The sequence below is a fragment of the Rana temporaria genome, chromosome 4, assembly GCF_905171775.1.
Source record: "Rana temporaria chromosome 4, aRanTem1.1, whole genome shotgun sequence".
NCBI lineage: Eukaryota > Metazoa > Chordata > Amphibia > Anura > Ranidae > Rana > Rana temporaria.
In genome coordinates, this window is record NC_053492.1 from 19,557,726 (window position 1) to 19,629,814 (window position 72,089).

The window sequence follows — 72,089 nt, forward strand, 5'->3', positions numbered from 1 at the left end:
TTTGCATTGATACATGTCTCCTGGGACAGGACCCAGGTCCCCAAACACTTTTTAGGACAATAACTTGCATATTAGCCTTTAAAATTAGCACTATAGATTTCTCCCATAGACTTTAACAGGGTGTTCCGCGGCTTTTCGAATTTGCCGCAAACACCCCTAATTGTTCGTTGTTCGCCGAACAGGCAATGTTCGAGTCGAACATGAGTTCGACTCGAACGCGAAGCTCATCCCTAATGGTCACCATCCCAGCCTGAGGTTGCAGAGTTCGAACTACTCCGGGTTTAGGGGTCAGTGGTAGGTAAAGCAGAGTGCAGGGGTCAGTAGAAGGTAATGTGGAGTGTAGGGGTCAGTAGAAGGTAAGGCAAAGTGTAGGGGTCAGTAGTAGGTAAGGCAGAGTGTAGGGGTCTGTAGTAGGTAAAGCAGAGTGTAGGGGTCAGTAGTAGGTAAGGCAGAGTTTAGAGATCAGTAGTAGGTAATGCAGAGTGTAGGGGTCAGTAGTAGGTAAGGCAGAGTTTAGGGGTCAGTAGTGGGTAAAACAGAATGTAGGGGTCAGTAGTAGGTAATGTCGAGTGTAGGGGGTCAGTAGTAGGTAATGTGGAGTGTAGGGGTCAGTAGTAGGTAATGTGGAGTGTAGGGGTCAGTAGTAGGTAAAGCAGAGTGTATGGGTCAGTAGTAGGTAATGTGGAGTGTAGGGGTCAGTAGTAGGTAATGTGGAGTGTAGGGGTCAGTAGTAGGTAATGTGGAGTGTAGGGGTCAGTAGTAGGTAATGTGGAGTGTAGGGGTCAGTAGTAGGTAATGTGGAGTGTAGGGGTCAGTAGTAGGTAATGTGGAGTGTAGGGGTCAGTAGTAGGTAATGTGGAGTGTAGGGGTCAGTAGTAGGTAATGTGGAGTGTAGGGGTCAGTAGTAGGTATTGTGCAGTGTAGAGGTCAGTAGTAGGTAATGCGGAGTGTAGGGGTCAGTAGTAGGTAAGGCAGAGTGTAGAGGTCAGTGGTAGGTAAAGTGGAGTGTAGGGGTCAGTAGTAGGTAATGTGGAGTGTAGGGGTCAGTAGTGGGTAAAACAGAATGTAGGGGTCAGTAGTAGGTAATGTCGAGTGTAGGGGGTCAGTAGTAGGTAATGTGGAGTGTAGGGGTCAGTAGTAGGTAATGTGGAGTGTAGGGGTCAGTAGTAGGTAAAGCAGAGTGTATGGGTCAGTAGTAGGTAATGTGGAGTGTAGGGGTCAGTAGTAGGTAATGTGGAGTGTAGAGGTCAGTAGTAGGTAATGCGGAGTGTAGGGGTCAGTAGTAGGTAAGGCAGAGTGTAGAGGTCAGTGGTAGGTAAAGTGGAGTGTAGGGGTCAGTAGTAGGTAATGTGGAGTGTAGGGGTCAGTAGAAGGTAAGGCAGAGTGTAGGGGTCAGTAGTAGGCAAGGCAGAGTGTAGGGGTCAGTAGTAGGTAATGCGGAGTGTAGGGGTCAGTAGTAGGTAAGGCAGAGTGTAGGGTTCAGTAGTAGGTAATGTGGAGTGTAAAGGTCAGTAGTGGGTAAAGCAGAGTGTAGGGGTCAGTAGTAGGTAATGCAGAGTATAGGGGTCAGTAGTGGGTAATGTCGAGTGTAGAGGTCAGTAGTAGGTAATGTGGAGTGTAGAGGTCAGTAGAAGGTAAAGCAGAGTGTAGGGGTCAGTAGTAGGTAATGTGGAGTGTAGGGGTCAGTAGAAGGTAAAGCAGAGTGTAGGGGTCAGTAGTAGGTAATGTGGAGTGTAGAGGTCAGTAGTAGGTAATGTCGAGTGTAGGGGTCAGTAGTAGGTAATGTCGAGTGTAGAGGTCAGTAGTAGGTAATGTGGAGTGTAGGGGTCAGTAGTAGGTAATGTGGAGTGTAGGGGTCAGTAGAAGGTAAGGCAAAGTGTAGGGGTCAGTAGTAGGTAAGGCAGAGTGTAGGGGTCAGTAGTGGGTAAGGGAGAGTGTAGGAGTCAGTAGTATTTAAGGCAGAGTGTAGGGGTCAGTAGTAGGTAAGGCAAAGTGTAGAGGTCAGTTATAGGTAAGGGAGAGTGTAGGGGTCAGTAGTAGGTAAGGCAAAGTGTAGAGGTCAGTTATAGGTAAGGCAGAGTGTAGGGGTCAGTAGTAGGTAAGGCAGAGTTTAGGGGTCTGTAGAAGGTAAAGCAGAGTGTATGGGTCAGTAGTAGGTAATGTGGAGTGTAGGGGTCAGTAGTAGGTAATGTGGAGTGTAGAGGTCAGTAGTAGGTAATGTGCAGTGTAGTGGTCAGTAGTAGGTAAAGTGGAGTGTAGGGGTCAGTAGTAGGTAAAGCAGAGTGTATGGGTCAGTAGTAGGTAATGTGGAGCGTAGGGGTCAGTAGTAGGTAATGCGGAGTGTAGGGGTCAGTAGTAGGAAAAGCAGAGTGTATGGGTCAGTAGTAAGTAATGTGGAGTGTAGGGGTCAGTAGTAGGTAATGCGGAGTGTATGGGTCAGTAGTAGGTAATGTGGAGTGTAGTGGTCAGTAGTAGGTAATGTGGAGTGTAGGGGTCAGTAGTAGATAATGTGGAGTGTAGGGGTCAGTAGAAGGTAAGGCAAAGTGTAGGGGTCAGTAGTGGGTAAGGGAGAGTGTAGGAGTCAGTAGTATTTAAGGCAGAGTGTAGGGGTCAGTAGTAGGTAAGGCAAAGTGTAGAGGTCAGTTATTGGTAAGGCAGAGTGTAGGGGTCAGTAGTAGGTAAGGCAGAGTTTAGGGGTCTGTAGAAGGTAAAGCAGAGTGTATGGGTCAGTAGTAGGTAATGTGGAGTGTAGGGGTCAGTAGTAGGTAATGTGGAGTGTAGAGGTCAGTAGTAGGTAATGTGCAGTGTAGTGGTCAGTAGTAGGTAAAGTGGAGTGTAGGGGTCAGTAGTAGGTAAAGCAGAGTGTATGGGTCAGTAGTAGGTAATGTGCAGTGTAGTGGTCAGTAGTAGGTAAAGTGGAGTGTAGGGGTCAGTAGTAGGTAAGGCAGAGTGTAGGGGTCAGTAGTGGGTAAGGGAGAGTGTAGGAGTCAGTAGTATTTAAGGCAGAGTGTAGGGGTCAGTAGTAGGTAAGGCAAAGTGTAGAGGTCAGTTATAGGTAAGGGAGAGTGTAGGGGTCAGTAGTAGGTAAGGCAAAGTGTAGAGGTCAGTTATAGGTAAGGCAGAGTGTAGGGGTCAGTAGTAGGTAAGGCAGAGTTTAGGGGTCTGTAGAAGGTAAAGCAGAGTGTATGGGTCAGTAGTAGGTAATGTGGAGTGTAGGGGTCAGTAGTAGGTAATGTGGAGTGTAGAGGTCAGTAGTAGGTAATGTGCAGTGTAGTGGTCAGTAGTAGGTAAAGTGGAGTGTAGGGGTCAGTAGTAGGTAAAGCAGAGTGTATGGGTCAGTAGTAGGTAATGTGGAGCGTAGGGGTCAGTAGTAGGTAATGCGGAGTGTAGGGGTCAGTAGTAGGTAAAGCAGAGTGTATGGGTCAGTAGTAAGTAATGTGGAGTGTAGGGGTCAGTAGTAGGTAATGCGGAGTGTATGGGTCAGTAGTAGGTAATGTGGAGTGTAGTGGTCAGTAGTAGGTAATGTGGAGTGTAGGGGTCAGTAGTAGGTAATGTGGAGTGTAGGGGTCAGTAGAAGGTAAGGCAAAGTGTAGGGGTCAGTAGTAGGTAAGGCAGAGTGTAGGGGTCAGTAGTGGGTAAGGGAGAGTGTAGGAGTCAGTAGTATTTAAGGCAGAGTGTAGGGGTCAGTAGTAGGTAAGGCAAAGTGTAGAGGTCAGTTATAGGTAAGGGAGAGTGTAGGGGTCAGTAGTAGGTAAGGCAGAGTTTAGGGGTCTGTAGAAGGTAAAGCAGAGTGTATGGGTCAGTAGTAGGTAATGTGGAGTGTAGAGGTCAGTAGTAGGTAATGTGCAGTGTAGTGGTCAGTAGTAGGTAAAGTGGAGTGTAGGGGTCAGTAGTAGGTAAAGCAGAGTGTATGGGTCAGTAGTAGGTAATGTGCAGTGTAGTGGTCAGTAGTAGGTAAAGTGGAGTGTAGGGGTCAGTAGTAGGTAAGGCAGAGTGTAGGGGTCAGTAGTGGGTAAGGGAGAGTGTAGGAGTCAGTAGTATTTAAGGCAGAGTGTAGGGGTCAGTAGTAGGTAAGGCAAAGTGTAGAGGTCAGTTATAGGTAAGGCAGAGTGTAGGGGTCAGTAGTAGGTAAGGCAGAGTTTAGGGGTCTGTAGAAGGTAAAGCAGAGTGTATGGGTCAGTAGTAGGTAATGTGGAGTGTAGGGGTCAGTAGTAGGTAATGTGGAGTGTAGAGGTCAGTAGTAGGTAATGTGCAGTGTAGTGGTCAGTAGTAGGTAAAGTGGAGTGTAGGGGTCAGTAGTAGGTAAAGCAGAGTGTATGGGTCAGTAGTAGGTAATGTGGAGCGTAGGGGTCAGTAGTAGGTAATGCGGAGTGTAGGGGTCAGTAGTAGGTAAAGCAGAGTGTATGGGTCAGTAGTAAGTAATGTGGAGTGTAGGGGTCAGTAGTAGGTAATGCGGAGTGTAGGGGTCAGTAGTAAGTAATGTGGAGTGTAGGGGTCAGTAGTAGGTAATATGGAGTGTATGGGTCAGTAGTAGGTAATGTGGAGCGTAGGGGTCAGTAGTAGGTAATGCGGAGTGTAGGGGTCAGTAGTAGGTAAAGCAGAGTGTATGGGTCAGTAGTAAGTAATGTGGAGTGTAGGGGTCAGTAGTAGGTAATGCGGAGTGTATGGGTCAGTAGTAGGTAATGTGGAGTGTAGTGGTCAGTAGTAGGTAATGTGGAGTGTAGGGGTCAGTAGTAGGTAATGTGGAGTGTAGGGGTCAGTAGAAGGTAAGGCAAAGTGTAGGGGTCAGTAGTAGGTAAGGCAGAGTGTAGGGGTCAGTAGTGGGTAAGGGAGAGTGTAGGAGTCAGTAGTATTTAAGGCAGAGTGTAGGGGTCAGTAGTAGGTAAGGCAAAGTGTAGAGGTCAGTTATAGGTAAGGGAGAGTGTAGGGGTCAGTAGTAGGTAAGGCAAAGTGTAGAGGTCAGTTATAGGTAAGGCAGAGTGTAGGGGTCAGTAGTAGGTAAGGCAGAGTTTAAGGGTCTGTAGAAGGTAAAGCAGAGTGTATGGGTCAGTAGTAGGTAATGTGGAGTGTAGGGGTCAGTAGTAGGTAATGTGGAGTGTAGAGGTCAGTAGTAGGTAATGTGCAGTGTAGTGGTCAGTAGTAGGTAAAGTGGAGTGTAGGGGTCAGTAGTAGGTAAAGCAGAGTGTATGGGTCAGTAGTAGGTAATGTGGAGCGTAGGGGTCAGTAGTAGGTAATGCGGAGTGTAGGGGTCAGTAGTAGGTAAAGCAGAGTGTATGGGTCAGTAGTAAGTAATGTGGAGTGTAGGGGTCAGTAGTAGGTAATATGGAGTGTAGGGGTCAGTAGTAGGTAATGTGGAGTGTAGGGGTCAGTAGTAGGTAATGCAGAGTGTATGGGTCAGTAGTAGGTAAGGCAGAATGTAGGGGTCAGTAGTAGGTAATGTGGAGTGTATGGGTCAGTAGTAGGTAATGTGGAGTGTAGGGGTCAGTAGTAGGTAAAGCAGAGTGTATGGGTCAGTAGTAGGTAATGTGGAGTGTAGAGGTCAGTAATAGGTAATGTGGAGTGTAGGGGTCAGTAGTAGGTAATGTGGAGTGTAGGGGTCAGACGTAGGTAATGCGGAGTGTAGGGGTCAGTAGTAGGTAAAGCGGAGTGTAGGGGTCAGACGTAGGTAATGCGGAGTGTAGGGGTCAGAAGTAGGTAATGTGGAGTGTAGAGGTCAGTAATAGGTAATGTGGAGTGTAGGGGTCAGTAGTAGGTAATGTGGAGTGTAGGGGTCAGTAGTAGGTAATGCGGAGTGTAGGGGTCAGTAGTAGGTAATGCGGAGTGTAGGGGTCAGTAGTAGGTAATGCGGAGTGTAGGGGTCAGTAGTAGGTAATGTGGAGTGTAGGGGTTAGTAGTAGGTAATGCGGAGTGTAGGGTTCAGTAGTAGGTAATGTTTAGTGTAGGGGTCAGTAGTAGGTAATGCGGAGTGTAGGGGTCAGTAGTAGGTAATGCGGAGTGTAGGGGTCAGTAGTAGGTAATGCGGAGTGTAGGGTTCAGTAGTAGGTAATGTTTAGTGTAGGGGTTAGTAGTAGGTAATGCGGAGTGTAGGGGTCAGTAGTAGGTAATGTTTAGTGTAGGGGTCAGTAGTAGGTAATGCGGAGTGTAGGGGTCAGTAGTAGGTAATGTGGAGTGTAGGGGTCAGTAGTAGGTAATGTGGAGTGTAGGGGTCAGTAGTAGGTAATGTGGAGTGTAGGGGTCAGTAGTAGGTAATGCGGAGTGTAGGGGTCAGTAGTAGGTAATGTTTAGTGTAGGGGTCAGTAGTAGGTAATGCGGAGTGTAGGGGTCAGTAGTAGGTAATGCGGAGTGTAGGGGTCAGTAGTAGGTAATGTGGAGTGTAGGGGTCAGTAGTAGGTAATGTTTAGTGTAGGGGTCAGTAGTAGGTAATGTTTAGTGTAGGGGTCAGTAGTAGGTAATGTGGTGTAGGGGTCAGTAGTAGGTAATGTCGAGTGTAGGGGTCAGTAGTAGGTAATGTTTAGTGTAGGGGTCAGTAGTAGGTAATGTTTAGTGTAGGGGTCAGTAGTAGGTAGCCTCTCTGCACCCACTTCCTGCCTACATGCACTCCTGTGACGGCTATATGGTGTTTCCCGGGGTGGATTTCCTAATGGTGACAGCAGTGGACCATGCCTGTGTAATGGGTGACTACACTGGAGCACCATTGGGAGACAGGGACAGAGCGTTGTCACCCCGTAACAGGAAGTGCCCTGAACAAGGACCTCATGACAGGTGATTATTTTAATGAAAGCTGTAAAATGACTCTTGAAGTGACATGGACTTATTTATTTTATTGATTCTGCGCACACTGTGCCGTTACTATGAGTTTCCACACTGCACTGTGCTCCGTTGCTATGGGTTACTGCACCATGTTCTAGCCACACTCTGTGGCGGTAAACTAAAACCGGAAGTGTCTCTCCGTCACTCACAGCTGATTACAGCCCGGAGTGACATTCCACACCGCTCTTCATAAAGCGCGCTCCAGGCAGGTGGGCGTGGCTGCGGGAGAGGCGGAAAAACAATCGTCCCAGTCAACGAGATCGCGGGCGCCAAATCCGCTGTGCACGCGCGACTGCTAAAGGGAATGGCGCGCTGTGCGGCCTGCGGTTGCTATGGAGACGGCGGTGTGCGTGTGTGTGAGGCGGAAAACAGCCCCATAACCCGCGCTCTGGTCACGTGGGATAGGGATGAGGGTGAAAGGTGATGACTACGAGTGACGTAAAGAGCCGCCGAGCGGACCCCATGGCGTCATAATGTAGTGTAATGAAAGTTGGATGACAAAATCACTGTTGTTATTAATATTATGATAAGATAATAAAAAAAAGCTGCTAAAAATGAAACGAGGAGTGTTCTCAGGTGTATTGCTAGTTCACTGCCAGTGGCCCAGATTCAAGTAGAATTGCGCGATATTTGCGGGGGAGCAGGGCAACGATTTTGCCCTGCGCCCCCCGCAAATATTTTGCGCTGCCCTCGATTCACGGAGCATTAGCTCCGTGAATTGCGGGGGCGCGCCGGCAAATTTGCCCGGCGTAAGCGCGCGCAAGTTAAATGATCCCGCCAGGGGGCGGGAATCATTTAAATTAGGCGCGCTCCCGCGCCGAGCGTACAGCGCATGCTCCGTCGGGAAACTTTCCCGACGTGCATTGCGGCAAATGACGTCGCAAGGACGTCATTTGCTTCTAAGTGAACGTGAATGGCGTCCAGCGCCATTCACGTTTCACTTACGCAAACGCCGTGAAATTCAAATTTCACGGCGCGGGAAGGCCGGCTATACTTTAGCATTGGCTGCCCCTACTATTAGAAGGGGCAGCCTTGCGCTTAAAGTAGCCGTACGGAAACTCCGTACCTGGCTTGCGCGGGGCCCGCGCAAGTTTGTGAATCAGTTGGTAGTATGCAATTTGCATACTACACGCTGATACACAATGGGAGCGCCCCCTAGCGGCCCCCGCAAGAATGCAGCCTAAAATCGGCGAGGCATAAGAGCCTTATGCCGCGCAGATTTCAGCCTGCAGTCGGCGTTACGATGTTCCTGAATCAGGAGCACTCGTTACACCGGAGCAAGTAAGCACTTGCGCTGCGTAACCTATGGTTGCGCGGGCGCAAGTGCTTCTTGAATCTGGGCCAGTGTCATTTACACAGTAATCAGTGCATTTTTATAGCACTGATCTCTGTATAAATGACAATGGTCCCAAAATGGCGTCTAAAGTGTCCGCCATAATGTCGCAGTCACGATAAAAAACGCTAGTAAAAAAAATAATAATAAAAATGCCATAAAACTATCCCCTATTTGGTAGACGCTATAACTTTTGCGCAAACCAATCAATAAACGCTTATTGCGATATTTTTTTACCAAAAATATGTAGAAGAATACGTATCGGTCTAAACTGAGGAAACAATTGTTTTTTTTCATATTTTTGGTGGATATTTGTTAGTAAAAAAATATTGCTTTTTTTTCAAAATTGTCGCTCTATTTTTGTTTATAGCGCAAAAGATAAAAAACGCAGAGGTGATCAAATACCACCAAAAGAAAGCTCTATTTGTGGGGAAAAAAGGACGTCAATTTTGTTTGGGAACCATCTCGCACGGCCGCGCAATTGTCAGTTAAAGCGACGCAGTGCCGAATCGCACAAAAAGTGCTCTGGTCAGGAACAAAACAAAGTGGGATCTGGTCTCTGATTGGGCGAAGCACTGTCTAGATTTACTCACCGGGGTAATAATAGCAGATATTATTGGATAAGAACTTGGAATTGTAACAGCACATCGGTGCAGCACAGTGGTGCAGTGAGTAGCACTTTCGCCTAGCAGCAAAAGGTTCGCTGGTTCGAATCCCAACCACGACACCATCTGCCTGGAGTTTGCATGTTCTCCCTGTGTCTGCGTGGGTTTCCTCCGGGTACTCCGGTTTCCTCCCACACTCCAAAGACATGCTGGTAGGTAAATTGGATCTCATCCAAATTGGCCCAGTATATATGTATATATGTGTGTATGACTGTGTGTCCCTAGCGTGTCATGATCCTACGGGGTAAAAATGACCGCACCAACCAAGCAGATACTGGCTGGAAAAAGCGCCCAGAGGCGATTCAGTTCGCATGCGTTGCGCTATACAAGTCATTCATTCATTCATTCATTCATTCACATCGCCCCGACTCGCCAGGCCCGCGTTTCTGGTCTAACAACAGGATTAAATATACGCTGAATATTTCCACTGAGGAAAAAAAAGTCCCTTCCTAAGATTTGAAGTTGTATAATATGATATCATTTATTATAATTTATAATGTATTATATAATGGAATGTATACAGCAGGATCCAATGTCATGTTCCCACAATGGCAGCATTGCAGGGAATGGGAGTCGCCAAACAGATTCAGGAATCGCCACCTTTCTTCTTCTTGCAGCCTTCACATTTTTTTATTAATTTTTTTCATATTTAGATGTTGACTATTTTTTTCATGTTTTTTCCACAGGGGTTAACTTTCCACCACAGGTGATGGTGGCTGTTGTTGTTATCAAATTATATATTTTGCACTCTGTAAAAAATAAATAAAAATAAATATAAATATATATACCGTATTTGTCGGCGTATACCGCACACTGTTTTGCCCTGAAAATCAGGGCAAAATCGTGGGTGCGCGATATACGCCGATACCCGCTTCCCACGCTGAGTTTGAACCACTGCGCCGGCATATACCGAGCGCAGTACACTCGGGTATAGTCGGGCAGGCTCGGCTCCTCTCGCGGTCACGTCCTGTGCGTCCTGTACGTCCGTGGTTCAAACTCAGCGCGGGGATCGAGCGGGGAGGACACCACGATGGCCGCAGAAGGACGCCGGACCGGACAAGGCCGCCGATGGACGACGGGCAGGACGCGATAGACAACGGGCAAGACACGACGAGGGGCATCCAAACTGTAAGTATTTTTTTTTTCCAGGAATTTTTCTTCAAGTTCGGGGGTGCGCGCTATATGCCGGGGCGCGTTATAGCCTGATAAATACGGTATATATACACACACTATATTACCAAAAGTATTGGGACACCTGTCTTTACACGCACACAGGGGCGGACTGACAACTAATGGGGCCCCCAGGCAATAGATTATGGGGCCACACAGGCACACAGTATACATACACAGTATACACACACAGTATACATACACAGACACACAGTATACACACACAGTATACATACACGCAGTATACACACACAGACACACAGTATACATACACAGTATACACACACAGTATACATACACACAGTATACACACACAGACACACAGTATACACACACACAGTATACATACACAGTATACACACACAGTATACATACACAGTATACACACACAGTATACATACACAGACACACAGTATACACACACAGTATACATACACAGACACACAGTATACACACACAGTATACATACACGCAGTATACACACACAGACACACAGTATACATACACAGTATACACACACAGTATACATACACACAGTATACACACACAGACACACAGTATACACACACACAGTATACATACACAGTATACACACACAGTATACATACACAGTATACACACACAGTATACACACACAGTATACACACACAGTATACATACACAGTATACACACACAGTATACACACACAGTATACATACACAAAGTATACACACACAATATACATACACAGTATACACACACAGTATACACACACAGTATACATACACAAAGTATACACACACAATATACATACACAGTATACACACACAATATACATACACAGTATATACATACACAGTATACACACAAAGTATACATACATTGTATACACACACAGTATACATACACACAGAAGACACATACACACACTGAAAAGGTACTGGAGAGGCGGGGCAGCTATAATCTTGGGATTTTTTTTTAAGACACAGATTTTTACATACTGTCCCAGGTTTTACTGAGGCTGGCAACCCTGATGGCGCCCCTAGTGGCATGGGGCCCTTGGGCAATGCCCGAGTGCCTGAATGGTCAGTCCGCCCTTGCACGCACATGAAATTTAATGGCATCCCAGTCTTAGTCCGTAGGGTTCAATATTGAGTTGGCCCACCCTAAACACACACAGATCCATGTCCTGTCAGAGGTGAGGAGACCAAAGTGTACAGTCCAGAGGAACACATATCGGTATAAAATAAAATAAAAATAAAACCCACAGAGGGGATCAAATACCACCAAAAACAAGCTCTATTTGTGGGGAAAAAAAACATAAAGTTTTCATATGAGTACAGTGTTGCATGACCGCGCAATTGTCATTCAAAGTGCGACAGTGCTGAAAACTAAAAATTGGTCTGTGCAGGAAGGGGGTAAAAATGCCCGGTATTGAAGTGGTTAAACAGAGGAGGCTCTAGGCTTTGTGAGGCCTTAGGCAAAACTTAGACATGGGGCCCCACTCACGCCCATAATGGGAAAAATAATTCAAGCATGAAAAATGGCTGCAGAAAATGCACGGATCTAGCACACAGGTGATCAGTACCACTTCCAGGGCACCCTCCTCACCCATCAGACATATTCAGCCAATGCAATAAGGGGGGGGGGAGGGGAAGGTGATAAAGAGAGAGGGGTGATAGAGAGATCCGATCGTGCCGATATTAGTATTGATCACAGGCAAATTAGGTGGCCGTAGGGCCCCTGTGAATGCGAGGCCTTAGGCGACTAATTTGCCTAATTAGAGAGCCGCCTCTACGGTTAACCCCTTAACGCCCGCCACACGACTATATACGTCCGCAAAATGGCACGGACAGGCAGATGGGCGTATATATACGTCCCTGCCTTCTAGCGGGTGGGGGGTCCGATCGCCCCCCCCCCCCCTGCGTGCGGCGGGCGGATTCCCGCGGGGAGCGATCCGGGACGATGGCGCGGCTATTCGTTTATAGCCGCTCCGTCGCGATCGCTCCCCGGAGCTGAAGAACGGGGAGAGCCGTATGTAAACACGGCTTCCCCGTGCTTCACTGTGGCGGCGTATCGATCGAGTCATTCCTTTTATAGGGAGACACAATCGATGACGTCAGTCCTACAGCCACACCCCCCTACTGTTGTAAACACACACTAGGTGAACACTAACTCCTACAGCGCCCCCTGTGGTTAACTCCCAAACTGCAACTGTCATTTTTACAATAAAGAATGCAATTTAAAGCGGTCCTCCACCCTAAAGTGGAGTCCCGCTGATCGGAACCCTCCCCCCCTCCGGTGTCACATTTGACACCTTTCAGGGGGGAGGGGGGTGCAGACACCTGTCTAAAGACAGGTATTTGCACCCACTTCCGGCCACACGATACGGGCGAAAGACGGGCATTCCGTCACATCCCGTCTGTCGCCCGTTGTGTGCTGGGAACACTCGGCTCCCAGCACACAGCGTGTGAGCCAATCGGCGGGCGCAGCGCGACTCGCGCATGCGCCGTAGGGAACCGGGCAGTGAAGCCGCAGCGCTTCACTTCCTGGTTCCCTCAGCGTGGATGGCGGGGGGAGCAGCAGAGTGACGAGCGATCGCTCGTGCTCTGCTGCGATCGGCGCTGGACTCCAGGACAGGTAAGTGTCCTAATATTAAAAGTCAGCAGCTGCAGTATTTGTAGCTGCTGACTTTTAATATTTTGTTCCCATGGCACATCCGCTTTAAATGCATTTTTTGCTGTGAAAATGACAATGGTCCCAAAAATGTGTCAAAATTGTCCGAAGTGTCCGCCATAATGTCGCAGTCACGAAAAAAATCGCTGATCGCCGCCAATAGTAGTAAAAAAAAAAAAATTTAATAAAAATGCAATAAAACTATCCCCTATTTTGTAAACGCTATCAATTTTGCGCAAACCAATCGATAAACGCTTATTGCGATTTTTTTTTACCAAAAATAGGTAGAAGAATACGTATCGGCCTAAACTGAGGGAAAAAAAATTGTATATATATTTTTGGGGATATTTATTATAGCAAAAAGTAAAAAATATTGCATTTTTCTCAAAATTGTCGCTCTATTTTTGTTTATAGCGCAAAAAATAAAAACCGCAGAGGTGATCAAATACCACCAAAAGAAAGCTCTATTTGTGGGAAAAAAAGGACGCCAATTTTGTTTGGGAGCCACGTCGCACGACCGCGCAATTGTCTGTTAAAGCTACGCAGTGCCGAATCGCAAAACCTGGCCTGGGCATTTAGCTGCAAAATGGTCCGGGGCTTAAGTGGTTAAACTGGAACTATATTGATTTTTTTGACTCCATTATATATGCTCCCTTGTAGGTTCTCCAATCAGGGAGTTCCTGCTAGGGGTTTACATTTACTTCCCCATATTCTGCCCATCAAATCTCGTTTTCCACTTACTGAGAGGGATTGTTGCATATGCCATTGATTCTACATTGCTGATCCATTAAAGGTAACTTTTGTTTCTTCTCTACACTCATTGTATTGGTTCAGCTCTGCCCTGCTCATTCAATTGTTTTCTAAAACCTCTTAAAACTCGGTTGTTGTGGTGTTTTTCTTTTAACAGGCAAACAACCTTTATACAAAAAATGTATTTTGCCCTCTTCTGAAAGCCCTGAGAGGATCAGTACTAGGGAGGCGGGATGTTTCTGTGTATATACGAAACCCACATTTTATCTCAATCCTAAGAAACATGCTACATACTGGTAAGATTCACAATCTATGTACCCATACACTTTCATATTATGGGCCAGATTCACAGAAGAAATACGCTGGAGTATCTACTGATACGCCGGCGTACTTTCAAATTTGCTGCGTCGTATCTTTAGTTTGAATCCTCAAACCAAGATACGACGGCTTTTGGCTTCGATCCGACAGGCGTACGGCTTCGTACGCCTTCAGATCGTAGGTGTAATACTTCGGCGCCCGCTAGGTGGAGTTTGCGTCGTTTTCCGCGTCGGGTATGCAAATTATCTGTTTACTGTGATCCACGAAGGTACGCACGGTCGTCGCATTCTCTTACGTCGTCGCTAGTCGGCTTTTCCCGGCGTATAGTTACAGCTGCTATTTCTTGGCCTATCTTTAGACTGGCCATGTTAAAGTATGGCCGTCGTTCCCGCGGCGAATTTTCATTTTTAATTTTTTTTGCGTAAGTTGTCCGTGAATAGGAAATGACGTAACTCACGTCGATGTTCAAAAAATCACGTCGGTGCGACGTAATTTCGCGCAAAGCACAGCGGGAAATATCAAAACGGAGCATGCGCAGTCGGTTCGGCGCGGGAACGCGCTTAATTTAAATGATCCATGCCCCATTTGAATTAGGCGGGCTTGCGCCAGACGGATTTACACTACACCGCCGCAAGTTTACAGGCAAGTGCTTTGTGAATCAAGCACTTGCCCGTAAAACTTGCGGCGGTGTAACGTAAATGCAATACGTTACGCCGCCGGAATTCTACCTGAATCTGGCCCTATGTTTCTATGCCCCATGTTTGATAGTTTTCATATACTTTTTGATATATCTGCATAATTATTATTATTTATGCCGATCTGTATGTTTATATTTCCAAATGTCAATCAAATCTCCTGAGGAAGCTCTGCTGAGCGAAAACATGTTCAGAAAGTGGTATCATCTGTTTAGTATGTTCTAAAGGGAACAATTGACTTGTGATTTGAAATGTTGACTCGCAAGACGAGCAGAATTCAAGCTAAATAGGCCTGCAGTACCTCATTTGGCCTGAGGTACGGGGGCGCAGAAGCCGAGCAGAGCCGGAAATAGGCCTGCAGTACCTCATTTGGCCTGAGGTACGGGGGCGCAGGAGCTGAGAAAAGCCGAACATTGTCCTGCAGTACCTCATTTGGCCTGAGGTACGGGGGCGCAGGAAACAAGCTGAAGTGTCCTCGGGCCTTTTCGGCCGTTTTTGGCGCTCTCTGGCACCCCCCCCCCACCTCAGACCGCATTCGGTATTGCATCCCATTGAAGTCAATGCGGAATGAATTATTTTAGTTTCCATTGACTTCAATGGGAAAACTCACTTTGATATGCGAGTACTGGAACGGACTATGCTCGTAATCCGAGGTTCCACTGTAATTAATAAAATTGCAGGCAAAGAGAGCACAGGGGAGACTTGTCCTTACCGGTGAGAAAAACAGAGAGTTTGAGGATGACAGGGGGAGATGTGATCTCATCCCTCTCCTCTGTGTTTTTGACAGAGGATAGTGGCAGGAATCGCCGTTTAAGTCCTCAACCGACGCGGCAGCATCTGACGTCATTGCCGCGCCACAGACGTAAGAGAAGAGTGCCTGTGCGCATGCGCCAGAAAGACCCGAAGGCGCACGGATGACGTAGGGAACGTACAATCCATAGCAGCCATATTGAAAGGCGGCGGCTGGTGCTCAAATTTTTTGGGGGGGGCGCAAACGAAAAAAAACAAAAAAAAAAACAATTGCAGCCTCACTGTACCTATCAATTGTCACCACTGTGCCATGCCATCAAGTGCAGTCACTGTGCCATCAAAACGCAACCACTGTGCCATCAAAACGCAGCCACTGTGCCATGCCATCAAAACGCAGCCACCGTGCAATCAAAACGCAGCCACTGTGCCATGCCATCAAAACACAGCCACTGTGCCATACCATCAAACACAGCTACTGTGCCATCAATTGTCACCACTATGCCATCAAACACAGCCACTGTGCCCCCAATTGTCACCACTGTGCCCCCAATTGTTGCCACTGTGCCCCCAATTGTTGCCACTGTGCCCCCAATTGTCACCACTGTGCCCCCAATTGTTGCCACTGTGCCCCTAATTGTAGCCACTGTGCCCCCAATTGTTGCCACTGTGCCCCCACTTGTAGCCACTATGCCCCCACTTGTAGCCACTGTGCCCCCACTTGTAGCCACCGTGCCCAGTACCCCCCCTGGCACTTACCTTTATGACTTCTACGTCCCTCGATGTCCCTCGTCCCGCCCTCGATGACGCTTCAGCCAATCAGGTTACCTGATTGGCTGAGACGCCTGTCAGTCTTATCCTCGGACGTACGGCCGGTACGTCCCGAGGATGAGCTTCAGGAAGCCGACACACAGCCAGTCAGCTGCAGCTCGGCGCTCAACTTCCGGCCAGCTGAATAGTGGGCGGCAGCGGCGAAAATATACAGATTCATACAGTGTATGAATCTGTATATTTTACTGGCTGTGAGCGAGCCAGAGGGGGCGGCGCTCCTGCGTCCCTATGGACGCACCACCACTGTAATGAAAAGGTCTAATGCCCACAAAATTTATATAGTGGGAAACAGCCAGTTTAATTTCCAAATGACAACATGAGTATTCATTTCATTTTTTTTGTTACCCATAGTATAACAGACTAATTCGGAAATCCGAAAATTAGGAAAATTCGGAAAGTCTAAATTTCGGAAATCCGAAAATTTGGAAATTGAAAAATTCGGAAATACAAAAATTTGGAAATTCGAAATTTCGGAAATCCGAAAATTCGGAAATTAAAAAATTCGGGAATACGAAAATTTGGAAATTCGAAATTTCGGAAATCCGAAAATCCGAAAATTAAAAAATTCGGAAATACGAAAATTCGGAATTAACGAATTTCTCAAAATTCGTTAAAAAAACTAATTTGAAACTAAACAAATTGCACATGTCTACCAGAGTCTCACCACTCAGATCCCCCCTTTAAGGTCCTGTAGGTCATATTTCAGGAATAGGCAGCGTCAATACCCTCATATCATCTCACCTAAAGTAATATCTGGGTTTGCACAGACATTCGGTGCGCACCAGGGGCGGACTGACCATTTGGGCACTGCCCGAGGGCCCCATGCCACTAGGGGGCCCCATCAGGGTTGCCAGGCTCAGTAAAACCAGGGACAGTATGTCAAAATGTGTGTGTTTTTTTTTTACATCTGTCCCTGAAATGTCCCTTACCGACATCCTTTTTGTCTAAAAATCCCAAGATTATAGCTGCCCCACCTCTCCAGTACCTTTTCAGTGTGTGTATGTGTATTCTGTGGCCCAGATTCTCAAAAGAGATACGACGGCGCATCTCCAGATACGCCGTCGTATATCTGCCTAGCGCATCTATGCGACTGATTCTTAGAATCAGTTACGCATAGATATCCCTTAGATCCGACAGGCGTAAGTCTCTTACTCCGTCGGATCTTAACTGCAATTTTTTGCCCGCTAGGTGGCGCTTTCGTTGATTTCCCTGTCGAGTATGCAAATTAGCTAGATACGCGAATTCCCGAACGTACGCGCAGCCAACGCAGTAAAGTTACGACGTTTACGTTAGGCTTTTCCCGGCGTAAAGTTGCCCCTGGGTCTATGAGGCGCAGTCAATGTTAAGTATGGCCGTCGTTCCCGCGTCGAAAATTTAAAAAGTTACGTCGATTGCGTAGGTCGTCCGTGAATGGTGCTGGACGTAATTTACGTCTACGTCAGAACCAATGACGTCCTTGCGACGTCATTTAGAGCAATGCACGCTGGGATTTTTTAGGGATGGCGCATGCGCCGTTCGTTTGGTGCGGGGACACGCTTCATTTAAATTAGGGTTGTCCCGATACCGATACTAGTATCGGTATCGGGACCGATTCCGAGTATTTGCGGGAGTACTCGTACTCCCGCAAATACCCCCGATACCAATTTAGAATACTTCCCCCCCCCCCGCCGCCGCCGTCGCGTGACGCCGCATCCCGCCGCCATTCGCCGCATCCCCGCTGCCGCCGACTGTGTAATACGCCGGGAACATTACAGCTTTGAATAGCTGTAATGATTCGCACCGCGCATAGACACTCCCCCTCGCTCGGGTGAACTGTCCAATCCCGAGCGAGGGGGAGTGTCTATACGCAGCGCGGCGCCAATCATTACAGCTATTCAAAGTTGTAATGTTCCCGGTCGGCGGCGGCGGGGATGCAGGTAAGCGGGACATGGCTGCATGGGGGGAGACGCTGGATGGGGGGAGACGCTGGATGGGGGGAGACAATGGCTGGATGGGGGGTAACAATGGCTGCATGGGGGGTGACAAAGGCTGCATGGGGGGTGACAATGGCTGCATGGGGGGTGACAATGGCTGCATGGGGGGGAGACAATGGCTGCATGGGGGGTGACAATGGCTGGATGGGGGGAGACAATGGCTGCATGGGGGGTGACAATGGCTGGATGGGGGGGTGACAATGGCTGCATGGGGGGTAACAATGGCTGCATGGGGGGTGACAATGGCTGCATGGGGGGAGACTATGGCTGGATGGGGGGTGACAATGGCTGCATGGGGGGTGACAATGGCTGGATGGGGGGAGACAATGGCTGGATGGGGGGTGACAATGGCTGGATGGAGGGTGACAATGGCTGGATGGGGGGGAGACAATGGCTGGATGGGGGGTGACAATGGCTGGATGGGGGGTGACAATGGCTGGATGGGGGGAGACAATGGCTGGGGGAATACATTGCTGGATGGGGGGTGACAATGGCTGGATGGGGGGAGACAATGGCTGGATGGGGGGTGACAATGGCTGGATGGGGGGTGACAATGGCTGGATGGGGGGAGACAATGGCTGGATGGGGGGTGACAATGGCTGGATGGGGGGTGACAATGGCTGGATGGGGGGAGACAATGGCTGGGGGAATACATTGCTGGATGGGGGGTGACAATGGCTGGATGGGGGGAGACAATGGCTGGATGGGGGGTGACAATGGCTGGATGGGGGGTGACAATGGCTGGATGGGGGGAGACAATGGCTGGATGGGGGGTGACAATGGCTGGATGGGGGGTGACAATGGCTGGATGGGGGGAGACAATGGCTGGGGGAATACATTGCTGGATGGGGGGGTGACAATGGCTGGATGGGGGGATACATTGCTGCATGGGGGGAGACAATGGCTGGATGGGGGGATACATGGCTGCATGGGGGGATACATGGCTGCATGGGGGGAGACAATGGCTGCATGGGGGGTGACAATGGCTGCATGGGGGGTGACAATGGCTGGATGGGGGGAGACAATGGCTGGATGGGGGGAGACAATGCCTGGATGGGGGGAGACAATGGCTGGATGGGGGGAGACAATGGCTGGATGGGGGGATACATGGCTGCATCTGTGGGGGGACATCGCTGCATTCGGGGACACATTTTAAAAAAAGTATCGGTATTCGGTATCGGCGAGTACTTGAAAAAAAGTATCGGTACTCGTACTCAGTCCTAAAAAAGTGGTATCGGGACAACCCTAATTTAAATGATACACGCCCTCTACCCGCTGGATTTTAATTCCGCCGCCGCAACTTTACACGCAAGTGCTTTGTGAATAAAGCACTTGCCTGAAAAACTTGTGGCGGCGTAACGTAAATCAGATACGTTACGCCCGCCCAAATTTACGCCCATCTACGAGAATCTGGGCCTGTGTGTATGTATACTGTGCGGCCCCGTAATCTATTGCCTGGTGGCCCCATAATCTCCTATTGCCCGGGAGCCCCATAATCTCCTATTGCTCAGGGGCCCCATAATCTCCTATTGCCCAGGAGCCCCATAATCTCCTATTGCTCGAGGGCCCCATAATCTCCGATTGCCCTGGGGCCCCATGAGTTGTCAGTCCTCCCCGGTGCGCACACAGTTGTGCATCATGCAACCATGCGGCGTGCTATTAAGTAAATGCGTTGGTGCGCCTTTCAGAATGAATACGGCGAGTTATAATGTCACAGGTGGTAGTGCACACATTAACAATGTAAATGGGCCCTAAGAAAAGCTGCATAGGGGCCCCACATCAACTGAGACCTTAATCACAGATGAATTATTTGCAATACATTGAGTGAGTAAGTAACTTGTATATCGCTACAAATGCAAACTAAATCGCCTCAAGGCGCTTTTTGCATCCAGTGCCGTCCTGTGTCTTCAGAAGAGGTGGGTCTTAAGCTTCTTCCTGAAGGCCCGATGGTTTTCTTCCATGCGGAGGTCCGTGGGTAGAGCGTTCCATAGGCGCTTTTGGCATCCAGTGCTGTCCTGTGTCTTCAGAAGGGGTGGGTCTTTAGCTTCTTCCTGAAGGCCCGATGGTTTTCTTCCATGCGGATGTCTGTGGGTAGAGCGTTCCATAGCCGTGGTCTTGCACTGCAAATCTTCGTTCTCCTTTAGATTTGTAGCGGGTCTTGGGGATGTGGAGGAGGTTTTGGTTAGTTGACCGGAGGAGGCGACTAGGGGTGTAGTGTTTTATTTTCTCACACAAGTATTGAGGAGCGTTTCCTTGTGTGCATTTGTGAGTGAGGCAGAGGGTCTTGAATGTGACCCGATCCTTCACGGCCTGCCAATGGAGGGTCCTCAGGGACGGGGGGTGATTGATTCCCAGTGCTTTTTTTCCCCCGTTACCAGTCTGGCTGCTGTTTATTGGACGACTTGTAGATGCGAGATCTGGTATTTGGGAAGTCCGAAGTAGAGGGAGTTTGCGTAGTCGAGTCGGGAATTGATGATTGTTCCGACTACTACTGCTGTGTCTTCTTCCGGGATGAAGGGGCTGAGTCTACGCAGCATGCGGAGAAGGTGGTTAGATCCGCTGACTACTGATTCTATTTGTGCGTCCATCGTCATGTCTGAGTCAAAGACGACTCCGAGGCTTTTGACTTTAGTGCTTGGGGTGATGGTTTGTCCAAGGATGATGAGTCCATGTTGTCCTAGCGTTTTTCTTTTGGTTTGCGTGGAGAAAGAGAAGTTCTGTTTTGGATCCATTAAGTTTGAGGGAACTCTCAATGATCCAATCATCAATCAATGAAAGGGAATTTTTTAGTGCGCGGTATTGGTCTTTTTTGTTGGTGATGCGAAAGTAAAGTTGAGTGTCATCAGCTTAGGAGTGGTAGAGCAGGTCCTGTTTGCTGATTGTTTTGAGGAGCGGGCGGAGGTAGATGTTGAAGAGCACGGGCGACAGGGGTGATCCTTGAGGGACTCGGCATGTAGTGGTGCACACTTTCAAAGTGAAGGCTCTTAGTTTCACTGTCTGGGATCGATTCTCTAGGAAGGATGCAAACCAGGGTAGATCAGAGTCTGCGACTCCGGCTACTTCTTTGAGACGGGTGAGCAGAGTTTTGTCTACTGTGTCGAAAGCTGCGCTGAGGTCCAGCAGCACCAGGAGACACGATTCTCCGATTCAAGGGTGCCATCCCAGATTTTGAGAAGTGCAGTTTCTGTCCCGTGGCCTGAGCGGAAACCAGATTGTAATGGGTCCAAGAGTTTGTAGGTGCCCGTGGCCCCAGCGGAAACCAGATTGTAATAGGTCCAAGAGTTTGTAGGTGGCCTGGGCGGAAACCAGATTGTAATGGGTCCAAGAGTTTGTAGGTGCCCGTGGCCCGAGCGGAAACCAGATTGTAATGGGTCCAAGAGTTTGTAGGTGCCCGTGGCCCGAGCGGAAACCAGATTGTAATGGGTCCAAGAGTTTGTAGGTGCCTGTGGCCCGAGCGGAAACCAGATTGTAATGGGTTCAAGAGTTTGTAGGTGCCCGTGGCTCGAGCAGAAACCAGATTGTAATGGGTCAAAGAGTTTGTAGATGCCCGTGGCCCGAGCGGAACCAAATTGTAATGGGTCCAAGAGTTTGTAGGTTCCCGTGGCCCGAGCGGAAACCAGATTGTAGTGGGTCTAAGATTTTGTAGGTGCCTGTGGCTCGAGCGGAAACCAGATTGTAATGGGTCCAAGAGTTTGTAGGTGCCCGTGGCCCGAGCGGATACCAGATTGTAATGGGTCCAAGAGTTTGTAGGTGCCCGTGGCCCGAGCGGAACCAAATTGTAATGGGTCCAAGAGTTTGTAGGTTGCCGTGGCCCGAGCGGAAACCAGATTGTAGTGGGTCTAAGATTTTGTAGGTGCCTGTGGCTCGAGCGGAAACCAGATTGTAATGGGTCCAAGAGTTTGTAGGTGCCCGTGGCCCAAGCGGATACCAGATTGTAATGGGTCCAAGAGTTTGTAGGTGCCCGTGGCCCGAGCGGATACCAGATTGTAATGGGTCCAAGAATTTGTAGGTGTCGAAATGGAGTCGTAGCTTTTGTACTAGTGCTTTCTCCATGATCTTGGAGATGGTCTTAAGACTTGTTACCAGGCTGCGGTAGTTTGGGTCTTTGGGGTCGAGGTTGGGTTTCTTTAGGAGGGGTTTGATTATGCCTTGCTTGAGGGAGATTGGAACAATACCTTCTTTGAATGATTGATTTATGAGATGTGTTATGGTGGGTGCCAAGATGTCGGAACATTCTTTCAGAAGTTTTGTAGAAATTTAGCTAGATTCAGAGAGAATGGCTTAACTGTGAGCCGGCGTAGCGTATCGCATATACGCTACGCCGCCGTAAGTCAGAGAGGCAAGTACTGTATTCACAAAGCACTTGCCTCCTAAGTTACGGCGGCGTAGCGTAAATGGGCCGGCCTAAGCGCGCCTAATTCAAATGAGGAACAGGGGGGCGTGTTTTATGTAAATGATTCGTGACCTGACGTGATTGGCGTTTTTTACGAACGGCGCATGCGCCGTCCGTGGACATATCCCAGTGTGCATTGCTCCAAAGTACGCAGTTTCGACGTGAACGTAAATTACGTCCAGCCCTATTCGCGTACGACTTACGCAAACGACGTAAAAAGATAGGCTTGTTCCGACGTCCATACCTTGCATGGGCTGCGCCACCTAGGGAGCAGCTTTATCTTTACGCCGGCGTATCTCTTACGTAAACGGCGTAACTAATTGCGACAGGCGCACGTACGTTTCTGAATCGGCGTATCTAGTCATTTGCATATTCTACTCCAAACTCAACGGAAGCAGCACCTAGCGGCCAGCGTAAATATGCACCCTAAGATACGACGGCGTAGGAGACTTACGCCGCTTGTATCTTAGCCTAATTTAAGCGTATCTGGTTTCCAGAATACGCTTAAATTTACGACGGCGTAGATTCAGAGTTACGACGGCGTATCTACTGATACGCCGGCGTAACTGTCTCTGAATCCAGCTAATTATGTCATTCGGTGATGTGCTGTCTCGGAGACTTTTGATGATGATTTTGGTGGTGTTGATGGTGATTGGGACCAGAGATGACAGCAGAGGTAGAATCTGCTCAGATCTAGGTGAGGTCTGCTGCCCAATGCTGTCATTAGGGTGTAATATTCACGCTTACCAGTAGGGGAGCCTGGATTCCCACTGAACTGTGTCTATGGTGGAAGAAAATCCTCGGCTCTCTGTGTTGATGATTCCTCTTCAGCTGCAACATTGTTACATTTCTTTTCATGTTATATTTATAATTATTATTACAATGTTTCTGCTAAAAGAAGTGTTGTAACCTGTACAACATGTAACCTTACTATAATATGGATGCATCAGTTGTCAGGATGGCCGAGCGGTCTAAGGCGCTGCGTTCAGGTCGCAGTCTCCTCTGGAGGCGTGGGTTCGAATCCCACTTCTGACAGTATTTTTTTTTATGTAATATTCATATATATATGTTCCTGATTTTTTTTTTGTTTTTTGTGTGCTTATTATTAAATACATCTGAATATTACATGTGATATGTGTTTCTTCAAAATAGTGGAAACAAAAAAAATAAGATTAATACTGGAAATAAAAATAAATTAAATGATACTGGAAGTTGTTTATAAAATGAATAATAATGATGATAATAGTTTACACACATTTTTATTATTATTATTATTATTATTATTATTATTATTATTCATTTTTTCCAGTATATTTATTAACCCCCCCCCCCCCCCCCCCCCACTATATTGAAGAAACAAATATCACATGTAATATTCAGATGTATTTTAGTAATAAACGAAAATAGTAAATGAACAAACATGAACATTATCTTATATCATTTATTTTTTTAACAATAAATATATATTGTTTATAAAAACAAAACAAAAAAACACATATATATATATATATATATATATATATATATATATATATATATATATAATGTACATATATACATTTTTTTTTACATACATGCTTTATGAATATAATGGAAACAATTGAAGATGTATACTGAAAATATTATACATTAAATGTTATATATACCGTATTTATTGGGGTATAGCGCGCTCCCGCATATAGCGCGCACCCCTAAAGTTGCAGCGGATTCCTGTGGAAAAAAGTTTTTTTGTACTTACAGTTTTGGTGTCTTGTGTGGCGTCCATCGGCGGCCTCGTCGGGTACAGCGTGTGTGTGCGGCTTCGGGTGTCCTCTTCGTCGGGTCCGGCGTCCTTCTGCGGCGTCCTCGCGTCCTCCCCGCTCGTTTCCCGCGCCGAGTTTGAATACTGCGCCGACATATACAGAGCGCAGTACACTCGTGTATTGTCGGGCAGGCTCGGCAACTCTCGCGCTGACGTCCTGTACGTCCAGGACGTGAGCGCGGAAGGAGCCGAGACTGCCCGACTATACCCGAGTGTACTGCGCTCTGTATATGTCGGCGCAGTATTCAAACTCGGCACGGGAAAGCGGGTATCGGCGTATATCGCGCACCCACGATTTTTCCCTGATTTTCAGGGCAAAAAAGTGCGCGGTATACGCCGATAAATACGGTACTGGAAATAAAAAATAAATTTAATAATACTAGAAGTTATTAATAAAATTAATAATAATAATAATGATGATAATTATAGTTTTCATACACTATATATATATATATATATATATATATATATATATATATATATATATATATACACATTGCATTGAAAAAAAGAATAAATAAAGGTTAAAAATCCAATTAAATATCAAGTAGCCGCTTTTATTCAGAAACTCCCCCCTTTGAAAATTCCCTCCGCCCGCCCCCAGAGCATCCTGTGTCCCCCCCAATGATACCAGAGCATCCTGTGTCCCCCCCAATGATACCAGAGCATCCTGTGTCCCCCAATGACCCCAAAGCATCCTGTGTCCCCCAATGACCCCAGAGCACCCTGTGTCCCCCAATGACCCCAGAGCATCCTGTGTCCCCCAATGTTTCCAGAGCATCCTGTCCCCCCCCAATGACCCCAGAGAATCCTGTGTCCCCCAAATACCCCAGAGCATCCTGTGCCCCCCAATGACCCCAAAGCATCCTGTGTCCCCCAATGACCCCAGAGCATCCTGTGCCCCCCAATGACCCCAGAACATCCTGTGCCCCCCAATGACCCCAGAACATCCTGTGTCCCCCAATGTTTCCAGAGCATCCTGTGCCCCCCAATGACCCCAGAGCATCCTGCCTCATCCAGGGATCCAGAATCCCATTTCAATAGTGACTCCTGACTATTTACAGCACAGTGATGATGTTGGGTTTTGGGTTGGGTTTGCAAAGACATCTGGTGCACATAAAGTTGATTTATATCCTTTGGGCCAGATTCTTGTAGAATCCGCGGCGGCGTAGCGTAAGCCATTTACACTACGCCGCCGCAAATTACTGGAGCAAGTGCCGTATTCTCCAAGCACTTGCTCCGTAATTTGCGGCGGCGTAGTGTAAATGGCCCGGCGTAAAGCCGCGTAATTCAAAGGGGGCGGCTTCTATTTAAATTAAGCGCGCCTCCGCGCCGATCGAACTGCGCATGCGCCGGGCGGAAAAATAGCCCAGTGCGCATGCTTCAGCTCACGACGGAAAACGTCAATGACGCCGACGTGAGCGTCATTGACGTAAAGTCGTATTCGCGGACGACTTAGGAAAACGACGTAAACGACGGAAAAAGCCGACGCTGACCCGACGCCATACTTAACATGGCATACGACGGACCTTCGTAAACTTTCCCCTCATATAGCAGGGGCAAGTTTACGCTTACAGAAACGTCGTAAAATCACTGCGTCGTCCGCGCGTACGTTCGGGAATCTCACGTAAATAGCTCATTTGCATAGACGACGGGGAAAACGACGATGCGACACCTAGCGGCGGGAAAAAAATTAGCATTTAAGATCTGACAGCGTAAGAGCCTTACGCCTGTCAGATCTAATGGGTATCTATGCGTAACTGATTCTAAGAATCAGTCGCATAGATACGACGGCCCAGATTAGGACTTATGACGGCGCAAATGGCGTTGCGCCGTCGTAAGCCTTTTAAGAATCTGGCCCTTTGTGACTATTGCGGAATTTACTTAGATGAACGTTTTTGTGCCTGAAGATCATCTCAAAAGTGTTTTGTTATATCTGCCAGATAAGGTTAAAAAAACCTGTTGATCCTGCCAATAATCCAATTAGCTGGTAACTTATTGAACTAGTGCCATCAGCCTTGCTTTCCTGTAACCCCTCCACCCTATGGAGAAGATTGGGGGGGGGGGGTGTTGTGTATTCCTGTCCTACTCCATAGATTTAGTTGTGTTGTCCCCCTAGGACAGGAGGTGTGTTACTGGCAGGATCGCCAGGTGAAAATAAAGAAAAAAAAATAAGCCCTCAGAATTCTGTCTGCAGTCACAGAGGAGTAGAGAGCGATACTGTCTGTGTTTATTTTCGGGAGACGTATTGGTGACATAGTTGTGAAACACCCAAGAAAAGTATGTTGTTTTCCACCCACGGATGCGCGGCGGATGATGTGTGTGTGTGGCGGACGCTCTCTCTGTGCTGAGTACTGGCGGTGGTGGGCTTAGGATAAGCTGATTATATTCTGGGTGTATACGGTATATTAGCTCGGTGTATTTATAGTCACGGCTTTCTAAGCTTTCACAACCGTGCACAAGCGCTGAGTGTTTCCTGGTCCTATAACGTCAAGGTGCTCCCAACATTTCTATAGCTATAGTCAGTGGGCTGGATTCAGGTAGATTTGCGTTTTTTTTTACGGAGGCGCAGGGCAACGTTTTTGCCCTGCGCCCCCACAAATTTACTGCGCTGCCCTTGATTCACGGAGCAGTAGCTCCGTAAATTGCGTGGGCGCGCCGGCAAAATGCCCGGCGTAAGCGCGCGCAATTTAAATGATCCCGTAGGGGGCGGGAATCATTTAAATTACGCGCGTTCCCGCGCCGATCGTAGAGCGCATGCTCCGTCGGGAAACGTTCCCGACGTGCATTGCGGCAAATGACGTCGCAAGGACGTCATTTGCTTCAAAGTGAACGTGAATGGCGTCCAGCGCCATTCACGAATCACCTATGCAAACCACGTAAATTTGAAATTTCGCGACGCGGGAACGACGGGTATACGTAACATTGGCTGCCCCTGCTAATAGCAGGGGCAGCCTTACGCGAAAACCGGCGTACGGAAACGACGTAAACTGCGTACGCAGGGCTCGCGTAACGTTGTGAATCGGCGTTAGTATGCAATTTGCATACTATACACTGAGCACAACGGGAACGCCACCTAGCGGCCATCGCAAGAATGCAGCCTAAGATATGCGGGCATAAGAGCCTTATGCCGCGCATATCTTAGGCTGCAGTCGGCGTAACGAGGTTCCTGAATCAGGAGCATTCGTTACGCCGGGGCAAGTAAGCAATTGCGCTGTGTAACTATGGTTACACAGGCGCAATTGCTTCTTGAATCCAGCCCAGTATGTACTAAAGAACAGACCAGCACCACAGACAGGGGGGAAATAAAATGGGACAAGAACCCCCAAAACAGAGTTTCTCAACTGGGGTGCCGCGAACACAAGACGCAGTTTGCGCTGGATCAGCAATACGCATTGCCATGGTGCAGGCCGGCCACCAACAGCGTAACAACCAGCGTAACAACCAATATAGTTCTAGGCAGGGCCAGGGTGCCCCTGTCCTTCCAGCACCATTGCAATGCATGGCACTGATCCAGGGAACAAGACATGCAAGGCCACCCCCAGCATTCAGGAGAGGATGGGGGTCACCTCCATGTCCACCTCCCGCTCTTTGCCATCCGGTTGATGTATGGTAGTAATTGGATGGGAAAGGGGGCCCTTTTGTGTAGGGGGGGGGGACAGATGGGACATGTGGGACTTCTGATGTGAGGAGAGAATTCTATGATGGGGAGATGGGGGGACACTAACATGATGGGGGGACTCTGACATAATAGGGGGTAACTGATGTGATGAGGGGGCTTTGATATGAAGGGGAAATTCTGACATAATGGGGGGACACTGATGTAATGAGGGGTGCTTTGACATAATGGGGGACTCTAACATGATGGGGGGGCTCTTACATGTTCGGGGGACTTTGACATAATGGGGGGACTCTGACTTGATGGGGGGACTCTGAAATGATGGGAGGACTGATGTGATAGAGGGGGGGATCCAACATGATGGGGGGAACCTGACGTGATTGGAGGAACTATGACATGATGGGGGGACTGTGATGTGATGGGGGGTTCTGACAAGAACGATGTAAATCTCTCTTGTCATATATAGTTACATATAAGTTACATGTAGTTACAAATAAGAGCATATAAGTTATGTATTGTTAGTTACATATAAGTTACATATAGTTACAACAAAGTTACATACAGTTACATATACATGTTTTTGCCCTGCGTCCATCGACGGCCTTGTCCGGTGCCCGTCTGTGGCCTTGCGCGGGGTCCGTCCAGCCTTGTGGGTGTCCGTCTGCGGCTTCCTTGCGCGAGGTCCGTCCAGCCTTGTGGGTGTCCGTCTGCGAGTCCATCCGCACCTTGCCCGGGGTTGCAGCGGTGTTTGATTTTGGATTTGGTGCCGAGACGAGAGGAGCCGGATTTCCTGTGTGTTCGGCTTGTCTCGGCTTCTCTCGGGTCCTCTTGGCTCCTCTCGTGTGGCTGCGGGCGGAGCCGAGCGTGGCCGAGCCTAGCCGAGTGCGCAGTACACTCGGCTCGGGTCCTCTCGGCTCCTCTCGCGTGGCTGCGGGCGGAGCCAAGCGTGGCTGACCCTAGCCGAGTGCGCAGTACACTCGGCTCGGCTCTAGGCTGCGGCGCTCAGAGACAGCGGGATACGCCGATAAATACAGTATATATAGTTACATACAGTACATTATATTTAATTTAGTTATGTTTAGTTACATATAAGTTGCATACAAGTTACATATAAGTTATGTATATTTACAGTACTTACAGAATAAGTTATAATACAGTACTGTAGTTACTGTAGTTACATATCAGTTATAAATAGTTACATTTAAGTTACATATAGTATAAGTTACACACAGTCAGTTACATATAAGTTATACTTAGTTACATATAAGAGCATATAAGTTATGTATTCTCATATATAGTTACATATAAGTTATATATGAGTTACAAATAGTTACATATAAGTTATATATAATTACATAGGGCCATATTCTGAAAGAATCTCCGCCTGCTTCGCTTAAGGCACTTACACTCCGCTGTCCCAACTTACTGGAGCAGGTGTTGTATTCCCCAACCACTTGCTCCATAAGTTGGGACAGCGGAGTGTAAGTGTCCCGGCGTAGCCTGGCGGATCTCCAAGGGGGCGGCTTCTATTCAAATGAAGCGCGCCCCCGATGCAAAAGAACTGGGCATGCGCCGGGCTGCAAAAAGCCCAGTGCGCATGCTCCAGTTCTCGGCGGAAAACGTCAATGACGCCGACGTGTGCGTCATTGACGTAAAGTCGTATTCAAGAACGACTTACGTAAACGACGTATCCGACGAAAAAACACGACGGGGACCCGACGCCATCCGTAACATGGCCTACGCGAGACTTGCGGAAACTTACCCCTCATATAGCAGGGGTAAGTTTCCGCTTACGCAAACGACGTTAGCGACGGTTACGCGACGCAAACTCGTTCGGGAATCGGCGTAGAAGGATCATTTGCATATGCAAATGACTCCTTCATGTAAATGCCATCTAGCGGCGGCCGGCGGCATTACATTTAAGATCCGCCAGTGTAAGTGACTTACAGATGGCGGATCTTAAGTGTATCTATGCGAAAATGATTCTAAGAATCAGGAGCATAGATACACGGGCCAAAAAAGAGAGATACGATGGAGTATCCTGAGATACTCCATCGTAACTTCTCTCAGAATATGGCCCACAGAGTATATGTTAAATACAGTACCATATAAGTTACATACAGTTTCATATAGTAGCATATACATTATACTGACATAGTAGTTAAATATAAATGACATATTGTTACATATAAGTTATATATAGTTACATATAAGGGAACTCTAAGAAAAGAAAAGTATTGAGAACTGACCAATAAATAGCCACAAAATCTCTGCTGCGGGTGCTTTCCAGGATTCAGGGTACTGTTTTGTAAAAATATATACGTTCTTTATAGGTTTTGTTGCACCAAAATCACATCAAGAGCAAAGAAAAAATGACCTGGGGTGTTGGTAGAGTTCTAATGACACCCCCTAAGGTGAAAACACCACTCTAAACAGTTCTCATGTCCTTTACTTTGCATGTTCAGCCTCCATTAATCCCTTCTGTCCTTAAAGGGTTATAATCATATAATTTTTTCCCCTAAATCGCTTCTTTTACCTTAGTGCAGTCTTCCTTCACTTACCTCATCCTTCCATTTTCCTTTTAAATGTCCTTCATTCTTCTGAGAAATCCTCACTTCCTGTTCTTCTGTCTGTAACTCCACACAGTAATGCAAGGCTTTCTCCCCGGTGTGGAGAAAGCCTCTTGAGGGGGGAGGGGGTGAGCAGGAGTGTCAGGACACTCTCTACTTTGTAGATAGAGAAAGGAGCTGTGTGTTAGTGAGTGTCCTGACACTCCTGCTTGCCCCCTCCCCCCTCAAGAGGCTTTCTCCACACCAGGGAGAAAGCCTTGCATTACTGTGTGGAGTTACAGACAGAAGAACAGGAAGTGAGGATTTCTCAGAAGAAATAAGGACATTTAAAAGCAAAATTGAAGGATGAGGTAAGTGAAGGAGGACTGCACTAAGGTAAAGGAAGCTATTTAGGGAAACATTTTGTTACCTTTACAACCCCTTTAACCAGTTCCCGACCCCCGCATGTACATATACGTCCACAATATGGCACGTGCAGGCACATGGGCGTACACGTACGTCCTCGCCTATTAGCGGGTGGGGGGTCCGATCGGGACCCCCCCCGCTACATGCGGAGGTCGGGTCCGCTCGGGGAGCGATCCGGGACCACGGCGCGGCTATTTGTTTATAGCCGCTCCGTCGCGATCGCTCCCCGGAGCTGAAGAACGGGGAGAGCCGTATGTAAACACGGCTTCCCCGTGCTTCACTGTGTCGGCGCATCGATCGCGTCATTCCCTTTATAGGGAAGACACGATCGATGACGTCATTCCTACAGCCACACCCCCCTACAGTTGTAAACACATACTAGGTGCACCCTAACTCCTACAGCGCCACCTGTGGTTAACTCCCAAACTGCAACTGTCATTTTCACAATAAAGAATGCAATTTAAATGCATTTTTTGCTGTGAAAATGACAATGGTCCCAAAAATGTGTCAAAATTGTCCGAAGTGTCCGCAATAATGTCGCAGTCACGAAAAAAATTGCTGATCGCCGCCATTAGTAGTAAAAAAAAAAAATTTAATAAAAATGCAATAAAACTATCCCCTATTTTGTAAACACTATAAATTTTGCGCAAACCAATCGATAAACGCTTATTGCGATTTTTTTTACTAAAAATAGGTAGAAGAATACGTATCGGCCTAAACTGAGGAAAAAAACATTTTTATATATGTTTTTGGGGGGATATTTATTACAGCAAAAAGTAAAAAATATTGCATTTTTATCAAAATTGTGGCTCTATTTTTGTTTATAGCGCAAAAACTAAAAACCGCAGATGTGATCAAATACCACCAAAAGAAAGCTCTATTTGTGGGGGGAAAAAGGACGCCAATTTTGTTTGGGAGCCACGTCGCACGACCGCGCAATTGTCTGTTAAAGCGACGCAGTCCCGAACTGTAAAAACACCTTGGGTCTTTAGGCTGCATATTGGTCCGGGGCTTAACTGGTTAACTAATATTTTCCTGATTTTTTTTTTTTCATTTTTTTCTAGCCATTTATATTAAACTTTTTTTTTTTTTTCCATTTTAATTCATTTTGGTCAACTTTTTAATAGCACAAAATTTTTAAAAAAAAGACAAAAACAAAACAAAGCCTTTGTTTCCTTTTTAGATACATTTGTTGTTTGTTATTGAACCTAAATTATGATTTTGGAACAAAGCATTGCAGAGAGGATATGACAGATTAAGCTACACCAGCAATTTGGAGAAAAAAATAAATAAATAGCTTTATTAAGAAAATGCCTTAAAAAAAGGAAGGTCACCTCGCCCTCCCCATTTAAAACTGACAATTGTCATAAATAATCTTCGGGGGATACGATGTGCAGCACTAAAAAGAACCTGTTTAACATGTGCCACAGTTATCTCATGCTTTTTGTGGGATTTTGAATTGGTGACCTTTATTTTTATTTGTAATTAATTTGTCTATTTGAGAGTTGCACCCCAGCTTTTGATATTTACCTGGCACCAGGGGACGTTGCAATTAAAATGTATATATTTTTAAATGAGATCAATGATAGAATAAAACGTATACTTTTAAAAATAATTTTTCCATAATATAATTTTTCTTAATATTATTTTATACGTATTAATTTACAATGGCACAATTAAAAAAAAAAATGATCACAGTGGACAGAAGTACATTTTATTTGATAGTTTTGTTTCTTTTTTTTTACTATTTTTAATATTTTTTGCAAGAACCTTACACTCCCATCGGGGGCAGGGTTAAGTGATGAGACTTTATATGTACCATTGAGAAATCATGCAAGATTAAAATGAAACTTATTTTTACTACATGTACTCCAGGTTATGGTCTCCGTTTTATATGTGACTTTTATACTTTTTGTAAAAAGAATAAACATTGAGGGGCAGATCCACAAAAGGATTACGCCGGCGTATCTACTGATACGCCAGCGTAATTTTAAATTTCCCGCGTCGTATCTTTGTTTAGTATCCACAAAACAAGATACGACGGCATCTGGGATCGATCCGACAGGCTTACGTCTTAGTACGCCGTCGGATCTTCGATGCAATTTTTCGGCAGCCGCTAGGTGGCGTTTCCGTCGAATTCCGCGTCGAGTATGCAAATTAGCTAGTTACGGCAATCCACGAACGTACGTCCGGCCGGCGCATTTTTTTACGTCGTTTGCGTTCGGCTTTTTCCGGCGTATAGTTAAAGCTGCTGTTATGAGGCGTACTCAATGTTAAGTATGGCCGTCGTTCCCGCGTAGAATTTTGAAATTTTTACGTCGTTTGCGTAAGTCGTTCGCGTAGAATGACGTCACCGTCGGAAGCATTGGCTTGTTCCGGGTTAATTTCGAGCATGCGCACTGGGATACCCCCACGGACGGCGCATGCGCAGTTAGAAAAAAACGTTGTTTACGTCGGGTCACGACGTATTTACATACAACACGCCCCCATTACATCCATTTGAATTAGGCGCCCTTACGCCGGCAAAGATACACTACGCCGCCGTAACTTACGGCGCGGATTCTTTCAGGATTTGAAAAAAAAATTAAGTTACGGTGACGTAGTGTATCTTAGATACGCTACGCCCGGCGCATAAATGCGCCGCTGTACGAGGATCTGCCCCTGTGTAATTTTAATCTTCTGTGATTCCTTGGTGGCACAAAGTCCCAACCCCTGCCCCCGATGGGAGTGTAAGGGTGTGAGATTTCCTTGTATGGTCTCAATTTCTAGGGATGGCGACCACTGAGAAATATATGTATAATTAATTTGTTCACAGAGTATCTCCATGTAACTTTACTTTATTTTTTGCAAGAATCACCACCAAAACAAAGTCTATATAAAAAATAAATAAAGAAGTAACGACAAAACTATCATTGAATAAACAGGGCCATAGCTGAAATATAGAAATGTCTCTGCTCCATAGGGGGGGGGGGGGGGGTGTACAGGGGGGAGATCCGAAAGGGTTAATATAACCTGAGATGGGGCAATCAACTCATCACACAGCGAGACAGGAAGAGCATTAATACATGTTATGAGAGAGATAATAAATCTGGCCCAGGGCTTGAATGTAGCATAACAGCAATATATTTCACACCCCTGACCAGTTATTAGGTGTGCTGCGTGTCTGACAATAAATCTGTAGCAGGTTTTTATCAGCTGTCTAGGATCGCAGGTGTAGAGGATGTACACTAAAAACGGTTGCAAATCATTTGCTCTGTGAGAGGGACCATGATTAGCACTAGGATCTGTTGGCCCAACCCCAGCCAAAACCTTTTTGTATTATAGCCTTGGGTAGAGCAAGGTAGGGTTAGAACGTCTGTCAGAATTTATATGCCAAACTTCAAGCTTTTTTTTTTATTGTTTATTTTTTGTATGCTGCAATACTTACCTTTAATCCAGAGCGGTCTCCTGCACTACTCTCTTCCACCACTGGATGTCCTCTTCCAGTTTCTTCCAGTGAACACAGCGCCTCCCTGCAGGGATGTAGTCCCAAGGGAGGGGGCGAGCACGCTGACTAACCCCCAGCCAGAACGGCTCGGACGATGGGGGGCAATCTTACTGAGGAGAAACAGGAAGTGAGAAATTCAGACAAAGGGAAATCGAAGGAAAAGGTAAGTGAACCAACAATGCACTAGCTTAAAGGAACCTTTTTTAGAAAATAAAAAACAAACCTTTACAACCCCTTTAATGAGGACTTTGAAATAAGTTGAACTTTGATGTAAAGAGCACTATGATGGAGACCCTGATGTAAAAGGGTATCTAATAGGGCCATGCATGACCTAAGTGGGTACCCTAATGGGGACCTTGATGTATGGGAGAACTTTGATGTAAGGGGAGACTCTGTTGGGGACCCTGATGTTGGGGTAGACTTTGATATAAGGGTGACTCTGATGGAGATCCTGATGTAAGTGGGGACTCTAAAGGGGACTCTGATGTAAGTGGGGACTCTGATGGGGACTCTGGTGTATGGTTGGATTTTAATAGGGACCCTGATGTTAGGAAGGACTTTGATATAATGTGGAATCTGATGGAGAGCTTGATGTAAGTTGGGACTGTGAAGGGGCTTCGGATGTAAGGGTGGAGTCTAATGGAGATCCTGATGTTAGGGAGGATTTTGATATAAGGGGGAATCTGAAGGGGACCCTGATGTAAGGGTGGATTCTAATGAGGACCATGATGTTTGGATAGACTTTGATATAAGGGGGGATCTGATGGAGACTCTTATATAATTGGGGACTCTGATGTAAGGGTGGATTCTAATGGAGATCCTGATGTTAGGGAGGACTTTGCTATAATGGGGAATCTGATTTTTTTTTTTTAAAAGCCTATGGCGTGTGAACACACCCAAAAACTCCACCCGGTGCAGAAAAAATGTGCACACACATAAAGAGTGTTCAAAAAAACGTGCAGATGGGTGCAACGTCAAGTGGTCCTCCTGTGAAGAGGGACCCAAACCCTGATCCCCCGGGGCGTTAGGCTCCAGACGGGGACTGAGGTACTGTGGTCCGAGCAACCGAAGCCGTCACGGACCCAACTTCCTCGGAGGGACTGCCGAAACAGAACCCTCACAGTACTAGGTGGGGCTCCCCCGAAGGGAGACCCCATGAGAGCAAGTGAACTAAGCCAGAAGGCCATGTCCACCCACTCCCAAGACGTTCAGGGCTGGCCCGAGGACCAGCACCCTAATAATCACACAGTGAACAAAACGTGCACAAACAAAAAGAAGACAAAAACGTGACAAGCATAGGCTTAAATAAAAGAAAGTGGGGGAAGGGATAGTGAAGAGGAGAGTGAAAGAAGTGGTCATTGTGATCAACAATGACCAGGCCCTCCGGCCAGGAATAAAAAATTCCTCCGGTCCTAGCCAAAAGGCCCGGCCCAGGAGGCAGGTGCTAAAAAAAGCGTGTAGCTGGTGCAGTGACCGTGGTATCTTAAATCAATGTGTCCCTCACACACAGTGATCTTCAGATACCCCTGGACTGCCACTCCAGTGGCACATGGACCATAGGCTTTTCGTTCCATATCCGACCCCCCGACCGGCCAGTGCAGCCCTCCACTCCTGCCAGCTAGAGAGCCCTTCAAGGTTTTCTTGGGGAGGACTGCCACGCCAGTTAGCAGCCTCCACCAATACTAGCCCCTCCAGACCCCCCCGTCAACCCGGCGGATTTGCATGGTCTTTACCCCGTTCCACCACACAGGGCATTACCAGCTCCTCCTACCGGATCGCTGACAGAGATAGCACTTACACCAGCCAGCCAGAAGGCCAGACTAGAACTCAGCAAAAAGACCAAGACCAAGACCAGCACCCATCCTCACCAAGAGCACCCTTCCAGATGGCTCAGACTTAACCATGGGCCGGCCCCCAGTATCTGTCGGGCAGCACAGCGTAGTCCCTGCTGAAACCATCCTTCCAGGTGCAATGACGTCATTGGATTGCATCCACCCTCCCCATGTAGGAGGTGCTTCATCGCTCCGCTGACAACTGATGAGAACAGATACCACACCTAGTCCTAGCCAAAAGGCCGAGAAGTGACAGGGAAGACAACCACGATCAGCACGGCCAGAGTGTGCAATAGCCGAGCCTCGCCCTGGGAGAACCACCTTCATGATCATGGTGTCTCCCCGGCCAGGTAAGTAATGGGGAATCTGATGGGGACCCTGATGTAAGTGGGGACTCGGATGTAAGGGTGGATTCTAATGAGGACCCTGATGTTAGGGTAGACTTTGATATAAGAGGGGATCTGATGGAGACCCTTATATAATTGGGGTCTCAGATGTAAGGGTGGATTCTAATGGAGATCCTGAGGTTAGGGAGGACTTTGATATAAGGGGAAATCTGATAAGGACCCTGATGTAAGTGGGGACTCTGATGGGGACCGTGATGTAAGGGTGGATTCTAATGAAGACCCAGATATTAGGGTAGACTTTAATATAAGGGAGAATCTGATGGGGACCCTGATGTAAGTGGGGACTCTGATTTAGGGGGGTTTCTAATGAGGCTTATGATGTTAGGGTGTACTTTGATATAAGGGGGGATCAGGGGAGACCCTTATATAATTGGGGACTCGGATGTAAGGGTGGATTCTAATGGAGACCCTGATGTTAGGGAGGACTTTGATATAAGGGGGATCTGATGGGAACCTGATGTAAGTGGGGACTCGGATGTAAGGGTGGATTCTAATGAGGACCCCGATGTTAGGGTAGACTTTGATATAAGGGGGGATCTGATGTGTATTTTGATGGGGACCCTAATGGGCACTCTGATGTAAGGGGGGGGGGGACTGTGGTGTATGGGGGAAGCACTATGATGTCATAGGGGATTTTCTTGACTCACAACAAATATTTGAACAATATACAGTGTGGTCCCATACTGAAAAGTTTGGAGCCCCCTGTATTGGATGGACCTTGTTTTTTCCTGAGAGGAGCACTTTAGGTGCCTCCAGTTATGTGAAGATAATATTTCTTTGGCTTGTTGTCCTTTATTAATCCCTCTTCCTTCTCCAGTACTGAACTCCTGATAACCCTCATTCCTCCCAGTCATATTCTTGTTCAACAACTTCTTTGAAATGGCGATAGGTAAGACGGGCTATAAATTAAAGCAGCACCTCTCTGCGTCTGCTCTCCTCCTCTTTTGGCACCGGGGCGGGATCGGCTCCAACGTGTACTCAGTATTGGCACACGCGGTCCTTCCTCCTCGTCGTTCTGCTCCCTCTGGCCTGTAGTCACGAGTACAAACAGCCACAGACAATGCTACGCTTATAACCCTGCCACGAGCGCCGTGCCCAATCCACGCTGCCTCGCTCCACAAAAACCACAGGCCTAACGAACGTTTCACCACTTGCCGACCGCCGCACAAACTTATACGTCAACAGATTGGCACGGACAGGCAAATAGGCGTACAGGTACATCTCTTTAACCACTTGAGATCCGAGGACGTCCATGGACGTCCTCGGCTTTGTGCGGTGATATCACCGTCTTTAGCCGGCGATTCTGTGCAACATAAGAATGATCATAGCGACGGTTCCACCGCTTGATCGTTCTTATAGGCGGTGGGAGGGGACATCCCCCCCTCCCACCGCCATCCGGTGCTTCTCCGGGCTCTCCCGTGCCATCGGGGGCCCGGAGAGAGAATCGGCCGGCGTTCGTTGGGAAAGCATAGAGATGACTGGTGACCAGATGGTCACCAGTCATCTCTATGACCGTCGGAGGTCCGGGCGCGACGTTATGACGTCACGCCCGGTACACGGAAGTAAACAAAGCCGCAATCGCGGCTATCGGCATTAGATCGGTTATTCTTTTTCACCGATCTAATGCTTGTAAGCCTGGAGGAGAGATGTGGGGTCTTATTGACCCCGCATCTCTCCATAAAGAGGACCTGTCACAGGGATTCCTATTACAAGGGATGTTTACATTCCCTGTAATAGGAAATAAAAGTGATCAAAAAAAATGTAAAATAAAGTGTTAAAATTTAAAAATGAAGTAAAATAAAAATAAAATTAAAATATATATTTTTTAAAACGCCCCTGTCCCCGGTAGCTCGCGCTTAGAAGTGAACTTGCATGCAAGTCCCGCCCACATATGTAAACGCCCTTCAAACCCAACATGTGAGGTATCGTCGCCTGCGTTAGAGCATGTTCAACAATTCTAGCACTAGATCTCCTCTGTAACTCGAAAGTAGTAACCTGTAAAAAAAATTAAAGCGTTGCCTATGGAGATTTTTAAGTACTGAAGTTTGGCGCCATTCCATGAGTGCGTGCAATATTAAAGTGTGACATGTTAGGTATCTATTTACTCGGCGTAACATCATCTTTCACATTATACAAAAAAATTGGGCTAACTTTACTGATTTGTTATTTTTTAATCCATGAAACCGTTTTTTTCCCAAAAAAAGGCATTGTATTCCCTAGGGTGTCTGCTAAAAAAAAATATATAATGTTTGGGGGTTCTGATTAATTTTCTAGGGAAAAATTGTGTTTTTTACATGAAGGAGAAAAGTGCCAAAATAGGCCCGGATGTCAAGTGGTTCAATTTGCTGCCTGCTGCGAGCTCCGTGACCATGCCCGCGGACTCGATGTCCGCCAGTGTCCCGCGATCAGGTCACGGAGCTGAAGAACGGGGAGATGTCAGTGTAAACACATCTCTCCGTTCTGCCTAGTGACACGTCACTGATCGTTTGCTTCCTCTCATTGGGAGCAGTGATCAGTAACTTGTCACTCGTAGCCACTCCCCTTAACAGTTAGAATCACTCCCTAGGACATACTTAACCCCTTCAGCGCCCCCTACATAAAATAACTGAGTACTAAGATTTGTAGGTAAAGTTGATCCGGGGTAAATCCGATTGCCTCTCGGGGGATCAGGAAGGATTTTTTTCCCCTGCTGTAGCAAATTGGATCATGCTCCGCTGGGGTTTTTTGCCTTCCTCTGGATCAACTGTGGGTATGGTGTTGGGTGTATGGGATTGTACTGTGTTTTTTTATTTTTTGTGGTTGAACTGGATGGACTTGTGTCTTTTTTCAACCTGACTAACTATGTAACTATGTAAGTTAACCCTTTCACTGTCAGTCACATTTACACTGTAATCAGTGCATTTTTATAGCACTGATCGCTGTATAAATGTGAACGGTCCCAAAAATTTGTCAAAAGTGTCCGATGTGTCCGCCATAATGTCGCAGTCACGATAAAAATCGCAGATCGCCGCCATTACTAGTAAAAAAATAATAATTATTAATAAAAATGCCATAAAACTTTCCCCTATTTTGTAGACGCTATAACTTTTGCGCAAACCAATCAATAAACGCTTATTGCGATTTATTTTTTACCTAAAAAATGTAGAAAAATACGTACGTATATTTTTTAAAATATATATATAATTTTTTTGGGGGGATATTTTTTATCGCAAAAAGAAAAAAATATTGCCTTTTTTTCAAAATTGTCGCTCTATTTTTGTTTATAGCGCAAAAAAAAAACCCGCAGAGGTGATCAAATACCACCAAAAGAAAGATCTATTTTTGGTAAAAAAAGGACGTCAATTTTTCTTGGGTGTCACGTCGCACGACCGCGCAATTGTCAGTTAAAGCGACGCAGTGCCGAATCGCAAAAAGTGCTCTGGTCTTTGGCCAGCCAAATGGTCCGGGGCTGAAGTGCTTAAAGACGGCCCTGTGGAGGCTCAGCATTGGAAAGTTCTGGCTCTGACTCATCATGTTTGACCTTTGCAGAGAGACCTCTGTTTCCACACATAGAGCGAAGGTCCTTCTCTGCAGCATGCTGGCAGGGGACAGGCTTTTTATTTATTTTTTTTACTCTGGGGCTGCTTTCTAAAGAATGACCTGTAAGGCCCCATACACACGACCAAACATGTATGCTGAAACTGGTCCGCGGACCGGTTTCAGCAGACATGTTCGGTCGTGTGTAGGCGCGAGCGGGCCGAATTCCAGCAAACATTTGCCCGCCGGGCCTTTTCCCAGCAGACAAATATTCCTGGACGTGTTTTAAAACCGTCCGCTGGAATCCTGCCCGCTGGGACATGTATGGTCGTCAGTACAGACCTACCGTACATGTCCGAGCGCCCGCCGTCCCTCGCATGCGTCGAATGACTTCGACGCATGCGTGGAAGCATTTAAATGGCAGGCCCGCCCACGTCGCCGCGTCATCGCCGCGTCATCGTTGCGGCGACGGCGCGGACACGCCCCGCGTATTGTTTTACGCGTGGACTTCTGTACGATGGTTAGTACAGCCATCGTACAGAAGTCCCCAGGCAAACAAGTACGGTGAAAACGGTCCGACGGACCGGTTTCATCGTACATGTTTGCCCGTGTGTACCCGGCCTAAGACTTTTTTGAATGCACCTGGACTAACGTTGGCTGATTCAAACTGAAACGTTTGGCTGGGATCTAGGAAGGCACTGAACTGAAATCTGTCTAGTTCTTCTACAGTATCTACACCCAGTGGCGGTGCGTCCATAAAGGGCGCAGGAGCACCGCCCCCCCCCTCTCCTGTCACCGCTCTAATTACCATAAATAGATTCATGCATTGCATAAATCTATCTATGGTCGCTGCTGATACCCCCTATTCTGGTGTCTGGCGCCTTTTTGAGCGTGGGGCAGCCTGAATTACAGCGGCGGGGGTGGTTTTCGGAAGCACCTGATTAGCGCTATTGGCTCTAGTAGGCGTCAAAAAATGTGAATAGCGGGTGCAACGCTGTGCGTTCGCTTCTCACTCAGCTGTGTGTTAGCAATACCGCTTTGCTAACACTGACCCGACTCTCAGCCAATCAGGTGCACCGAGTCTGTGTTACCTGTCACCTGACTGGCTGAAAGGACAGGCTCTGTGATTGGACACCTATCAGGCGTCTAATCATAGGAGAGGAGGGAGAAGGAGCGGGCAGGAGAAGAGTCTTCTTCATCAAAGAAATGGAGGACACTGCTTGCCGACTGCCGCCGTCACCCGCTGCCCACCCGAGACAAGGTAAGGGCTGGGCAGACGGCGGGCGGGTGGGGGGCACAGTGGCCACATTTAGGGCACAGTGGCAGCACTTGGGGCACAGTGGAAGCACTTGGGGCACAGTGGAAGCAATTGGGGTACAGTGGCAGCACTTGGGGTACAGTGGCAGCACTTGGGGCACAGTGGCAGCACTTGGGGTACAGTGGCAGCACTTGGGGCACAGTGGCAACACTTGGGGCACAGTTGCAGCATTTGGGGCACAGTGGCAGCACTTGGGGTACAGTGGCAGCACTTGGGGCACAGTGGCAACACTTGGGGCACAGTGGCAGCATTTGGGGTACAGTGGCAGCATTTGGGGCACAGTGGCAGCGTTTGGGCAGAGTGGCTGCGTTTGATGGGCACAATGGCAACATTTGGGGCACAGTGGCAGCACCTGGGGCACGGTGGCAGCATTTGGGGCACAGTGGCAGCACCTGGGGCACAGTGGCAGCATTTGATGGGCACAGTTGCATCTTTTGATGGGCACAGTGGCTGCGTTTGATGGGCACAGTGGCAGCGTTTGATGGGCACAGTGGCAGATTTTGATGGGCACAGTGGCTGCGTTTGATGGGCACAGTGGCTGCGTTTGATGGGATTTTTTTTCAGAATTTTTCAGTTTGTTAGCGCCCCCCCCAAAAAATTAGAGCACCGGCCGCCATTGTGTTCACCTGATCATAAAGACCTAAAAATGAGGAAGAGGTCAATGCCTAGGGGACAGTGGAGCTTCAATAACATATGAACAGATCTAGGCCTGCGGGTGAATGATATTCTGGTCGTCAGCATTCGAGCGCAGCGAGGAAATAGTCTCACTAACCCTATTAGTTAATTATCTCTCCTACAGATGGCTCTCCCTGTAATCCGCTTTTGGTCATCATAATCCATTTCAAAGTGACCACTCAGAGGGAATCAGATTCCTCTTCCATGTGGACCAGCAAACATGCCCAGAACCAGGAAGGATCTTCACCAAGCCCCATTGCAGGAACCTTTTTCTTGATGTTTTTTATCTATGAACAAACCTTCTTCTGAGAATGGGTCCGGAGTATGGTGGTGGAGCAGTGACCCGTACCGAGGGGGATTACTTCTCAGGCACCAAATAATCTACTGAGGAGGTCATAAATAAGGTAAGACGCTCGAATAGAACTTAGAAGGATGGCAGCTGCTTCCATTTTCATTGTACGTTTAGGTTTGTATTTTGGCTCAAGGAGCGGTCAGCCCAAGGTGGGTACTTTGGGTTTTTGGTAGGTGTTGGAGAGATTCCAGAGGGGCTTCAGTGAGATTATCTTCAATTATTTGTTAATTCTATGAAGAATCAATGTGATTGTTACTTCTATGAAGAATCCATGAAACTATCAATGTGATTTATTACGGCTGTAATAAGTGGTCCAAACTCGGAATCATTAGTGGTGATGACCCTTTAGGCCCCGTACACACGACCGAGTTTCTCGGCAGAATTCAGCTAGAAACTCGATCGGAGCCGTATTTTGCCGAGAAACCCGGCCGTGTGTACACTTTCGGCCGAGGAAACCGACGAGAATCTCGTCGGGCCAAATAGAGAACATGTTCTCTATTTCCTCGTTAGTCAACGGGGAAACTTGGCTCGCCGAGATCCTCGGCGGCTTCACAAGGAACTCGACGAGCAAAACGATGTGTTTTGCTCGTCGAGTTTCTCGGCCGTGTGTACGGGGCCTTACAGATGAAAAACATTGAGAGATCTATGATGACTTTATGGTGTTTATAAACAATTTGTGTAGCCATTGAAATGTTTGTAGGCCATTTTCTCTTCTGAATGAAGGCTCAGAGCTGTAAATACCACATTGCAGCTACTAGATACAATGTAACAATCTTAGAAAACACTAGAGGGAATTAGCAGATGAATGTAACCATTGGTTCTCTACAATTGATACAAATTCAGGTACTTGTGCTTTCAGTTTTTTTCTTCTTGTCTCTGTCCTTTGAGCTGTACATATCCCCTTTGGTGGTGACACTTAAGCTTCTGCCCCCAACTCTATCTCACCTCTGGGCCCTACTGGATGGGAGCCCTTAAAGCGGTCGTAATGGTTATTTTTTTTTTTAAATAACAAACATGACATACTTACCTCCACTGTGCAGGTCGTTTTGCACAGAGTGGCCCCGATCCTCGTCTTCTGGGGTCCCTCGGCGGCTGTCTCAACTCCTCCTCACAAGAGCTAACCCCCATTTTGGGAAGCTTGCAGGCGCGCTCCCGTGTGATACAGTGGCGGCCATAGCCGCCAAGTGAATCACTCGGCCCCGCCCCCCGGTGCGCCACGTCATTGATTTGATTGACAGCAGCGGGAGCCAATGGCTGCGCTGCTATCAATCTCCAATAAAGAGCCACCCCAAGCTGGGAGAAACCATCACAGGGTCGCGCCCACGGAGTTTCGTGGCTCAGGTAAGTAAAACAGGGGGCCCGAGAGTGCAAGGATGCATTAAGGTGAAAAAACGGGAAGGTTTATAACCCCTTTAAGCTTTTGCCCCAACTCTCGCTCACCTCTGGGCCCTACTGGATGGGAGCCTTTAAGCTTTCTGCTTGACTCCCTCACTCTGCCCAGGTCAATATGGCTGCTTGACTCCCTCACTCTGCCCAGGTCAATATGGCTGCTTGACTCCCTCACTCTGCCCAGGTCAATATGGCTGCTTGACTCCCTCACTCTGCCCAGGTCAATACGGCTGCTGACTCTTAAGCTTCCAGCACAATGTCCCCTCTTGCCTAAGGCCCAGCCGGCCGCCGGCCCATAAGATTCCATCCCAACTCCCCACCCGACTCCGTCCTCCTCTGTTTCCCTCTCATGGGCAGAGGGGGTGCACTGCCCTCCTCCTCTAACCCAGCTCTCTCTGTGGCCAAGCTGGCCCATTCAGGGTGGAGAGCCAGAGGGAGCGGTCCGAGGGAGGCCGGTGTGCACCCTCATCGTCCACACTTTCCAGTACCCTCTGACCGAGTAGCCCAGGTTGGCTGGCATCTCTTGCCACCCCTCCAGACCAATAGGTTCAGTTGACCAGTGGGCATTTTTGCTCATGGACTTCTTTTCTACCTGTCTCTCCCTGTGGCCAAGCTGCCCCTTTCAGGGTGGAGAGCCAGAGGGAGAGGTCCCAGGGAGGCAGGTGTGCACTCTCATGATCCACTTTTTCCAGCACCCTTTGACCGAGTAGGTCAGGTTGGCTGGCATCTCTTGCCACCCCTCCAGACCAACTGTCTCAGTTGACCAGTGTGCATTTTTGCTCATGGGATTTTTTTCTACTTGTCCCTCTCCTTGTGGCCAAGCTGTCCCATTCAGGTAGTAGATTTAGAGGGGGTGGTCCCAGGGAGGTAGCTGTGCACCCTCATGTTCAGTGCCGGGACAAGGTCATCTAAAACCCATGCCAAACTGGCATCTCAAGCCCCCCGAGATGTGTGAGCATTATGTGTCAGCAAACCCCTCAATACAGCAGAACTGAGCACTAATGTGCATGCTTACCCCCAAAGCATAAATTTCCCAGTACAGAGCCCCCTGTTGTAACCCCCTCTGCCAGTGCAAATCTTTGCCCCCCAGTTACCCCCAGCAAAATTCTCCCCCCAAAAAAATCACCCCCCCCAGTACAAAACCTCTATTTTTCGAATTTCCCAAATTTCCCCTCATTCCCCCTTTCCAAAGCCCCTCTCCTAGCACAAATCCCCCCCTACAATTTTCTCTCTATTAGCACAATTCCCCCCAAAAAACATATTTCTACCTAGCACAATTCCGTTGCGCTTATCATATAATCTCTCTTAGCACAACCCCCCCAATCTCCCCTCTTATAACAAAACCTCTTCCCCCACCCCCCCTCCCAAAACAGATCCCCCTAAATCAGCATTCCTAGAACCCCCCAATTTCCCCTACTTCTTACCCCCTGCTGCCCCCCAAATTACCCCTCCTAACACAAATCCCCTCTCCCCAATCTTCTTGCGGCCCCACCACCTCACATGATATGACAATGCCCAGGGCAGCTTTCCCTCCTGCCCACCCCTTGTCCCGGGCCCTGCTCATGGTTGACCTTTTTCCGCACCCTCTGGCCGAGCAGGCCAGGCTGATCAGCATCTCTTGACCTGTGGGCCACCCTTCCGGACCAATGGGCTTAGCTGACCAGTGGGCATTTTTTCTCATGGGCAAAACGAGGTGCACTGCCTTCCTCCTTTACTTGGCTCTCTCTTTGTGGCCAAGCTGTACCATTCAGGGTGGATAGTCAGAGGGGGAGGTCCTGGGGAGGCAGCTGTGCACCCTCATGGTCGACTTTTTCCCCACATCCTCTGACTAAGCAGGCCAGGCTGGCTGGTATCTTTTGACCCCTTGGGCCACCCCTCCAGACCAATGGGCTCAGCTGAACAGTGTGCATTTTGCTCATGGGCAGAGAGGGTGCCCTGTGCTCCTCTTCTGTCCATCTCTTTCATTGTGGCCAAGCTGTCCCATACAGGGTGGTGAGTTAGATGGGGAGGTCCCAGGGACGCAGTTATGCATCCTCATGGTCGACCTGGCCCAGCACCATCAGACCGAGCAGGCCAGGCTGGTCGGCATCTCTTGACCCCGGGGGCCAAGTCTCCAGACCAATGGGCTCAGCTGAATAGTGGGCATTTTGTGCTCATGGGCAAAGGAGGTGCACTGCCCTCCTCCTTTACTTGGCTCTCTCTTTGTGGATAAGCTGTGCCATTTAGGGTGGAGAGTCAGAGGAGGAAGTCCTGGAGAGGCAGCTGTGTATCCTCATGGTCGACCTTGCGCCACACCGTCTGACCGAGCAGGCCAGGCTGGTCGGCATCTCTTGACCTTGTGGGCCACTCCTCCAGACCAATGGGCTCAGCTGGAAAGTGGGCATTTTGTGCTTAAGGGCAAAGGAGGTGCACTGCCCTCCTCCTCTACTTGGCTCTCTCCTTGTGGCCAAGCTGTCTCATTCAGGGTGGAAAGTCAGAAGGGGAGGTTCCGGGGAGGCAGCTGTACCCCTTTATGGTCGGGCCAAGCAGGCCAGACTGGTCGGCATCTCTTGACCCCATGGGCCACCCCTCCAGACCATTGGGTTCAGCTGACCAGTGGGTATTTTTGTTAATAGGAACAGGGGGTGCACTGCGCTCCTCCTCTACCTAGCTCTCTCCTTGTGGCCAAGCTGTCTCATTCAGGGTGGAAAATCAGAGAAGGAGGTTCCAGGGAGGCAGCTGTACCACTTTATGGTCGGCCAAGCAGGCCAGACTGGTCGGCATCTCTTGACCCCATGGGCCACCCCTCCAGACCATTTGGCATTTTTGTTAATGGGAACAGGGGGTGCACTGCGCTCCTCCTCTACCTAGCTCTCTCCTTGTGGCCAAGCTGTCCTATTCAGGCAGCTGTGCACCTTCACGGTCGATCTGTTCCCACCCTTCCCCCAAAAAAGACACAATCTTCGGTTAAAGAATGACTAGTTTGCAGCAAGGTAGCTGCTTTGTTACGCACAAAACCTTGACCCAAAATTATTAAGTACTGGGTTCCCAATGAATGTGAAATGTGCCCAGGGAGAGATGGCCTATGTCACTCCATACTCTGGTCCTGAGGCAAGTGGTGCTACAGTATATCCTGTCCTTCACCCCAGGGAGGGAGGTGGGGTAGCTATCATTGGCTAACCTGGACTTTCCGTCACTGAGGTATGGTCACCTTTAGGGGGTGTTCAGTCATAATCCCACACATGGAAGCTTTCGCTCCACTCTCTCAAGTCATAATGAACCCAATTGGTCATTGTACTAGCCAGACAACTGGCATCTTCAAAATGGCAATGGCAGCACCCTGTGCAAGGACCCATATTCTCTATGTGGCAAAGACCTCAACCTCTTTTTTCCAGATATATGTACCCGGGGATGGTATTTGTTCCTCCAATCTCTGTGCTAATTGAAAGCTATAGAATCTTGGCAATAATGTTCGATAGGCACAGACCACATGACATAGAACCCATTCAGGCCCCATTCACACTTGGCAATTTGGAATCGCCGGCAGAATCGTCTTGTGATTTCAAATCGTGGTCAAATATGCAACGCGCGTTTGGGTGCCATTATTTTATTTTTTATTTATTACTTATTTATTTATTTTACCCAAAATGTTACATGTGATTGGGTAATGTTGACATATGCATCAATGAACCATGCAAAGAGAAATGTTTATTTAATTTATTTATTTTACCTAAATGATGCATGTGATTGGGAAACTTTAACATGTGCTCCACTGACCCATGCAAAGAGAAATTCTTATTTTATTTATTATTTATTTATTTTGCCCAAAAATTTACATGTGATTGGGTAATACTGGCATGTGCTCCAATCACCCATGCAAAGAGAAATTCTTATTTTATTTATTTATTTATTTTACCTAAAAAGATACATGTGATTGGAAAATATTTACATGTGCTCCACTAACCCATGCAAAGAGAAATTCTTATTTTATTTTTTATTTAAGTATTATGGCCCGGATTCACAAATACTGGCGCATATTTATGCCACCGTAGCGTATCTCCTTTACGCTACGCCGACGCAGCGCAGAGAGGCAAGCACTGAATTCACAAAGCCAGTGCTTCCAAATCTGCGCTGGGTTTCCAAGGCGTAAGTCTGCGTAAGTGGAAGTGGGTGTGAGCCATGCTAATGAGGCGTGACCCCATGCAAATGATGGGCCGAGCGCCAGACAGATACGTATCGCCAACTGCGCATGCGCCGTCCTGTGGGCGCATCTCAGTGCGCATGCTCACAATCACGTCGGAACAACTGCCTAAGATACGTCGGATCACTGCCTACAGCGTGAACGTAACCTACGCCTAGTCATATTCACGTCCTACGTAAAATACGTCGGCTTGTGTTCCCTGGTGCAGCCCTCTGCATGGATGCTGCTGAGTTACACCTCCTTTATGGGGCATAACTTTACGCCGGACATATGACTTTATGCGCACTGCGTCGGACGGAAGTACGTTCGTGAATCGGCGTATCTCCCTCATTTGTATATGTGAATAGAAAATCAATGGGAGCGCCAAATACGTCCAGCGTAAATATGCGCCCACTCGACCCTGGCGTAGGCAAGTTACTTCGGTCGGATGAAGCCTATTTTCAGGCGTATCTTAGTTTTGTGGGCACGGCGCTCAGATACGATGGCGCATATTTGCACTTACGCGTCGTATCTTGAGATACGTCTGCGCAAGTGCTTTGTGAATCCGGGCCTATTTGTTTATTTTGCCCAAAATGTTACATGAGATTGGGTAATACTGGCATGTGCTCCACTAACCCATGCAAAGAGAAATTCTTATTTTTTATTTAAGTATTATTTGTTTATGTTGCCCAAAATGATACATGTGATTGGTTAATATTGATATATGCTCCATTGAAGCATGCAAAGAGAGTTTATTTTTAATTTAATTTTTTATTTATTTATTTTATCCAAAAATTTACATGTGATTGGGTAATACTGGCATGTGCTCCAATGACCCATGCAAAGAGAAATCCTTATTTTATTTATTTATTTATTTATTTTACCTAAAATTATACATGTGATTTGGAAACTTTAACATGTGCTCCACTGACCTATGCAAAGAGAAATTCTTATTTTATTATTTATTTATTATTTATTTATTTATTTTGCCCAAAAATGTACATGTGATTGGGTAATACTGCCATGTGCTCCAATGACCCATGCAAAGAGAAATTCTTATTTTATTTATTAATTTATTTTACCTAAAATGATACATGTGATTGGAAAATATTTACATGTGCTCCACTAACCCATGCAAAGAGAAATTCTTATTTTATTTTTTATTTAAGTATTATTTGTTTATTTTGCCCAAAATGATACATGTGATTGGGTAATACTGCCATGTGCTCCAATGACCCATGCAAAGAGAAATTCTTATTTTATTTATTAATTTATTTTACCTAAAATGATACATGTGATTGGAAAATATTTACATGTGCTCCACTAACCCAATGCAAAGAGAAATTCTTATTTTATTTTTTATTTAAGTATTATTTGTTTATTTTGCCCAAAATGATACATGTGATTGGGTAATATTGACATATGCTCCATTGAACCATGCAGAGAGTTTTTTTCATTTTATTTTTTATTTATTTATTTTATCCAAAAATGTACATGTGATTGGGTAATACTGGCATGTGCTCCAATGACCCATGCAAAGAGAAATTCTTATTTTATTTATTAATTTATTTGACCTAAAATGATACATGTGATTGGGAAACTTTAACCATGTGCTCCACTGACCCATGCAAAGAGAAATTCTTATTTTATTATTTATTTATTTATTTATTTATTATTTATTTATTTTGCCCAAAAATGTACATGTGATTGGGTAATACTGGCATGTGCTCCAATGACCCATGCAAAAAGAAATTCTTATTTTATTTATTTATTTATTTTACCTAAAATGATACATGTGATTGGGTAATATTGACATATGCTCCATTGAACCATGCAAAGAGAGTTTTTTTTAATTTTATTTTTTATTTATTTATTTTATCCAAAAATGTACATGTGATTGGGTAATACTGGCATGTGCTCCAATGACCCATGCAAAAAGAAATTCTTATTTTATTTATTTATTTATTTTACCTAAAATGATACATGTGATTGGGTAATATTGACATATGCTCCATTGAACCATGCAAAGAGAGTTTTTTTTAATTTTATTTTTTATTTATTTATTTTATCCAAAAATGTACATGTGATTGGGTAACACTGGCATGTGCTCCAATGACCCATGCAAAGAGAAATTCTTAATTAATTAATTTATTTATTTATTTTACCTAAAATGATACATGTGATTGGAAAATATTAACATGTGCTCCACTAACCCATGCAAAGAGAAATTCTTATTTTATTTTTTATTTAAGTATTATTTGTTTATTTTGCCCAAAATGATACATGTGATTGGGTAATACTGCCATGTGCTCCAATGACCCATGCAAAGAGAAATTCTTATTTTATTTATTAATTTATTTTACCTAAAATGATACATGTGATTGGAAAATATTTACATGTGCTCCACTAACCCAATGCAAAGAGAAATTCTTATTTTATTTTTTATTTAAGTATTATTTGTTTATTTTGCCCAAAATGATACATGTGATTGGGTAATATTGACATATGCTCCATTGAACCATGCAAAGAGAGTTTTTTTCATTTTATTTTTTATTTATTTATTTTATCCAAAAATGTACATGTGATTGGGTAATACTGGCATGTGCTCCAATGACCCATGCAAAGAGAAATTCCTATTTTATTTATTATTTATTTATTTTGCCCAAAAATGTACATGTGATTGGGTAATACTGGCATGTGCTCCAATGACCCATGCAAAGAGAAATTCTTATTTTATTTATTAATTTATTTGACCTAAAATGATACATGTGATTGGGAAACTTTAACCATGTGCTCCACTGACCCATGCAAAGAGAAATTCTTATTTTATTATTTATTTATTTATTTATTTATTACTTATTTATTTTGCCCAAAAATGTACATGTGATTGGGTAATACTGGCATGTGCTCCAATGACCCATGCAAAAAGAAATTCTTATTTTATTTATTTATTTATTTTACCTAAAATGATACATGTGATTGGGTAATATTGACATATGCTCCATTGAACCATGCAAAGAGAGTTTTTTTTAATTTTATTTTTTATTTATTTATTTTATCCAAAAATGTACATGTGATTGGGTAATACTGGCATGTGCTCCAATGACCCATGCAAAAAGAAATTCTTATTTTATTTATTTATTTATTTTACCTAAAATGATACATGTGATTGGGTAATATTGACATATGCTCCATTGAACCATGCAAAGAGAGTTTTTTTTAATTTTATTTTTTATTTATTTATTTTATCCAAAAATGTACATGTGATTGGGTAACACTGGCATGTGCTCCAATGACCCATGCAAAGAGAAATTCTTAATTAATTAATTTATTTATTTATTTTACCTAAAATGATACATGTGATTGGAAAATATTAACATGTGCTCCACTAACCCATGCAAAGAGAAATTCTTATTTTATTTTTTATTTAAGTATTATTTGTTTATTTTGCCCAAAATGTTACATGTGATTGGGTGAGGCTGGGTTCACACTACGGTTTTCCCGTCCGTCAGCCGCATACGATTTATATGAAAAACCGTATGCGGCTGAAACGGACGGGAACGTATGGAACCGCACACATGTGCGTTTTCCATTGACATTAATGTTAAAGGAAAACGTATGCGTTTGCCATACTGTTTTAAAAACGACCGCAAAACCGTGGTTGAACACGGTTTTGCGGACGTTTAAAAAACGTTTTGCCAGCAAATCGTACGCACCCAGATGCATCTGAGTGCATACGATTTGCAATGCATTCTCTATCTATACGTTTTCCCGTCCGGGCCCGTACGTTTTCAATACTGAAATCGTATGCGGCTGACGGACGGGAAAACCGTAGTGTGAACCCAGCCTAATATTGACATATGCTCCATTGAACCATGCAAAGAGAGTTTTTTCATTTTATTTTATTTATTTATTATTTATTACTTACATTTTACTGATAGGTCTACTTTAATACATTCTTATATCTATCAGGGATGTCCGTGGTGAATTTGTATTTTTAGGTCTGTACAAACAATCCCCAGTGTAAAAAAATGAAGTTGGACCCACCCAATCCCTACAGTCTCCTATTTGCTGTAAAATGGTAACGTCAATTTAAAAAGATATTTTCAATATTTTTTAATCTGTAGCATTTCCAGCAATGAAGATCCTTTGTTACAGGGTGACAACGGTGTGTCGCTGTCTCCCAATTGTGCCCCAAAGTTGTCACCCTGTCAAGCGGACCTTCAATGGGGGCTACCTGTGGGCGTTTCAACACACATTACACAGACATGGTCCACTATTGTCAACATCAGGAAACCCGCCCCGAGGAATACCATGCAGCCATCACTGGAGTGCATGTAGATAGAAGTATAGGGTCTGGGATGTTTTCCGGGACACGACCATATCGGTACAGTTTAGTAAAAAGCGCGACTGTCCCAGCAAATCCGGGGCAGTTGGCAAGTATGATGTAATGCAAGATTATTGCGGGGGCCCCCATGAACCTGAGGCCCCTGGGCAGTGCCCAAGAGTACCCTTGCATTAAGATGGCCCTGTCTACACCTTTCTCTTATTTTAAGCACCTATTTTAGCCAATGCTTTTTGGTGTCATGGATGCTGTTGGTCTATTTCATAGAATATGTGTGACTGAGGCACTGGATTTGACTCATCAAGGGATAACGGTTGAAGAAGGTGACCTAGAGTCATACAGGGCTCAATGACTCCTGAGGCTGCTCTCTGTACAACTGGGTATCCCTAAATGGGGAATCAAAACTTTGGAATCTACATGGAAAAAGTCCAATGAGAGCACCAGCACAAAGAGGTAACAGTCCAGAGTCTATTAAGAGTCTATTAACCACTTCACTACCGGGCACTTAAACCCCCTTCCTTCCCAGACCAATTTGCAGCTTTCAGCGCTGACGCATTTTGAATGACAATTGCGCGGTCATACAACACTGTACCCAAATTATATTTTTATTATTTTTCCCCCACAAATAGAGATTTCTTTTGGTGGTATTTGATCACCTCTGCGGTTTTTATTTTTTGCGCCTTAAACAAAAAAGACAGAACATTTTGAAAAAAACACAATGGGCTGGATTCACGTAGCTTGGCGCATCTTTATACCGGCGTAGCGCAGAGGCAAGAGCAGTATTCACAAAGCACTCGCTCCCGACGTTGCGCCAGCGTAACGGAAATTGGCCGGCGTAAGCCCGCCTAATTCAAAGTAGGAAGGTAGTGGGCGTGATACATTTAAATTAACCGTGACCCCATGCAAATGAAGGGCCGAACGAACGGCGCATGCATTTGCATATTCGACGCGTAAATCAATGGAAGCGCCCCTTGCGGCCAGCATAAATATGCGCCCACGATACGACGGCGTAGGAAACTTACGTCGGCCTAATTTCAGGCGTATCTAGTTCTATGGGTACGGCGCATAGATACGACGGCACACATTGACACTTACGCGGCGTATATAGAGATACGTCGGCGTAAGTGCTACATTAATCAAGCCCCCTATTTTTTACTTTTTGTTATAATATTATCCCAATTAGAAAAAAAAAAAAAATTCCTCAGTTTAGGCCGATACATATTCTTCTACATATTTTTGGTTAAACAAAAATCGCAATAAGCGTTTATTGATTGGTTTGCGCAAAAGTTATAGCGCCTACAAAATAAGGGATAGATTTATGATTTTTTTTTTTTTTTTTTACTAGTAATGGCGACGATATGCGATTTTTGTCAGGCCTGCGATATTGCGGCGGACACATCGGACACTTTTGACACTATTTTGGAACCATTCACATTTACACAGCGAACAGTGCTATAGTAAGGCACTGGTTACTGTATAAATGTGACTGGCAGGGAAGGGGTTAACACTAGGGGGCGAGGAAGGGGTTAAATGTATTCCCTGGGAGTGATTCTTACTGTGGGGGGAGGGGACTGACTGGGGGAGGTGACCGATCTGTGTCCCTATGTACAAGGGTCACAGCATCGGTCTCCTCTCTCCCTGACAGCATGTGGAGCTCTGTGTTTACACACAGAGCTCCACGTCCCTGTTGTCACCGCCGATCGCGGGTACCTGGCGGACATCGCGGCCTCCAGACACGCGTATCGGCATCTCAGCGATGCGCCGGGCACAGTTTTTCCCCGCTGCGCGCCCCCAGGGCGCGCGCGGGAAATGCACAATAAAAGGACGTCCAGGGATGTCCACCCGGCTGTTGAGAGCCGTGCTTTGGACGTCTTTCGTCTACAGCGCGGGTCTCAAGTGGTTAAATAATGGTGTTTACTAACAATAGGACAATATAAAACAGGCAATGCGTTTTGAGGGTATCTCCCCCTTCTTCAAGGCTCAAAATATTGCGTGTAATCCTGAGGACTCAAATCACCCTGAATGAGGAACCTAAACTTGGAAATCTACATGAAAAAAGTCCAATCAGAGCCCCAAGCACAAAGGAGTAATGTCGCAATTTCCGACAAGAAAAGTTCGCCGTGAGATTTTGGTCGGAAATTCCGTGTAGGCTCCATCAGACTTTTTCTGGTGGAATTTCCGACAGCAAAAATTTGAGAGCTGGTTCTCAATTTTTCCGACAAGAAAAGCTCTTGTCGGAAATTCTGATTGTCTGTATGCAATTCCGACGCACGAAAAAAGACAGTGGCCTGGATTCAGCTAGATTTGCGCATTTATTACGGAGGCGCAGGGCAACGATTTTGCCCTGCGCCCCCGCAATTTTTTTGCGCTGCCCTCGATTCACGGAGCAGAAGCTCCGTAAATTGCGCGGGCGCGCTGGCAAAATTCCCTGGCGCGAGCCCGCGCAATTTAAATGATCCCGTAGGGGGCGGGAATCATTTAAATTAGGCGCGTTCCCGCGCCGATCGCAGAGCGCATGCTCCGTTGGGAAACTTTCCCGACGTGCATTGCGGCAAATGACGTCGCAAGGACGTCATTTGCTTTAAAGTGAACGTGAATGGCGTCCAGCGCCATTCACGAATCACTTACGCAAAGTACGTAAAATTCAAATTTCGCGACGCGGGAACGACGAGTATACGTAACATTGGCTGCCCCTGCTAATAGCAGGGGCAGCCTTACGCAAAAACCGCCGTACGGAAACGACGTAATTTGCGTACGCAGGGCTCGCGCAACGTTGTGAATCGGTGTTAGTATGCAATTTGCATACTATACGCTGAGCACAATGGGAACGCCACCTAGCGGCCATCGCAAGAATGCAGCCTAAGATATGCGGGCATAAGAGCCTTATGCCGCGCAGATCTTAGGCTGCAGTCGGCGTAACGAGGTTCCTGAATCAGGAGCATTCGTTACGCCGGGGCAAGAAAGCAATTGCGCTGTGTAACCTATGGTTACACAGGCGCAATTGCTTCTTGAATCCACCCCAATACAAATTGGGTTCATTAAAATAGAAGCAGAGTAAATTTACAAACTGTTGTACTGGTCAGAGTATTCATGTACATAAGGTGGTCAATGATGAATGTCACGTCCCTGCGTGTTTCGCCAACAATGGCTTCTTCAGGAGATTATACAGACCACCAATTTACAAAATAGTTCTGACAATAAATCCATATAAAAAAATAATTTAATTTTGATCCTGGGTGCATTTCTTGTTTCATCTTTCAAATGGTTATTGTTGGTGATTGAGTCATTTCGAGTCTTCCTGATTACACACAATATTTTGAGCTTTGAATAATGGAGAGATACCCTCCAAACTTGCTTGGGAAGTGAGTTAAGTGACCCTATAAGATCCGACACCCAGGGCTGTCTTAAAGAGAGGGCACACCTGGGCACTGCCCAGGGGCCGCAGTTGCATGGGGGGGCCCCTGCACTTTCCCCAAAGCAGCTTGTCCTTGAGCCCACACTGCCCCGAAATTTGGGGCACCATGATGGCACTGAGAGTGATAGATGCACAGGGGAGGCAATCTGCCTCCTACCTACTTGATGTCTGTTTACCTGCACTGTCATCATTGTAGGGGCCCCAGAGCATTGCTTTGCCCAGGGGCCCATGATGCTATTAAGACTGTCCTGCCGACACCTCATCCCTTTTCAATAGATAGGTGTGATAGCAAGAGGGGTTGGGGATTATAACGGTGCCCAATACACAAAGGAAGATTCAAAATTAGTAAAGTTAGAAATTTTACTCTGGATTTTCCGAGCATTTCCAAACGGCGCTGATTGTCTCCTATCGGCTCTGCTTGGCTCCGCCCCCCCTCCTCAGGCCAAACGCGATATTGCAAACCGCTTTGGCTTGAGTCCTGCTCGTTTTGCGAGACAACACTAGCAAAACCAGTCAGATTTTTTTTTAAATACAGTGCTCATATTGCAAGACGCTCATTAACCGCGTTACCCGCAATCCGAGGTTCCACTGTATTATGCATTTTTGTTTTGGAGTTTGGTTTGGATTTCGACTTCAATGAGACTTAAGTGGGGTACACACTATCAGAAAATTGGGCAAAAGAGTGTCCAATTTTCCTCATTGTTTCAAAGCAAATCATAAACAATGGCCCAGATTCAGGTAGCAATTGCGCCTGCGTAACCATAGTTACGCAGCGCAATTGCTGACTTGCGCCGGCGTAACGAGTTCTCCTGATTCAGAGAACTCGTTACGCCGACTGCAGCCTAAAATCTGCGTGGCATAAGGCTCTTATGTCACGCAGATTTTAGGCTGCATTCTAGCGATGACCGCTAGGGGGCGCTCCCATTGTGATCTGTGTATAGTATGCAAATTGCATACTAACACCGATTCACAACGTTGCGCGAGCCCTGCGTACGCAAATTACGTAGTTTGTGTACGTCGGGTTTCGCGTAACGTTACACATCCTAATAGCAGGCGCAGCCAATGCTATAGGATACCCGGCGTTCCCGCGTTGTGACGTTCGAATTTTACGTTGTTTGCGTAAGTGAATCGTGAATGGCGCTGGACGCCATTCACGTTCACTTTGAAGCAAATGACGTCCTTGCGACGTCATTTGCCGCAATGCACGTCGGGAAAGTTTCCCGACGGAGCATGCGCTGTACGCTCGGCGCGGGAGCGCGCCTAATTTAAATGATTCCCGCCCCCGGCGGGATCATTTACATTGCGCGCGCTTACGCCGGGCAATTTTGCCGGCGCGCCCTCGCAATTTACGGAGCTACTGCTCCGTGAATCGAGGGCAGCGCAAATTATTTGCGGGGGCGTAGGGCAAAATCGTTGCCCTGTGCCTCCGCAAATAATGCGCAAGTCGTACCTGAATCCGGGCCAATGAAGGAAAATTTGTACGAAAATTCTCGGACGACAAAGGATTTTTTTTTTGGTTGTTTATTGTGTCTGAGCATGCAAAGTCTTTCGTTCCTGACTTTTCTCGTATGAAAACAGTACACATTAAATGAAAATCTTTCATCCTGTTCCCTTATGACAGGGGTCATGACATGTGGCCTGCGGAGCCCTCTGATGTGGCCCGCGACCTCTTTCTCTGGAATGGAGGGTTGGCGGGCCCAGATCGCAGGTTGCCGACCAGCCATACCACAGCATCAGTGTTGTGAATGAAACTGGTGGTAGAGGAAGAAAGCGGCTGCAGAGCAGAGCCCCATAAGCCGATGCTTCCTCTACAGCGCCGGCTTTTGCCACAGGCGGAGTCTATGGCAAAGTTCAGCTAACCCGCAGGATAGACACAGGTTTGCAGTATGCTGCACCCGAGGTGTGGGTAAACTGTAGCACATCAGTGTGAAAGCAGTCTTAGGCCCTTTCCACACGATCATAAAAAAATAAAAGCAGATGGTGCAGCGCTATAAAAAGTCCATATATAATGCAAAGACACCTTCAGTGAACATAGTGCTGGTAAACAAAGGGCATAAGAAGTGACTTCACAAGTGCGATGAAACCTCCACCACCAGATGAAATGGCCTCTCACCTCACACCGAGGACCCTATGATGATAAAGGGTCAAAAGTGCCTTTTCCTTGCGGGCACTAAAAGGTTAATCCAATGATCGATATCCAGATGATGAACACAGAAGGTTTTCCCAGGTCTCATACATTAATGAAATGACAAGAAGCAACATACATAGTGCTCTCCATCTCAACAAATAAAAATGTATGAAAATAACAGGTATAAACTTACATACAAGGCACCAATGCATCCGGTGCCGATGTATACATCGTTGTGTACAAAGAGAACATGATGGCCGCCGGTGACGTCACGACGCTTTCCACGCGATCGGCCAGACCAAATGGGACCCTTAATTCACCTCTATAGAGCGACAGATGTCCGTTTACGCCCGCCTACCTCCAATCTTAAAAACAGAAGAGAATTCAACCCCTTTCATTGGGTGGATAGGAGGGCCTCCGCTCATTGTGGCCCTCAACTGATTACCAAGTTGCTTAAGTGGCCTTCAAAAGTGTCTTCAAAAGGTTGGGCACCCCTGCCTTACGAGAAACATTTTGGAGCTTGTCCCTTCGGAAATTTTCATTCAGAAGGTCGGAATCGACTGTAGAAAGTTGTGTACATCGAGGATCCAACTCTGACTAGGCAGAGAGAATGGCTGGATAAGCAGCAAGTCTATAGAATGGCCACCATAAGGAGGACAGAGAACAGGCAAATATTCCAGATGCAGAGTCAATTTGGAGTAGGAGAGAAAGTTGGACGTATGCTGTCCATTTTGTTTAGATCTAATACCCCTTCCTCCAATGTTGCGGCAATTAGGACATCAAGAGGAGGAATCTCTACCGATGGGCCAGAGATAATGCACACGTTTTATGAATTCTATAAAACTTTGTATAAATCCAAGAGGGGTGAAGGGAGTGGAGGCATGGATGCTTTCTTTCAGGAAATAAAAGTCCCGACCTTGTCAGAGAAGGATAAATTGGATTTGGAATCCCCAGTTACGTTAGAGGAATTGCAGCAGGCAGTGGCTGGGATGCCTAGTCAAAAATCACCAGGCCCAGACAGAAATATATAAACGGTACGGTGAAATATTGCTTCCAGAACTGTTGAAGACATTGGAGTGGGAATTAATTGAGGGGAGACTTCCCACCTCAATGTCGAAAGCGACTGTCATTGTAATTCATAAGGAGGGAAAAGACCAATTTGATCCTTCTTCCTATCGACCAATCTCATTACTATGCACCGATGTAAAGATCTTAGCTAAAGTACTGCCAACTCGCCTAAATGGGTGTATCAAGTATCTTTTAGATCCCGACCAGTCTGGCTTCATTCAAAACAGGTCAACAAGCATTAATATCAGAAGGGTTTTCCTAAACATGCAGATTCCAACGGATAACGAGGGCCCTAGAGCGGTGCTGGCCCTTGATGCCGCAAAGGCATTTGATAGCCTTGAGTGGGTGTATTTGTGGAAGGTGCTAGAGAGTTTTGGATTTGGCCCCTCTTTTATTAGCTGGGTCAAATTACTATATAGGGAACCACGAGCAAAAATTCAAATAAATAATGAGCTTTCAGAAATGTTTCAGCTGGAGAGAGGGACACGTCGGGGCTGTCCCCTCTCCCCCCTCTTGTTTGCCCTCGCTATAGAGCCATTGGTAATTATGACCAGATCGAGGACTGGCATACAGGGGTTTAGAAGGCAGTTGGAGGAGGACAGGATAGCATTGTAAGCTGACGATGTCCTGTTCTTTTTAGGCGACGTTGAAGCCTTATTAGCTATAGTGATGCAAATGGTTGGGGAATTTGGCCAATTTTCAGGCCTGGCTATCAATTGGGAAAAATCGGCTTTGTTACCAATAGACCCACTTGGTGACCAGATACCGCTCGGAGCCTCCCAGCTAAAATTGGTTACAAAACTAAAATACCTTGAGGTCTGGATTACGAGTGATATAAATCAGTATGTTAATAATAATATAGCCCCACTATTACCGTATTTTCCGGCGTATAAGATGACCTTTTAACCTCTGAAATTCTTCTTAAAAGTCAGGGGTCGTCTTATACGCCGGTAACCAAACATCCCTTACCTTATCCTAAGACATGCAGAATCGCGGCCGTCCATTTTTCAAAAGCCGCGCCTCCTTCGTCTTCTGTTCCGTGATAGGCGGAACACTCAGCTTCCCAGCAGACACTGTGTTCAGTGTTCGCCTATCACGGAGGCCCTCTCGTCCTCGGACGAGAGGGCCTCCGTGATAGGCGAACACTGAACACAGTGGCCCAGATTCTCAAAGGAGATACGACGGCATATCTCCAGATACGCCGTCGTATCTCTGAGTCTGAGCCATCGTATCTATGCGCCTGATTCTTAGAAAAATGGACGGCCGCGATTCTGCATGTCTTAGGATAAGGTGGCTCAACGCGATTGGCACTGCGCTGACAAGCCATTCACCTCTGCAGCTAGGGGTTCGAATCCCGGTCTTGGCTACATGTGATTTGAGTTTGGTGGTCTCAGCCCGGCTCCCGGTGGGTGTGCTATGCGAAGTAAACCCAACCTGCCTCCCACAAAAACCACCACACTTACACACGCACTCGAAATTGGGTTAACATCCACGCACTTTGACCACGCGGTCTCTAAAAAGAGAGGCGAAGGACTAACGGGGGTGGTTGAGCGGGCTAGATCCTCTCACTCCCTTATAGGGAGTCCCTCTGCCCTGTTAGGCTTTAAAGTGGAGCAGGTAGGGCGGGCTATGTGGGAGGACCCCCTCACACACCCGCCATTGCCACCCGGGGCATGGAGAAAGGTGGCAGAATGCCTCTGGGGGAGGCTTGCCTACTCCCAACTCCTGCAGTCCGGCTCCTCTCTCGAATACACGCACAAAATACACTTAAAAAAAAAAGACACAGTGAGGCATGTCATAAGGGAACAGCGAATCTGGCATGTAGTGGCACAGTGAGGCATGTAATGGGGCACAGTGAGTCATGTAATGGGGCACAGTGAGTCTGGCATGTAATGGGACACAGTGAGTCTGGCATGTAATGGGGCACAGTGAGTCTGGCATGTAATGGCACAGTAAGGCATGTAGTGGCACAGTCTGGCATGTAATGGCACACTAGTAGTGGCAGTGAGGCGAGGCATGACTAGTAGGGCGAGTATATCCCAAAATCAACATTTTAGCTGGAAAATTAGGGGGTCGTCTTATACGCCCAGTCGTCTTATACGCTGGCAAATACGGTACTTAAATTAAAACAAAAAAGAGACATTTGGAACCGACTCCCTCTGTCTGCAGCAGGGCGGTGTAACCTAATAAAAATGATATGGTTACCACAGATATTATACTTGTATTATAACTCACCAATCTGGATAGGTCAAACGTGGTTCAAGAGAATAGAATCACTTTTTAGGGAGTTAATGTATAGGGGGGCCAAGCCAGGATTAGCTTGCAGACTATGCAACTTCCAACAAAAGAGGGGGGTATGGCGGTTCCACACCCGAGATCATACTTCTTGGCATCTCAGCTACAACATCTAGCGGGTTGTGGAACTCTAGTGGTAGACTGATGCTAACGGGGGCCCCACATAATATACTAGTGGAGGCTCTAGAGGCAGACTCATTTATCCATAGATGCCCCGACCATAAAACTAGTCAGCAAATTATGGCATACAGCGAAGGCATTATTGGGGTACACTGGGGTAACAGAGTTTGCCCCTTTATGGAACAATAAAAACTTGGCGGAAGTAATGGGTATAGAGAAATCCTGGGAATGGGAAAGACAGGGCTCTAACCGTTTAATTCATCTGTGGTTCTCATGAAAACGTTTCTAGATTTAAGACGCAAATTCAACATATCAAACAAGATGTTTTATAAATACCTTCAGATTCGGCATGCCATCCAAGTACAGTTCAGGTCACAAATAATTGAATGGACTCAGATCCCCTCCCTCCTAAAAAATAATTATGACCATTGACCAATACATCTAAAGGTCTAATCTCAGAGATTACAGAGAGTACATTAGACTGGGGGCTAGAGTAATAAGTAGAGCAGGAACCTCTAATGCCCTGTACACACGATTGTTTCGTCTGATGAAAACGGAGCGATGGACTGTTTTCATCGGACGTTTTCATCGGACGAACCGATCGTGTGTGGGCCCCATCAGTTTTTTTCCCATCGGTGAAAAAAAATAGAACCTGTTTTAAAATTTTCGTATGGTTAAAAAAAAACGATAGAAAAAAATGATCGTCTGTGGGGAAATCCATCGGTCAAAAATTCACGCATGCTCAGAATCAAGTTGACGCATGCCCCGAAGCATTGAACTTAATTTTTCTCAGCACGTCGTAGTGTTTTAACCGATGGTGTGTGGGCAAGACTGATGAAAGTCATCTCCATCGGATATCTGATGAAAAAATCCATCGGTTCGTTTTCATCAGAATAACCGATCGTGTGTACACGGCTAAAAAGTAGAGTAGGATGGGACAGAGATCTGGGAACAGTAACTGTTTAACAATGGGGCAACATCCTAGAACGAGGAGCACTGGTTTCAATTGCTCCTGCGCAGAAATGGTCCCACCTGTTCCTATTACATAGAGTCTATCATACCCCTAAAAAAATGTTTAAACTTGGGTGGAGACAAAATGATGAATGTCCTAGGTGTAAGGCGACAGGTGATTTTATACATATGGGGCTAGATTCAGGTAGGGGGACGTAAGTTTGTGCAGGCGTAGCGTATGTTATTTACGCTACGCTGCCGCAATTTAGAGAGGCAAGTGCTATATTCACAAAGCACTTGCCTCCTAAGTTACGGCGGCGTAGCGTAAATGGGCCGGCGTAAGCGCGCCTAATTCAAATGAGGATGAGGGGGGCGTGTTTTATGTAAATGTCTAGTGACCCGACGTGATTGGCGTTTTTTACGAACGGCGCATGCGCCGTCCGTGGACATATCCCAGTGTGCATTGCTCCAAAGTACGCCGTTTCTATGTGAACATAACATAACATAATACAATCAAGCCCGATTCGCGTACGACTTACGCAAATGACGTAAAAAGATAGGCCTGTTCCGACGTCAATACCTTGCATGGGCTGCGCCACCTAGGGAGCAACTTTATCTTTACGCCGGCGTATCTTTAACGTAAACGGTGTAACTAATTGTGACGGGCGCACGTACTTTCGTGAATCGGCGTATCTAGTCATTTGCATATTCTACGTCAAACTCAACGGAAGCGCCACCTAGCGGCCAGCGTAAATATGCACCCTAAGATACGACGGCGTAGGAGACTTACGCCGCTCGTATCTTAGCCTAATTTAAGCGTATCTGGTTTCCAGAATACGCTTACATTTACGATGGCGTAGATTCAGAGTTACGACGGCGTATCTACTGATACGCCGGCGTAACTGTACCTGAATCTAGCCCATGGTCTGGAAATGCCCCAAGTTATTTAGATACTGGGTGGAGATAATAGACAGGGTCAATAAAATCTTTAGGACCTCACTAGAACCAGTGGCTATAACTTGCCCCCTAGGGAGTATGGAGGAATGTAGAGTCCCGTCGGGTACTTTGGAAGTGGTGCTGAGATGCTTATTTTAAAGTGGAGTTTCCAACAAAAATACAATTTAGCATTAATGTGCATATAATACCCTGAAAAAAAAACATTTGGATAATTTTTTTTTTTTACTCACCTGGAAATACCTGTTGCCATGTGGTCCCACAAAATCTGCCTTCTGAATCACCTTGGTTTGTGACGTCATCTCCCTCTGCTCCTCAGCGCGCTACTGCTCCTGGGAAATGTGTGTCATCATTTCCCAGGATGCACTGCGATTCCCCTAGGGCTAGAATCGCGGCACTTCAAAAACAGGAAGTGACGCGATTCAATGAAGATTTCGGCGCCATGGCTTCTTACACTGTTTGTGTCATCCTCGTTGCCATCACAACAGGGCGGGCCATTCCGACTTCGCTGCCCGTTGTGATGGCAAAACGAGAATGGGGCAGGACGGACGGTGCATGATGGTCACCGCTCGTCACGACTGGTCAGCACTATTCAGGAAGTAAGTTCTTGTGGGCTTCACATGCCCACAAGCAAAATGAGAACTACAGCAATGAATTTTTAATAGTATCGTTACACAAAAACTCGGGCGACCGGCGGGGGATTTGGACACAGTAAGTCAAATTATTTGCACAATAGAGTTGCCTGATGAAATAACTTAGGTTTGAAAATTGCAAAATGTGATTGGAACCCCGCTTTAACCACGAAAGTTAATTGCACGAAAATGGCAGGCACAGACTCCCCCGTCGGTGGGAAACTGGGTGGAGATTATCAACTCAATGATTTGGAGCGAGAGAGTGGAATTCATTAGACAAGGCAACTATAAAAAGTTTGAGAGAATGTGGGGGCCCTGGCTGGGGGCAATGGGGTATCCTTCTTTAGGGGTTGGCATTCCCCCCGTCCTAGGTCTACTCGTCTCTATATGAATTGGGACGTCCTGCCATTGCCAGCACTACTTATCAATAAGGGCTTTTAGTTCCTTTCCTTCTCCCTCTGTCCCCTTTTTATTATTTTTTATTTTTTCTCCTTTCGCCTTTTTTTGTCCTGTTTTTTTCTTCCCTCTTTTTTTTTGCTTTTTTTTCTCTTTTTCTTCCCTTCTCCTTTTTTGGAGCACTTTCATTCTCATAGGGTAGGTAATCTTACTCTCTTTAAGGTAATTTAATTATGATTACACACTATACGAAAATCATATAAAAGTTCCTTCGACAGGTACGATAATTTTCTTATGGTGTGTACGAACCTTTACAGTTCACAAATTAAACATTTTGCAGGTTTTGCAAATTTTTTAAAAGTTTAGCAGAACCACAACTGATGGAACTTTTTCAGAAGTTCTCTCATCTTCTTAGATTTTACCCCCTTCCTGACCAGAGCACTTTTTACAATTCGGCACTGCGTCGCTTTAACTGACAATTGCGCGGTCGTGCGACTTTGTACCGTTTAAAAAATGAGCTATAAACAAAAATAGAGCGACAATTTTGAAAAAAATGCAATATGTTGTACTTTTTGCTATAATAAATGTCCCACATTTTTTTCCCCAATTTTTTTTTTTCCCTCAGTTTAGGCCAATATGTATTCTTCTACATGTTTTTGTTAAAATAAATCGCAATAAGCATATATTGATTTGTTTGAGCAAAAGTTATGGGCCCAGATTCACAGAGAGCATGGCGCACATTACGCCGCCGTAGCGCACACACGGCACGCCAACGTAGCGCGGAGAGGCATGCATTGCATTTATCAAGCCAGTGCTCCCAAGGGTTTCGAAGGCTCACGCCGGCGTAGGTGGACCCCATGCAAATGATGGGCCGAGTGCCAGACCGGTATACCGGCGTGGCGCAGTGTTTTACGCCTGGCGTATCACAAACTGCACATGCGCCGTGACGTGGACGCATGAACAGCACCCCCCTGCGCCTGCTCACAACCACGCCGGCACAACCGCCTAAACTACGCCGGATCACCGCGTACGCCGTGAACATAACGTACGCCCAGCCAGACGCACGTCCAATGCAAAGTGCGCCAGCTTGTGTTCCCTGGTGCAGACGACATGTCAGACAGTGACATTGAGAAGGAGAAGCGAAAGAAGAACTTCTCCGTGCCTGTTGACGCAGTAGTGCTATGACCATGGCTGCCCCTGGCATGTTGGCATACAGATGTGTTGTCCTGCAAGTGTGGTTGCTCAGCTCGTCCGTAACGATGCTGCTGCAGCTGCTCTCCAGCTGACCTGTGCATGTCTGTTGCCGGGTTGCGCCTCATGTATGGGGAATAACTTTACGCCGGATGTACAACTTATGCGCATTTCGCGCGTAGCATGCGCAGGCCGCACGCACGTTCGTGAATAGCCGTATTTGTCTCATTTGCATGTTTCAATGGCTAATCAATGGGAGCAGCACCATGCGTCCAGCCCATATGTGCGCCCACCCTATGCCGGCGTGTGTAAGCTACGTCGGCCTGGTGTAGCCTGTTTTTAGGAGCATGTTGGTTCGTGGGTCTGCCGCACACATACGCCGGCGCACATTTGCACTTACGTCGACGTAACGTGCTATACGTCGGCGTAAGTGCTTGGTGAATCTGGGCCATGGTGTCTACAAAATAGGGGATAGAATTATGGCATTTTTATTATAATTTTGGTGGCAATCTGCGTTTTTTATCGGGACTGCGATATTACGGCGGAAACATCGGACACTTTTGACACAATTTTGGGACCATTGACAATTTTACAGCGATTAGTGCTATAAAAATGCACTGATTACTGTATAAATGTCACTGGCAGGGAAGGGGTTAACACTAGGGGGCGATCAAGGGGTTAATTGTGTTCCCTCTGCATGTTCTAGCTGGAGGGGGGACGGGACTTACTAGGGGAAATGACAGATCGCTGTTCATACTTTGTACAGAACAGACGATCAGTCATTATGAGAACCAGGATCTGTGTATTTACACACACAGATCCCGGTTGTCGCTGTGCCACGAGCAATCGCGGGTGCCCGGCAGTTATCGCGGCCCGCCGGGCACTCGCATTGGCTCCAGGGGCGAGCAGCGTGCGCCACAGAGCGAGGCGACGTAACATAACGTTGTTTCGCCCAGCCGAGGAGCCATACTGCCGCAGTAAATCTGCAGCAGGTGGTCGGCAAGTGGCTAGTAAAAAGGTGACAAAAGCATTACCAGAATGGTTCAGTAAGTCCTACATCGTAGTCACCAAACTGTTTGGAAGAGAGAATCATCATGAAATGATGGGTGACAAAGTGGCCTCTGATTTTAGTGGAACTGCAAAATTCAGAAGGAATTAATGGGTTATAGGGCAAAGAACAAAACGATTGTCCAACTGTTCAATATTATGGATATTTGATGTTCTAGTCCAGTGGTCTCCTAAATGTAGCCCCCGGGGCTGGATGTGACCCTTTGCATACCTTTATTCGGGCCCTAGGGCATTATTCCTCCTGCTGACAACAACAATGGGACATGATTCCTGCCAATGACACCAACAGAAGGGCACTATTCCTCCCACTGACTCCAATGATGGGGCACTATTCCTCTCACTGACACCAATGATTGGGCACTATTCCTCTTACTGACACCAATGATTGGGCACTATTCCTCCTACTGATTCCAACGATGGGAACTATTCCTCCCACTGATACCAATGAGGAAGCACTATTCCTCCCACTGATACCAATGATAGGACACCATTCCTCTCACTGATACCAATGATAGGACACTATTCTTCCCACTGATACCAATGATAGGACACTATTCTTCCCACTGATACCAATGATGGCGCACTATTCCTCCCACTGATACCAATGATAGGACACTATTCCTCCCACTGATACCAATGATAGGACACTATTCCTCTCACTGATACCAATGATAGGACACTATTCCTCTCACTGATAACAATGATAGGACACTATTCCTCTCACTGATACCAATGATAGGACACTATTCCTCCCACTGACTCCAATGATGGGACACTATTCCTCCCACTGACTCCAATGATGGCACACTATTCCTCCCACTGACTCCAATGATAGGACACTATTCCTCTCACTGATACCAATGATAGGACACCATTCCTCTCACTGATACCAATGATAGGACACTATTCTTCCCACTGATACCAATGATAGGACACTATTCTTCCCACTGATACCAATGATAGGACACTATTCTTCCCACTGATACCAATGATAGGACAATATTCCTCCCACTGATACCAATGATAGGACACTATTCTTCCCACTGATACCAATGATGGGACACTATTCTTCCCACTGATACCAATAATGGGACACTATTCTTCCCACTGATACCAATGATGGGACACTATTCTTCCCACTGATACCAATGATGGGACACTATTCTTCCCACTGATACCAATGATAGGACACTATTCTTCCCACTGATACCAATGATGGGACACTATTCTTCCCACTGATACCAATGATGGGACACTATTCTTCCCACTGATTCCAATGATGGGACACTATTCCTCTCACTGATACCAATGAGGAAGCACTATTCCTTCCACTGATACCAATGATAGGACACTATTCCTCCCACTGATACCAATGATAGGACACTATTCCTCTCACTGATACCAATGAGGAAGCACTATTCCTCCCACTGACACCAATGATGGGGCACTATTCTTCCCACTGATATGACACTATTCTTCCCACTGATACCAATGATAGGACACTATTCCTCCCACTGATACCAATGATAGGACACTATTCCTCTCACTGATACCAATGATAGGACACTATTCCTCTCACTGATAACAATGATAGGACACTATTCCTCTCACTGATACCAATGATAGGACACTATTCCTCCCACTGATACCAATGATGGGACACTATTCTTCCCACTGATACCAATAATGGGACACTATTCTTCCCACTGATACCAATGATGGGACACTATTCTTCCCACTGATACCAATGATGGGACACTATTCTTCCCACTGATACCAATAATGGGACACTATTCTTCCCACTGATACCAATGATGGGACACTATTCTTCCCACTGATACCAATGATGGGACACTATTCTTCCCACTGATACCAATGATAGGACACTATTCTTCCCACTGATACCAATGATGGGACACTATTCTTCCCACTGATACCAATGATGGGACACTATTCTTCCCACTGATTCCAATGATGGGACACTATTCCTCTCACTGATACCAATGAGGAAGCACTATTCCTTCCACTGATACCAATGATAGGACACTATTCCTCCCACTGATACCAATGATAGGACACTATTCCTCTCACTGATACCAATGAGGAAGCACTATTCCTCCCACTGACACCAATGATGGGGCACTATTCTTCCCACTGATATGACACTATTCTTCCCACTGATACCAATGATAGGACACTATTCTTCCCACTGATACCAATGATGGGACACTATTCCTCCCACTGATACCAATGATAGGACACTATTCTTCCCACTGATACCAATGATGGGACACTATTCCTCTCACTGATACCAATGAGGAAGCACTATTCCTCCCACTGACACCAATGATGGAGCACTATTCCTCCCACTGATACCAATTATGGAGCACTATTCCTCCCGCTGACCCCAATGATGGGGCACTATTCCTCTCACTGATACCAGTGATGGAGCACTATTCCTCCCACTGACACCAACAATGGGGCACTATGGATCCCCATGACTAAGCTCCGACTTTGACTTTCCAATAATTATGGCACCAGCTCAAACTTTGTACAGGTAATACTCTCACTGAAGGAAACCAGTCAGCAAAGAATTATAGGAGCTGCCATAGCCAACTTGAGTTTGATGGCACATGCTCTTTGACAAACACCCCATCCCTCCACCAGAGAGTCAATGACCTGGAACAAATGAAGTAGACCCTGAATACTGGTTCCGGGTCAGTGGGGTCAGGTCAGCCTCCATTTGGATGATGGGACTATGAAACAACCAGCTGCTCTTGTTACACATTTATGAATGATATTTTCCGGGTTAGGGGAGGAGTATCATAAATTAAACTGTTCGTAACTTCAACCGGTTAAGAGTATTACTGTGCTTATTGTTAAATAAACATTTAAAAAATATCCAACATATTTTAGGTATAGAGGGTCCTCCTTCTTCAAGGCTGTCATTAATGGTATAGCTGTGAGCCATGGGGACTGGGGTCTGGATCTTTTGGGTTCTGTAGAGAATCAGTTACATATTCCACTGGCACAATATAAATGAGAAGTCCTGCAACACTTCAATCACGTGAGCGCCATTGTACAACGCATTTTAGGTATAAAGGGTCCTCCACTTTTAGGGCTCTTAATGTTATAGTTGGGAGCCTTAGGGACTGAAACCTGGATCTTTAGGGTTCTGTAGAGCATCAGTTACAGCTTCCGGTGGCACACTATAAATGAGACGTCCTGCAACACTTCAATCACGTGAGTGCCATTGTACAACACCTTTCAGGTATAGAGGGTCTGTCATGACCTTGCAGTAATACTTCCATGACCTGTCTGTCTCTTACCTTGTCTGTGTATCAGCCTTAGGGCTTGCACTCTCACACCTGCATGGTTAAGTAATCTTCCCTCAGTGTGGCCCCACCCTGGCCTCAACAGGAACCACTATTTAACACTGTGTTCTCCAAGCCTGCCTTGCCATGCAATATTATGTGTTTGGTTTCCTGCTTGCCGTGTGCTCTACGTATGTCTCTGTTACCGATCTTGACGTGTTCCCGACCATCCCCCGCCTGCTTGTGACCCTGACCTTTGGCACGTTCTCGACTATCCCTGCCTGCTTGTGGCCCTTGACCTTTGGCTTGTTCTCCGTTTATACTTGTCTGCTAGTTGCTCCGACCTTTAGCTTATCCTCCTATAGCCTACCGTGAGCGTGAGCTGGGAGATCCTGGGGGCCGCGACCTGGAGTCAGCTGCAGCATAGTCCATCCTCACCACTAGAGGCTCTGGTGAACACCTGCTGGCTCTTAGACTCTGCACCTTGGGGAATCTTATGTTCTAGCTCCCTGTGGGATCCGTGTTGGCGCTCCAGTAGACCTGCCTTCCTGCACCACCCAGGGTTCCATCCACAGCAGTCAGCCGTAGGGTCCACTATCATAGCGGTGCACTCCTGACCCCAACGGTGTGCATCTGTCACCTGGCCTCAGGTGACCTTAGAGGGTCCTTCTCCTTCATATCAATAATTATTACAGCTGTGAATCTCAGGGGCTGGAATCTGGATTGTTTAGTGTTTTTTTTTGAGTGTCAGTTATATCTTTGAGTGGCACAGTATGAATGAGATGTTTTGCAACACTTCATTCATATAAGTGCCACTGAACAACGCGTTTCAGTTATAGAAGGTCCTCCTTCTGCAGGGCTCTTAATGTTAATGTTATGAGCCTTGGGGCTGCATCTTCTGTAGAGAATCAGTTACTATATTTCCCTGAAAATAAGCCGGGTCTTATATTAATTTTGACAACAAAAGACACAGTAGGGCTTATTTTCGGGGTAGGTCTTACCATGTAATGTGCTGTCTTCTCTCCCCCTCTCTACCTGCCTGATGGGAATCCCCAGTGTGAACTGAGTTAAAATGCTTGTAAAATCCTATAATCCACTCTATTACAGCATTATATAATGAACAATGTGTGTGTTTCTGTAATATAATTGTGCCAAATATCTTTGTTTATAGCTCCGCTCTGCACTTCTGTGACCCGCCGGAGCTCTCTTCCCCGCAATTATATTACAGAAACACACTCGTTGTACATGATATACTACTGTAATAGAGTGGATTAGAGGGTTTTACAAGCATTTTAAACTAGGGCTTATTTTCGGGGTAGGGCTTATATTTCAGCTCTCCTGGAATATTATACTAGGTCTTATTTTCAGGGTAGGTCTTATATTTAAGCTCTCCTGGGAAAATAACGCTAGGTCTATTTTCGGGGTAGGTCTTACTTTCTGGGAAATGCAGTACATCTTCCAGTGGCACAATATACGGTATGAAAAATAATTATTTGATCCCCTGTAGATTTTTTATTACATTTTTTTCTTCTTTTTTTTTTAATGTAATTTCTATTATTTTCCAAAAAGTTACAAAGTAATATAAGCAAACAGAAAATAAAAATTACAAAGAAGAAGCTATAAGAAGCAATCTGATGGTGCAAATACCAATATATGTTCCTTTTAACGGTTCAAAAGGTTCTGGCACTGAAATAATATCCGATTTTTGGAGATATTACTATGTTTAGTCTCGAAGCATGGAAGAATAATGTACTAAGGTAATGCACCACAGTATTAGGATTGCTTTAGTAAGGCATTTATAGCAGGATGCAGATTTTGTACGTTTGCCCACTTACAAAGAAATGAAGGGTCTATTATTTTCATCATAGGTTTATTTTAAATGATAGAGACAGAATATCAACCAAAAATCCAGAAAAAACACATGATACAAACGTTATAAATTGAGTTGCAGTTCAGTGAGTAAAATAAGTATTTGATCCCCAAGCAAAACATGACTTATGCCGCGTACACACGGTCGTTTTTCGGCATGGAAAAAAACGAAGTTTTTAAAAATGTCATTTAAAATGATCGTGTGTGGGCTTCACATCGTTTTTCGGCTTCTGAAAAACGACAAAAAAGCGGGAGCGCTCGTTCTGGTAAAAACACCATTCATAATGGAGATCGCACATTCATCACGCTGTAACAGACAAAAAAGCGCGAATCGTCTTTTACTAACACGGAATCAGCTAAAAGCAGCCCAAAGGCGAATAGAACTTCCCCTTTAGAGTGCAGTTGTACGTGTTGTACGTCACCGCGCTTTGTTCATCATTGTGTGTGGGCAACATCGTTTTTAAGTTGGAAG

The 72,089-nt window shown here is 46.3% G+C and overlaps 2 non-coding genes across 2 annotated transcripts; one reads left to right on the forward strand and one right to left on the reverse strand.

Moving 5' to 3' along the window:
* The first annotated feature begins 23,293 nt into the window (after nt 1-23,293).
* Nucleotides 23,294-23,376, forward strand: TRNAL-CAG. Its single transcript has one exon. It is a non-coding gene; the product is annotated as a tRNA-Leu (tRNA).
* A 12,879-nt stretch (nt 23,377-36,255) lies between these two features.
* LOC120938478 lies at nt 36,256-36,413 on the reverse strand. The gene has a single exon (XR_005749077.1). It is a non-coding gene; the product is annotated as a U1 spliceosomal RNA (small nuclear RNA).
* Between the last annotated feature and the right edge of the window lie 35,676 nt (nt 36,414-72,089).